Source organism: Setaria italica, chromosome V (genome assembly GCF_000263155.2).
Source record: "Setaria italica strain Yugu1 chromosome V, Setaria_italica_v2.0, whole genome shotgun sequence".
NCBI lineage: Eukaryota > Viridiplantae > Streptophyta > Magnoliopsida > Poales > Poaceae > Setaria > Setaria italica.
This window is the reverse complement of record NC_028454.1, coordinates 24393935-24465689: the sequence shown is the minus strand read 5'-3', so window position 1 is coordinate 24465689 and position 71755 is coordinate 24393935. Positions and strand designations below refer to the sequence as shown.

Sequence of the window (71755 nt, the reverse complement as noted above, 5' to 3'; positions counted from 1 at the left end):
ATCATGTATGCAATGATAAGTACTCGCCCAGATGTTTCATATGCGCTAAGTATGACAAGCAGACACCAATCTGATCCAGGTGAGAGTCACTGGACAGCGGTGAAAAACATTCTTAAGTACTTGAGAAGGACTAAAGATATGTTCCTCGTCTATGGAGGTGAGGAGGAGCTCGTTGTAACAGGTTACACCGATGCTAGTTTCCAAACCGACAGAGATGATTCAAAGTCACAATCAGGATTTGTGTTCACGCTAAATGGTGGTGCTGTTAGTTGGAAGAGTTCCAAGCAAGAGACGGTGGCCGATTCTACGACAGAAGCCGAGTACATCGCGGCTTCGGAAGCCGCGAAGGAAGGTGTTTGGATAAGGAATTTTCTCATTGAGCTTGGTGTGTTCCCAAATGCGTCCAGCCCATTGAATCTCTACTGTGATAACAATGGGGCAATTGCGCAAGCAAAGGAGCCAAGGAACCACCAGAAGAACAAACACGTAATGCGGCGATTTCATCTCATTCGAGACTTCGTTAACCGGGGTGAGATCAAGATATGCAAAATACACACGGATCTGAACATTTATGATCCGTTGACAAAACCACTCCCGCAGGCTAAGCATGATGCGCATGTAAGAGCTATGGGTATTAGGTACCTTCTAGATTGACTCTAGTGCAAGTGGGAGACTGTTGGAGGTATGCCCTAGAGGCAATCATAGAGATGATGATATTCCATTTGTATCCATGATTTGTATGTTGTGTTCATTGAATATCCATTGAAGGCTACTTGAATTGATTTGCAATTATGTGAATTGTATGTGAAACTCTTTACTTGTATGGTTATTCTAAAGTTATCCCTAGTCGGAGTTCATGTGAGGACACACATGAATATTAGACAAGCACATGTATTAGTTGATGACTATGTTTCACAAGTCATAGACATGGAGATGTTGAACTAATAATGTGGACACATGTGGAGACATGTGCTAGGACTGACCCAACACGAGAAGTAGTTCTCTCTTTAAACAACATATACGCTTTGTCCTTAGACCTGAGATTCTCGCATGTATTCTAGATGTGGATCGACCTACTTAGGGGCTATCAAACGCTATGCCGTAACAGGGTAGTTATAAAGGTAGCTTTCGGGTTTGTCAAGAAGCATGCTATGAGACATGGTCAATCAAGATGGGATTTGCCCCTCTCTGATTGAGAGTGATATCTCTGGGCCCCTCGAGTGATCGGATCCGAAAATGCATGGCCATGCTACGTACGGTTAAGAGTTAACCTACAAAGGGATTCCGAATCACAGGATCGAGAAAGAGCGGTCGGCTTGAAGCTAGACCAAATATCGTGAGGCAAAGGGAATAGCATGTATATTATGTTGTGATGGTTCGTCTGATATGATCTTCGTGTGCGTATAGGAGTTGGCACGTCTTGCTAGAGGCCGCTACCGACTATTGGGCCGAGTAGGAGTACTCGGGCCATGTCTATACGTATCCGAACCCATAGGGTCACACACTTAAGGGGCTGGAAGCCCAATTCGGATCTGATCCGAGTTGGATTAGGTTTAGAAGTACTGATGGGCCTCGGACCCAGAGGCCCGTTAGGAACCTCTATAAATAGAAGGGTGGGGGCGCCCTAGGGTTCACACCTTTTGGCGAAACACACCTGCCGCGCCTCCCACGCCCTCGCCTGTTGCAACTCGCGGATCTAGCAGTCCGGCTTGCGACGCTTCCTCCCTGCACGTGTGGATACCTTGGAGGTGTTGCGCCTGCAGCACTTGGATGACCTGCCGACGAGCCGCCGACGAGCCAACGACGAGCCACGGCACCGGGGGCGATCTTGCTGCACGTGGACGAGCTGCTGAGGAGCTGCTGGACGTTGACGTGATCGACTACGTACGACTACGTGATCGTCTTCACTGCATCGACGCATACCTACATCTTCCGCACCAGTAGTGCGTCGAGTGGTAATCCCGTGATCCTTATACGGCAGTTATTCCTGGTTTTACGCGGTAGAAATTTTGATTTGCGCTAGCGTAGCCTACCTCGTATCCCAACATCCAGTACAAGAAGCCAAAAGCTCGCTTTTGAAAAGCAAAAGCTCAAACAATCAGGACCTAAATGAGGTAGAGAAGGCAAACTCCCAACGTGATGACAAGGCAATTTCTACTAAGGTATCGGAAAGCAAGGCTTTCCACTGGTTCTCATTGTTGGAGCCCCTCTCAAAGGGAATGCCCGCGCAAGGGCATAAACCTCCCTGTCAAGTAACTTCGTAGGCTAGCTGACGGGCCTTCCCCACGCGTAAGTGGGTCTCCACCTAGGCTCTCCCGGATGCTCCTTGCCGCTCTTCACTTAGTAGAGCTTCGGCAAAACGCCTAGGGCCTCTCCTCCCTATCACAAGCACTGGCGGCCACTCCACAAACGCGGTTGGAGGGTCTCGCAAGACTTACAAGCTCCAGATTTACAACTCTTGGTGTGCATAAGCACCGATACAAAGGAGGTGTGCAAACCTCGCCTAACTCTAGGCTAAACCCTAAAGCAATGCGCTGATAGGCCTAAACTAGCACTAATCAAGACCTAAACCTTATGCTAATTGCCTTAATCTTCTCTTGAGCACTTTGGTGGATAGAGCACTTGTGCGTATGTGAGAACCAAAACTATAGCTTCTCCAAGCTCTAACACAGTTGAAATGGCCGGGCGAAGGGGTATTTATAGCCCCAAGCCAAGAAACTAGCCGTTGCAACTTTCTGCGCATCACCGCTCATTCAATGCTATGGTCACCATAGCCACCGTATGAATCGGTGAGGCCCAATTATACTCCAAAACTTCCAGAGCCGATTTTGAGCCGAGCTGATGATCACCAACTGATTCGGTGATGGTTACTGTTACCAGAGCATGAATCAATGGTAATAGTGCACACGCCTACCTTGGCCCTGCCTGTGGTCACCGACTGATTCGGTGATGGTTACTGTTACCAAAGTATGAATCAGTGGTATGCACGTGCCTACCTTGGCCCTGCCTGTGGTCACCGACTGATTCAGTGACGGTTACTGTTACCAGAGTATAAATCGGTGGTAACAGTACACGCGCCTACCTTGGTCCTGTGGTTACCGACGGATTCGGTGACGGTTACTGTTACCAGAGTATGAGTCGGTGGAATGTGTCGGTGCATATTTTTAGTAGGATTTGCTTCAAATCTTCGCGTGTCTTTATCCCGGCTTCATTACAATCATTTCTAAGCCTTAGAATAAGACTATCTCTGGATCTTTTACTATCATTTTGATGCCGTAGAATTCTTCTTAGTCTTTCTTTTTCTTCTCATTTTGATGGTTTTGTAATTCATCCTTGGATCTATAAAACATCTACAAAGGTACATCTTGCAAACACATTAGTCCCAATAACTATGTTGTCATTAATCACAAAAATTATTATGGCCTAAGGCCATTTTCATTACACAGGCCAATCATGAATGGACCGAAAGCTAGCAGCATAAGCCAGGATTGATCTCATCGCTCGAGGCCAACTCTCATATTGTCTCATCTACTCTACTATTTTTGGATGTGTATGTGTATGTGCATGGTTACTATTCAATCTTCTTGATTTCCCATCGACCACTACATTTAGCTCCGTTTAGCTCAATAATTTTCTGTGCGTATGGGTCCATGAAACTCCGTAAAAACATGTTAAATGATAGATTGTTTTGGATGGTTTTGAGTTTGTCCAACTCTAACAACTCTATAACTAACTAGACAACTTGCCTCGCGCAAATATGATGCCTCCAATATTTGAAGGGATGTAAACACATTGCTGGGGAAAGCGCCTTCAGTACTGGTTCTTAACCCCCCTTTAGTACCAGTTGTGCATCCGGTATCGCTACTTCGGTACTAAAGGGGGGCCTTTAGTGCCGGGTCAAATAACTGGTACTAAAGGTCTTTTCTTTTATGTTTCTTTCTCATTTTCTTTTCTATTTCTTTATTCTATATTAGTAATTCGTATTTGTTTCCTTTATGTATACTAGTTCTAATACGCTAATATATATAAAGTTATATTTATCTATAATATTACATTTGATATAATATTATATATATAAGCATTTTCTGCATTCATATTTATGAATAATATTACATTGCATCAACACTTGAAGTTCAACATTTGGATTAACTATTTTGAACCCGAGTCCTGGCGGTGATGCATATTTGATCCATCATTATGGAACTCCTCTGCTGGATTTACTACCTCATCCAGAAGAAATCTACTAAGTTGTTCTTGAATTGCCATGATTTTTTCCGTCTCAAGGAGTGCTTCCTTCATGTCCCTCATCTGTGTCATTGGCAAAGGTTATTATATAGTAGATCAATGGATCTACACAATTAGAACTAATTTATTGTTAAGAAATTTGTATACGTACTCTGAATTCGTGGTCGGTTATACGCTTGGGATCTACAAAGCCATGGATGATCTCACGTACGTAGTATCCGCATAATTATTCCCCGAATTCTGTCTCAAACACTATATATGGCAAAAGAAGTTATAAAATATTTGTTGCGTTCAAGGAAGTATCAGAAACTCCATTTTTTATTTTCCATTGCAACATTTTCAGTGTGGTACCCAACTTTTTGTGCCCCTGTTTGCAATTTGGGTACAACAATTTTTTACGATCATCTAACATACGCTCGAACTTTTTTAACTCCTTCACATTCTCGCAGTCTTCCTTTGCATCTCGCAACACCTAACATATATCATCGGTAGGACTTTCTTCTGCAACCATCTCTTCTTCAGCCTCGCCCATCGCAACATCTGCAAAGGCTCCTTCTTGAGTCCAGTGAGGAATGTAGTTACCATGTTCTTCATCATCATCATCTTCCATCATAATTCCTCTTTCCCCATGCTTGGTCCAAACCAATAGTTAGGCTTGAATCCCAAACTGTATATGTGGGCATGAATAGTCTTTCTGGATGAGTAATCCTTCTTATTTTTGCAAATTCGGCATGGATACAAATGAAACCAGACGATGGCTTGTTGGACTCTGCCAGATCGAGAAAACCACGTAAGCCATTAATATACTCCATGGAGCGTTTATCCATTGTAACAACTAGGGTTGTTAAAAGCCTAAGAATGGTCATTAAGATGTTAGTGGTGAAATTTGGAGTAAAAAGAAGTATTATGTACCAAAGTCAAATTGGGTCAAATTTGACTAAAAATTCAAATTCAAGGTTCAAATTTGGAAAAATTTGACAAAAAATGTGGAATCAAGCTTTGAAGGTATTTAGAATTCAAAGGAATCAAGTTTGAAGTTCAATTCAAGTAATAAGTATCCCAAACTCAGAGTTAAAGTGGTTGACTAGAAATTACTATTCACTATCTGTCGGTGTTTTAGACCGGCAACCCGCATAGGGGGTACCCTAGGTGGTCTTTTGTGCGGTGGGTGTCGTCGAGAATCAAGGAGTCAATGGTGACGCAAGGAACACGATTTAGACAGGTTCGGGCCGCTAGATCGTGTAATACCCTACGTCTTGTGAGTTGATTCTATTGAACTCGAGTGAGTTGAGAGGGTTATCTTTGAGGGGGGTCCCTGCTCGCCCTTATATAGTCGGGGCAGCAGGGTTACAAGCTAGAATCCTAGTCGGGTACGATTACAGTGTTCTACTCGGTGTAGACAGAGTAGTTTCCATATGCATACCTAACTAGTCTTCAGGAGTCCTAGTGGGATACGCTTCCTTGCCACGTAGCCCCCTAGTCTTGATTACGTCCGAGTACGTCCCTTAGTGGGCCGCACAGGGTCTACTCGTGGGTCTGGGAAGCATGCCCGACAAGCCCCTGAGTACTTTGTAGTCGAGCGGTACAGTTCTGAGTACTCAGAAGCCACTATCCGAGTAGTTCCCAGCAGCGGTTGTAGTGTCTTCGAGTACTCGAATACTGTCGTGTGGCTGGAAGGTACTCTTCTTTCGTTTTTTGCTTCGAGTTGCTTCTATCTTGAGAAATTATATGGTAGTGCGATGACAATTGCACTCCATATGGAGTAGCCCCCGAGCCTTAGTTTGAATCGCAGAATCAGGCTGAGGGTCAATCCCGTGTTCTGGTTATTTGTCTTCAGTAGTATTCGAAGAAAAGAAAACTTTGTCTGGTGGGTACAGTATCCGCAGCCCCTGAACACTTAGTCGATTTTTCCGTAGTCGATGAAGTGGTCAAACCTCTTGATTTGAGTAGCCGTTGGATATTATGGTGATAAATCTGGTTTATATCTGACCGTTGCGTAACTGACGCTTGGAATCCGGAGGTGATGGAGATATAACGGGGTGGGGCCCTTATGGTTAGGGTTACGTTTCTTTTTTAGCAGATCTGTTTTGTCTTCTCCCACCCTTTTTCCTGTTCGTCATTGAGCCGTCGTGATTTCCAGTGCCGCCACCACCATTGCTGCTTTCTTCTTGCTTTTGAGAGAGATCAGAGGTTGATTCTTCCCCTCATTGCTATCTGCGAGGCCGATTGATGCACATCAAGAAGATGGGGAAGAAGCCCGAGAAAAATCAAGGTCAGGCCGTGGCAGCCAGTAAGGTGAGATCCAAATCGAAAAAGGGGAAGGAGCTTGTGCTGCCGGGCCAAAGTGTGGTCTGATGAACCAAACTGCGCCGCCACCGCCTGGGATCACCTAGCAGAATTCTGTGATGAGGGAAGCGGCTGTTCAGGCTTTGGTTGATGCTAAGCTTCTGCAGTCGAAGCTTGAACTCGAGTGGAGGCCTGCTTTTGGCAATGCGTGGCAGTTCGAGAAGCACCCGAACGAGACTGTCATGCTTGCACACTTTGTCGAGAGAGGACTGGCAGTGCCTGCTTTCGACTTCTTTAGATGTATCCTCGAGTACTACAAACTTCAGTTGGTGCACTTGAACCCCAATGGTGTGCTTCATATGCCTATCTTTGTACACTTGTGTGAAGTATACCTGGGTGTTCCTCCTAGTCTTGAGCTTTTTAGGAAGCTGTTTTGCTGTAAGCCGCAGCCTAGTACGATTAGGACAGAAGTTTTTGGAGGTGCCTGGTTCCAACTTAGGAACTCGGGTGCTTATCTTGACTACAACTTGACCGACTCGTATGGTAACTGGAAGAGGAGGCGATTTTATATTGGGAATCATGACCCTGCTTTGCCGGTAGTCACTGGACATGCCCCAAAGCACGCGGAGAACTAGGTGAGCGAGCCTGAAGACACCCCTAAGATTTCCAACTTGCTGTCTCAAATTGCCGAGTTGAAGTTGTTGGGCTTGACTGGCATCAATGTGGCTGCCAGTTTTCTCAAGCGGAGAGTTCAGCCTTTGCAGTAGCGGGCTCACTCAGGCTCGGAGTACTCAGGTTTTGATGACCTGTCGCGTATGTCCTCTGATGATATATCTGAAGATGATGTGGAGGCGCTGCTGGCAAAGTTCTTCAGGAATTATCAGGGAGTACCGGTTATTCCAGGAGTCCTTCGTCAATTTGACAGTTGATATGGGTCGCAAGTGGTATGTTCTTTTGCTTGACTTGTATTTTTTGAGATGTTAGGATATCTTCGAGTAACAATTCGTTTGCAGTCTTGGGTTCTTTTTGGCTATCTGGCGCAGTCTGAGGAGGAGGAGTTAGTTATGGCTGACTCTGAAGATGAGCCTTCTCCTCCTGCAAAAAAGCAGCGAGTAGTTCGAAAGAGGGCTGCTGTGAAGTCTGTTTCGACCTCGAGTTTGACCCCTGACAGGTCGCAGAGTACCAAGGTACATAGTCGTGTGTTCTTTGGTAATTTTTGTAGAGTTGTCCTATAATCCTTGATGATTTTAGTTGACTGGGAAGGCTGTCGACGCGACTCTTGGTGGTGACGAGGCTACTTCTGGTGAGGTAGTCGCTACCGCTAAGGATGCTGTTAGCGTTGCGGCTGTTGAAGATTTGCCGGTGGGGGTGCCTCTTGTAGACTCGAGAGCATCCCCCGAGACCGCGGCCCCAGCACCGTCGGTTACCGAGTTGCCAGTCCTTGAGAAGGTAGTCGTGGGTGCGTCTTCTAAAGTGGCAGATGTTACGAAGTTGCTGGTGATTGCTAGTGGCGCTTTGTTATCCGGTGCTATCACCAGTGGTGAGTTTTTTCTAACTATTTTTGCTAGTTTGAAGCTTTTGTAGTCTTATTTCTGACTTTTTCAGGACTTGGCAAAAATGTCATGCCTTCAGCTGACCCTGGGGTGCCAAGTACCCGACCGTCAGTCAATGAGAAAAAACGTGTGCGACTACCACCACGGTCATCTCGGTGAGTTTTAAGTCTTTCTTTGTATCGTGTTTTTGAGCTTTTCGGGGGATGTGTGATGACTATGTTTTGATGCAGGGATGCAGAGGACACTATCCCTGTGGACACAGGAGTGGAGTCTTGTCCTTCGACTACTTTTTCTGGTCCCTTGGTTGATTTAACTGTTGATGATGTACCCAAGATTGACACGAGCCATCTTGGTGCCACTATGTCCATGCTTCAAGAAGTACTCCACTCAGTGGAGAGCCCTGCGGTCCCTTCGGGCTCTGGTGGTGTGCAATCTTCAATGTCTATTGATGGTACTCTGGCTTTAGTTGATGTGGGTAAAGCGAATGAGGCTGGCGCACTGGGGACGTAGTCGGGGTACAGGTGTTGAAGTCGATGTATTGTGTCCTGTAATGACTAATGTTTGTCGCTTGTCAGGTACTGTCTTGGGTGTAGCTCCAGAGCCTCATGTTGTTAAAAATGTTGAAGGACCAGTACTCGAGCTTCCGTCGGAGTCGGAGTTTCGGAGAGCTATCCAGAGCTTTCAGGTGTGTTGTCTCTTTTGTCTGACTATTTTTTGCTGAAAACTTGACGATTTGCTTTTATTTGCAGGATCTTTATGACAGAGTTCAAAGGAATGCCCGGGCCCTCTAGGAGCGAAATGATTCTGTACAACGGCTAGCGCAATTGGAGCAAGAGTGTAGCCGTCTCATTGAGTCCTTGAAGGTTCATGAGGAGGCTGCGAAGTCTTTTGCCGTTGAGCGGAGGGACCATGAGGTATTGCAAGAGAAGTTGGAGAATCGCTACAAGTCATTGAACAAGAAGTATCAAGGTGAGTATTTGCGATTTTTGAGTATTTTTGACTATAGTCGAGGGTTTTTGAACTTGTTGCTTTTTGCAGAGCTCAAGAGAAAAGAGGCTGTTGCGAGTAGCCAGCTTCTTGACTGGAGGAATGCGCATGATCGAGTAGCTGACGAGGCTGACCGTCTTCGGGCATCGCTAGCTGAAGCTCAGGCTGCATGTGAGCATCAGAGGGATAGAAAGAACCAGAATGGAGTTATGCTTGCTATGGCCATGGTGGCTTGTAGGGATCATGGCCGGACCATATGAAGACTACGAGGTGAGCTCCAAGAGTTGACTGATGCTGTGCAAGATGTTGTAACTGCCATTGCTCCTCTTGAGGATGATGCAGAGCCCCGTTCACTAGTCGAGCGGTTGAAGACTGCTCCGGGTAAGGTTGCTGGCCTCTGCAAGGCTGTTTGTAAACAAGTCCTTGCGGTGGTCAAGTCTTATTACCCGAGGGCAGATTTAACAGCGGCTGGTGACGGTGTTGCTCGGAACTGCACGGAGGATTCTTACGCGCAATATCTCAAGGAGGCTGAGCCAATTGCTTCGAAGATGTCTGAGTTTGTATCTTTGGAGGAGCCTTAGGCTTCTGAGCCTTGTAATTTGCCGAGTATTTTGTTTAGTTGAGACAATCTTTTGAATTTTGTTTGAAGTCTAATGAATGATTGTCAATCCTTGTCCTTGGGAGTAAGTCTGAGTACTAGTCGAGTAGTCTTGCGGTTGTCAATTATTGTCGTTGCTATTTTGAAAGTACTCTGTCTTTTACTCTCCGAGGGAGGTGCACGAGTGTATTGTACTCTTTTGTATTTTTGTGGCATGAATGCCTTCACGTGAATGGAGTCAGAGAGCATCTTGCTGACTCATCGGTACTTTGTTGTCACGAGCGAATAGTAACTCCCGAGTGGGTAGTAGTTGTGGCGTTTGGTTATAAATAAACTGCCACGGGGGTCGATCAAGATCAGGCTTGAGTAGCGATGGATTGCTTTCGGTTGTTGTTATTTGATTGTAGAAAGCCTTCAAAGAGTACTCCGATGCTAGAAGATTCATCGTAGATTAGAGCCACCTTCCCTCCACACACTTTAGCGCTCGTAGGGATAGCCGCGATGCTAGAAGAATCCTCGTAGGAGGGTTTGCTGCGTGCCTCATCTTGCAGCTCGTGATCCAGCTAAGTCCGTGCTGGAACTCACGAGTGATAGGTGATGAGTGCTGTGGTCTTTATCCGGCTCTCTTATTAGAGGTGGAGGTGTGGCATGTAGTGTGGGATGGCTCACCGAGGCTAGCAAGGGAGCAGCCTTGTTTTTTTCCCCTTATGTAGTGCTCGGGATTCATCGTTGCTGCTGTCGAGGTAGCGGCGGTGTAGGAGTTCCTGGTGCTGTTTGGGAGGAGGACCTGGATGTGGCTGCGTTTTGCGCAGCTTCCTTGCATGTGGGCCCTTCCCTTTGCAGTAGTCGTTAGGCCCGTGTGTCCTTGTGATATTGAAAAAGCCTGAGGCTTAAATGCAGACTGCCAGTAGGCAATTGCTTGTAGTCTTTGCTGTGCTGTTATGTTGTATTTTGAGTACCCTTACTCTGTTATGAGTAATCATATGTAACTTCAAAATTTGTTCTTGTTTGAACCAATCTTGAGTAAAAAAATTGTTTTGCCCTTTGGAGTTTTGAAACTCGTACTGAGGCTTCGGTACCTGCAGGAGCTGGTCTTGATAAAGTCTTGTTACCAAGAGTAGAGCATCATTAGTCGGAGTCGGGCTTGTAAGCTCCGAGTAGCTGATAATGAATTTGTTTGAGAGACTTGGGGTGAAGGCCCGAGTACATTTTTCTACTATGGGTAGTAGCGACAGAGATGTTCTATATTACAGGAATTTGGTATTTGTTCTCCTGAAAGTTCTTGTAGTCTGTATGATCCGGGTCCTGTGACCCTGGATACGATGTAGGGACCTTCCCATGGCGAATCGAGTTTGTGCAACCCTAACGAGTCCTAGATTCGTTTGAGGACCATGTCGCCTAAGTTAAAGGATCTCTCTTTAATATTGCGGTCGTGGTATCGTCTTAACCTGTCGAGGTATCTGGCTGATTGAATTAGGGCTGCGCATCTTGTTTCTTCTAGACTATCCAGATCTAGGCATCTTGTTTCTTCTGCCATTCCTTCGTCATATTGTTCAACTGGAGGAGACTGTCACATGACGTCTGCGGGTAGGATAGCTTCTAAGCCTTATACAAGAAAATAGGGGGAGAACCTGATAGTCTTGCATGGTTGGGTTCGTAGTCCCCACAGAGCATTAGGTAGCTCTCTGAGCCATTTGCCTCCTTTTGTGTTGCCGATATCATGTAGCCTTTTCTTGAGAGCTTCGAGTATCATGCCGTTGGCACGTTCGACTTGTCCATTGGCTTGTGGGTGAGCAACTGAGACATAGCGGATATCAATTCCACTGTTCTCGCAGTATTCCTAGAAGTCGTGGTTGTTGAAGTTGGATCCCAGGTCGGTGATGATTCTGTTTGGAAAACCGTAACGGTGTACGATTTCGTCTAAGAAGTTGAGGACTCGGTCTGCCTTGGGACAAGTGACTAGTTTGACCTCGATCCATTTAGTGAATTTGTCGATGGCCACGAGTACTCAGTTGAAACCTCCTAGCGTAGTTGGCAGTGGTCCTATCATGTCTAGACCCCAGCAAGCGAAAGGCCATGTTGCAGGGATGACTAGTTTGTAGGCAGGGACGTGTTGCTGTTTAATGAAGAATTGACAGCCTTGACATTTTCGGACCAATTGTTTTGCATCGGCCAACGCCATGGGCCAGTAGAAGCTTGCTCGGAAAGCTTTGCCTACGATTGTTCGTGAAGATGCGTGGTTGCCACAGATTCCTTGGTGAATTTCTTCCAGGATTTCTTGGCCATCTTCTCAGGTGACACATTTCATGAGTACCCCTGATGATGCGCTTTTCCTGTAAAGTTTGTCTCCGACTAGAACGTAGTTTTTTCCTCGTCAGGAGACTTGCTCAGCTTGATTTTTGTTGGATGGTAGCATGTGGTCTTTGATGTAATTGATGAAGGGTGACCTCCAATTAACCTCTATCATCATGATTTCTCAATTAGTTTTTGTAATCTTGACCACTGGTGGTGTGATTTGTTCCGGTATGGACGGTTTATGGAGTGTACAAAAATTCCTGCTGGAACTTCTGCACGAGTTGAGCCCATTTTTGATAATACATCAGCGGCTACGTTGTTGTCGCGAACAATATGATCAAATTCCAAGCCTGAGAATTTGTTTTCTAGTTTATGGACTTCTTTGCAGTAGGCGTCCATGTTGTCCTTGTTTCGATCCCATTTGTCATTGACTTGGTTGATAACGACTAGTGAGTCGCCGTATACGAGTAGTCGTTTGATTCCAAGGGAGATCGTGAGGCGAAGGCCGTGTAGCAGTGCTTCATACTCGGCTTTGTTGTTTGATACTTCCCAAAAGATTTGTAGTGCGTATTTGAGTTGGTCTCCTTTTGGGGAAATTAAGAGTACACCTGCGCCGGCTCCTTCGAGTTTGAGGGAACCGTCGAAGTACATTACCCAGTGCTCTAACCTCTTGACTGGTGTTGGTATTTGGTTTTCTATCCATTCAGCCATGAAGTCGACCAAAGCCTGAGATTTGATAGGTGTCCTTAGTTTGAAGTCCAAAGATAGAGCTCCGAGCTCTACTGCCTATTTGGAAATTCTACCCGTGGCATCTCTGTTGTGGAGGATTTCATCGAGCGGGAAGTCGGTGATGACTGAAATGCTATGTTCTTGAAAATAATGTCGTAGCTTCCGTGAGGTGAGCAAAATTGCGTAGAGTAGCTTTTGTATTGGCGGGTACCGGGTTTTGGAGTCCGAGAGTACTTCGCTGACCAAGTATACGGGTCTTTGGACTTTATAAACGTGGCCTGATTCAGACCGTTCGACTACTACTGCGGTGCTGATGACGTGAGTAGTAGCCGCTATGTATAGGAGCAAGTCCTCATTTGGAGATGGAGCGGTGAGGATTGGTGGTTTTGATAGAAAGTCTTTGAGTTGCGTCAATACTTTGTCTACCTCTTCTGTCCATTTAAACTTGTCCTGTCGTTTGAGAAGCTTGAAGAAGGGTAGTCCTCGTTCTCCAAGTCTCGAGATGAATCAATTAAGGGCTGCCATGCAGCCCGTGAGTTTCTGCACATCCTTGATGCTAGCTGGTGCGTGCATATTTGTGATGGCCGATATTTTCTCTGGGTTGGCCTCAATGCCGCGATGGCTAATGATGAACCCGAGTAGTTTGCCGGAAAGTACACCAAAAACGCATTTGGTAGGGTTAAGTTTCTAGCGAAAAGCTCGTAGGCTTGAGAAGGTTTCATCCAAGTCGATGATTAGGTCCTCCTGATTTCTTGTTTTGAGGACTACATCGTCCACGTAAGCTTCTATGTTGCGATGTAATTGCTTTTCGAAGCACATCTGTATGGCGCGTTGGTAAGTTGCGCCCGCGTTTTTAATCCAAATGACATTGTTTTGTAGCAAAAAGCCCCAAATGGAGTGGTGAAGGCTGTTTTAGCTTGATCTTTTTCTTTGAGGCTTATCTGGTGGTAACCTGAATAACACTCGAGAAAGCATAGTAAATCGCACCTGGTAGTAGAGTCGACTACCTGGTCGATCCTGGGTAGTCCAAAAGGGTCCTTTGGACAATGTTTGTTGAGATCCGTGTAATCGACACACATTCTCCATTCATTATTTTTCTTACGAACGAGTACAGGATTGGCTAGCCAGTTAGGGTGAAAGACTTCTTTGATGAACCCTGCTGCGAGTAGTTTGGCTAGCTCTTTATTGATTGCTTCTTGTCTATCTTGGGCGAACTTGCGGAGGCGCTGTTGTTTTGGGGTACCTTTTGGGTCAACATTTAGAGAATGCTCAATCAGTTCCTTGGGCACACCAGGCATGTCAGCTGGTTTCCAGGCGAAGATATCGTGGTTAGCTCGAAGGAATCTGATAAGCGCGATTTCCTATTTAGGGTCTAGCCCTGTCCCAATCAGAGCTGTCTTAGAAGGGTCGCCGATCTGGAGATCAACTGTTTTGAAGTCTTTCTTACTTGTTGGGTGAAGTTTCTTTGAAGTTGAAAAAACTTGTTGCATAGGGCTGGGTGCTTGAGAGGTTGCGGCAATCTCCACGGCTTCTGTGTCGCACTCATAGGGTCGGCTTAGGTCTCCTCGTAGTGTTAGTTCTCCCTTGGGTCCTGGCATTTTGAGTACCAAGTAAACGTAATATGGTATAGCCATGAACTTAGCTAGAGCTGGTCTCCCGAGTATGGCGTGGTAAGAAGTCTCGAAGTCAGCGACTTCAAATCTAATGTACTCGGTTCGGTAATGTTCCTTAGTTCCGAACGTGACTGGTAGGACGACTTGTCCTAGTGGTATGGCTGTGTTTCCTGGTACGATTCCGTAGAAAGGTGAGTCTGTTCGAGTGAGCATGTCTGTGACGTCAAGACACATTTTCCTTAGTGTTTTGGCGAAAATGACGTTGAGTCCGCTTCCACCATCGATGAGTACTTTTGTCAGTTTTGAGCCTGCAACGACAGGATCAAGTACTACGGGAAATCGGCCTGGTTCTGAAAAGTTTGTCCATTGGTCCCTTCTGCTGAAGGTTATGGGTACCTCAGACCATTTTAGCGGTGTTTGATCTGTTGGTTCAATGGCCATGATTTCCCTGAGTACTAGTTTACTGGATCGCTTGGATGCGGTACCCGGGATTCCGCCAAATATGACATTGACTGTCTTGGAGGCGGTCTGGAAGTCTCCCTCTCCTTCTTCATCCTTATGGACTTTATTTTTGCCCTTATCCTTTTTCTAGTTGTACTCTTCGGGAGGTGGTGGTGCGGGTAAGTCTTGCATTACTCGGCGCATGCTGTCTATTGCTGAGTGTTTGCTAATTGGATGCCATGGGTACTATTTTTTGAGTAGTTCGATGAAGCTTGGTCCGTCATAGTGTTTGCGGGATCCTTTTTTCCCTGAGTTGGTCATGGAAGCGATGGTGTTGTCAGGTTTCCGTTTGCGATTTTGGTTACTTGAAAAGTTGTTTCGAGTATCGCTGTGTCGGTTCCTGTCCTGTTCATGGCTGCTATTATCGCGTCCGCGGTTGCGATGAGAGCCGAATCGTTCTTGCTCTTTATCTTCTTCATCTGCCCATTGTTGCACCATGATTTTAAGGTCTTTGACAGTGACTGGTCGTCGTTTGCCGAAGTCTTGGTATGTTCGACAATCATAGAGGCCATTTTGAAAGCACTCGATGACATCTGTTTCTAAAATGTCGACTATAGTGGCCTTCTTTTCAAAGAATCGTCGCAGGTAGTCGCGCATTGTTTCGCGTTCTTTTTGTTTTACTTGGCTTAGGTCGATCTTGTTGCCTGGTCGGGTCATGGAGCCTGCGTAATTGTTGGTGAACGCCTTTGTCAAATCTTCCCAAGAGTCAATTGTTCTAGGCTTGAGTGACTCAAGCCATGTTAGGGGCGCGGGTTCCATGCATATAGAAAAATGGATGAATTTAGTGTCATTATTGCCTCCGGCTGCTTGGACTGCCAACGAGTAGCATCGGATCCATTAAACTGGGTCTTGCTTGCCATCATACTTGGTAATTCCTGTTGGCTTAAATTTTTTGGGTAGTCTTGTCCTCATTACCCGAGTTGTGAAGGCGGGAAAGTGGTTGTAGTTGTCGACTTCTCGTTCGCGACGACTATTGATTATTTCCCGTAGATCTCTTAAATTTAATACTTCATGATTTTTCCTGATATGACGAGGACTTTTTGCGGAATTGGTGCAGCTAGCCTCTCCAACGTCCTTATGTCGTACTGGAGCTTCGCATTTTCTCTGTCCTTGGCTGAGTTGCCTTGGTTGGTTGATGACCTCGTTGTTTCTTTGGGTTTTGTGAAGGCCATTGTCGACTGCAGCACCCCTATTGCCCTCTTGATGAGCTGAGTTGCGGGGGACAGATGGGATTGATGATTCTTTATCGAGTATTTTGTGTGCTTGTTCTGCGAGTTGCACAATTAGTCCATTGCCTCGCTGCACAAGTTGAGCTGTTATTTCATTGTCTCTATTTTGAGGTACGAGAGTTGATATGAGGTTGATTGAGGCAATTGCTGCAAGTGGAGTGTTGTGTTCTTGAGCTTGTACCGCATCAAACACTCTTTCAAGGTTTGTGGTGGAAATGTTTGTGGCTAGCAACTGTCGGCGTTCAGCCCGAGTAATGTTTCGTATCCTTCTTTGGTTTCTTTGATCAGAAGTTTCGTCTTGTGGAGTGTTAGCTGATGACGCGTCCTCTGAAATGTTGTCGAGTTGTGCTATCCGTCGAGGGGTTCTCTGTTGGCTAGTACCCACATTGTTATTTTGAGTGATGACAAAGACTTCTCTAACTGGGTAGTAGCTTCCAGAGCTTGATGTTGCGATTTCTGTGGAACTCTCCTCGCGGCTTGAAGTGAGTGGGATGCCTTCCTGGTACGGAAGGTTGTCTATGTGAGCGACAAGGCGTGACTCGTAGTCGAGGGTAAGGAGAGATGGCCTCATTCCTGGCCAGTGAACGAATCTGCCTTGCGGTGTTGAAGTTATTACCAAACCTTGGGCTGGCCCTGATAACGGGATTTCTTGGACATAGTCCGAGTTGAAGTCTCAATCCTTGTCTTCCCCGTGTTCGAGTTGAGTTCGAGTGAGGAGACCTTGGTAGACTTCGGCTGTATTGCGGAGTCCGTACGGGAATCATTTTGGAGTCAAAGTCGACTTGCGAAGTGACTGGGGTCGACTAGTCCGAACTGGGGTCGAGTCCAAGGCGTAGTCGAACTCGGTGTTGCTGACTTTGAAGGTTTGGTTTTTCTTGACCAAATCCTCTGTTTTTGGCTGAGAAAAGCTTTTGTTGTGGGGTTTCTTCTCCTGGACGTTAATGATCTGACGCTGAAACGATCCAGCGCTGTCGACGATGTAAAGCCAGGATCCGAAAATGAAGGTTGCGCCTGCCTCGAAGGTGAAAGCAGGCTTGATAATGACAGGTGCCATTGAACTCGTGCAGAGAAACTTGGCGACTTCCCCTACCTGGCACGCTAGCTGTCGGTGTTTTAGACCGGCAACCCGCCTAGGGGGTACCCTAGGTGGTCTTTTGTGTGGTGGGTGTCGTCGAGAATCAAGGAGTCAATGGTGACGCAAGGAACACGATTTAGACAGGTTCGGGCCGCTAGATCGCGTAATACCCCACGTCCTGTGAGTTGATTGTATTGAACTCGGGTGAGTTGAGAGGGTTGTCTTTGAGGGGGTCCCTACCCGCCCTTATATAGTTGGGGGAGCAGGGTTACAAGCTAGAATTCTAGTCGGGTATGGTTACAGTGTTCTACTCGGTGTAGACAGAGTAGTTTCCATATGCATACCTAACTAGTCTTCGGGAGTCCTAGTGGGATATGCTTCCTTGCCGCGTAGCCCCCTAGTCTTGATTACGTCCGAGTACGCCCCTTACTGGGCCGCACAGGGCCTACTCGTGGGCCTGGGAAGCATGCCCGACACTGTTTGAAAAACATCGAAGTCTGAAAACAGTGACAGCCATCCAACTTTGAAATTAATTTTAGAAGAATTTTTCATATAAGCTTTGAGCGGTTTTGGACCATAAGTTAACTTGGATATCCAGTGAACCTAGTGGACATGTTGTTGGACAAAGAGAGAAAACAATTCAAATTTTTCTTGAAGCCCAAAGTTTGAAGATTTCACTATCTAGAGTTGACTGTCGAAACTGAATGGCAATGGCCATTTCAACTCTAAAGACATTAAAAAATTGGCCAACTTTGGCCCGATTCTATATGTAAATGATGGGAAACAACATTCAAAATGGGATCTAGAACATGTGGTTGACAATTGGTATTAGTTCTTGGACAAGGAGAAGTGGGTTTGAATATTTAAATTTGAGCTCAAAGTTGAAGCACAGTTGTTGTTTGAAGGCTATCTGATGAAACTGAATGAGGTATTCAGTTGAACACTGACAGACCGAACCCTAGCTGAATTTCAGGGCTTCAATTCGAAGAGATAGAGTGATCTTTGGCCCTCGATGCAAATCTATAGGATGTAGACCTGAGGATCCTCTACAAGTTTGCTTAAAGGAAATCGTGATGTTTGAATTGGAAATGAGTACAAGATTGGTTTGACTTTTGGGCAGAATTGGGGAGAAAAGGGGGGTGAGAGCAGAGCTATGCTACCACGCAGCTGCTTGCTGCTGATGGCAAGGGCAGTTTCATCGTGCCACACGCCGGCGCAGGCGTGCGACGCAAACCACAAGCAGGCAGGAGGTGGCGGTCGAGGAGGCAGTGAAAATTTGTATAAATTACCGCTCTCACCGACTGGAGTTATCCTTTCACCGCACTCCTCTGTTTTTCACCACACTCGGTCGCCGGTGAGCTCCACCGCCGTCCCACCACCGCCGGTCGTTTCCCTCTACCAGAATCACCACCTTGACCTCCTGAATCCATCCCACCAGTCGTCATCCAACCCCATCCACCACAGCACCTTCCCGTCATCATCGTCCTCAAGCCTGGCAAGTCTCTGTTCTGGTAAGGCCGCCGCCGTGGAGGGCTATGTTGCCAAAGCTCTGGTCGTTGCCTAAGGGTATGGGTGTGTCACGCACGAGCTCTAGATGGTGTAGGTCTAGCTTGTTGGCCTGGAGCACGACCGGGTTGGCCGGAACTCCTGCGCCACCGCGCGCGTGCCTCCGCCATGGCCGCCGTAGTCGAGCTCTTTGCTCCGGCTACGGGAAGCTTTGGTTTGGGCGAGCGCCAGGCGTTTTAGGTTGAGGCGTAGCTCTAGAGCTAGCTTGTGGGTAGAGAGTTGTCGCCGTTGCGCAGTTCACCGCCGGGAACCCTAACGCCGCAGTTCGCTGCCGCCGCTCACCAACCCACCCCAAGAACACCACCAGTAGGTGCGCGTGGTTGAGACGAGTCTATTGGGGTAGTCCCTATCGCTGGAGACCTCACTTGCGGCGAATTTCCGCCTCCACCCGCTGGTGAACCCACGGTTTGGGTCGGGGTAACTGTGCTTAAGTCTGGGCCCGTGTGTCAGCGAGAGTGGGTTAGGGCAGGGGTGAGTAAGAAAGGTTCCAGAACGGGGTTTTCAGGGAAGGAAATTGTTTTATAGTTTTAGAAATTAGATTAAAATTTTATTTTCATATTTAATTCATTATAATTTATAGAAGTGTCCAAATTTAGTGAAACCAATTTTGTTAGGTGTATTTTATTTTTCCTTTATGCATTAAAAATTCTTAAACCCTAGGAAAAGATAATAAAAATTGGGTCTTTATTTAGTTCCTTTAATTAAGGTATTTAAATAAATACTTAATCTTTATGAAATGTATAAAATTTTGAATCATATTTTATTATTCACAAATACTTATTAATCCATAGGAATTAAGTTTTAAGATTAGAAATTAATTATAATGCTTTTCTAAATAAGAGAAAAGGCTTAAGTTAGGTAGTTAAACAAATTAAATTGTGGCTTGATCTTTTATGGGTAGATTAGTGTTGGTTTGCAACGTTATTATGAAGATAAGTTGTATAGTCTTTATTTCAAAAAGTTTTGCATACTCTAACTATGGCTTGCATCATATCGTAGAACCTGAAGCACCGGAAGTGGATTACTTGGATTTCTCTGAGGAACCTTAGGAATTTGAGGAAATTATTAAGGTGGTTCCTTGTGTTGAAGGATCTTCAGAAGAAACTAACTTTTTTGTGAACCAAAGCAAGCCTCGGTGCATCTACACCTATTTAATTTCAGAAATTATTATTCATGTGTCCGAAGTATTGGTTACTTCCTTATTTATGCATTAAGTCTAGGAGTTGATTGAAACCTACTCTTGTGCATGATCCAACCTTGTTTGTAGGACATCTTACCACCTGTTCAAATAATTAGTAACCATCCTATGCTTAGTAATCTTAGATTTCCCTTGAAGTAACTTTTGTTAATCAAACACCTAAGGTTAATATTGTCATACATGTTGATCAAGGAAAAGGGCTTTGAATTTCGAAGATGTGGACAGAAGCTACAGATGGTAGTTCTGCCCACTAAGTTTAATCTGTTAAGGCCCGTTCGTTGTTTTAACCGCTGATAAAGTGATATTTACCTAGTTACTTACTATCTTTGGGGACCAGCAAGCCCGGTAGGTTAGTTCGCTCTTTGATTGGAAATGTTTTTACTTATGCTTGGCATGCAAAAGAAAGGCAGGGGCGTAACCTGAAACTCACATGGAGATTAGGCTAGACGTGGGGTCCCATGTAGGGGTACGTCCCTAGGTTCGGGTAATCATATTTTTGATCTTTAGGTACGGCTAATCGAAAGGTCGTTATGCGCAAACCGATCAATTGTGCATGGCTGGTGATTAGGTATCTCCTGCAGGATACAAATCGGTCCGGATCGCTGTAATTCTCGGTTATGAATGCACTTGATCATCGCTTAAGCATCGTAGAGTAATCAAGTTGGATATAATGTTTTTTCCTTGAATTAATATTGTTATACAATGTTTAGTTCCACTTGATTGATAAAAATGTTTTATTCACCTAGAGTAGTTAGGTAAAGAACTAATCTTGAGTAAAATAACAAACTAAGGTTCCACAAGTAGTAAGCTTTCAGAAAAAATGTGAGTCAGCCAGTATACTAAAAAGTAACGTATACCTTAAAACGTTATTTTAAATCTACCTGTACTAGTTAGATGGGTCAGTCTTGTTGAGTACTTTCGTACTCAGGGGATCCCTTGTTGTTTTCAGACGAACAGCAGAGGTCGATCGAAGAGGAATGTCCGAAGAACTAGGGTATTTTACGAGTCTCGTAATACCCTAGAGTTCAACCTAGTTGTTTAATTACTTTACTCCTCGGATTCATTTTATGTTTAAAACTCTTAGAACAGTCTAACTTGCATACTAAGTTTGTTTCAATCTATGGTTTATAATAATTCGTACCTCCAGTATGTATGTAAAAATGTAATATTTCTTGATGCTTTCCCTTCGTGGAAGCGATCCTGATGTATGGCTACGATTTAAGTCGTGGATGATTCGAGGTGTCCTAGGGACACTTGATGGACTACCGGGTTTAAACTGTTTTGAGTGCGTTCTGTATACTTGATGTTCCGACAGTGATTAGCCGCATTTAAGCCAGTTTAAATCGGACGGTTCCCCAACATTCGCGTTGTACATCCATTGTCGATCCATCTACAAAGTATTAACGAATCAAAGGTATCCTGATCATCTATAGAATTATATATGAAACATAACGAACATGATACAAATACTATTAATCTCAAATATTGCTGAAAGTTTAGATAGAAATACACAAATTTAAATTTCAGACTCAAACAACATGATACACTACAACAAACTCAAATGTTGCTAAAAGTTTAGATAGAAATATACAAATTCAAATTTCAGACCCAAACAACATGACACACTACAACAAACCATCCACTGAGTACTATCTATGAGGACTTTAAGCATACTTGGGTGGTGAAGATGAAAGTTTCGCTGACCCAACCTCATCCTGTGGTTTATATGTGCCTCCTGTAATGGTAGTACTAAGTGGATCTAAAACACCCAGGCCTGATGGTGGAGTATAATGACCACCAAAAGGAGATTCCTAACCCGTCGCAACAACATCTTCATGACATCTTTGCAAATAATAAAACATTGCTCTCTCCCACGTGCTCATTTTCTTCAGCTTATCACGAGAACCAACTATGGTTTTCCCCGTGCCGCGAGAGGAACGACGATCGCCCCCACCATCGCCACTACCTCCGGCAGCAGTAGCCATCTTTATGTACCACAATTTATTTAGCTCATATTTGGAAATGGCTAAACTATGAACAAATTATATTTTTTCCCCACAATTTATTTAACTCAAACATAACATATAAATGAAAATTTTCTCCATTGTAGCTTATTCTAAAATTGACTAATTATGTGCCTCTATTTCATCTTATTATATCTATGTACCACAATTTATCTCGCTCATATTTGCAAATGACTAAAATATGAACAAATTATATTTTTCCCCATAATTTATTTAGCTCATATTTGTAAATGACTAAACTATAAAATTATTCATCTAATCTCATATCAATTTTTTTATTAATATGAAACATAGCATCCAAAAAATTATAGCTTATTCTAAAAATCATAAATATGAGCTCTAAATAACACATGCATATAAATAAAAAGTTTCTTTATTGTACCTTATTCTAAAAATCGCAAATTACTCTAGTTCTAAAGCATAAAACTTAGTATACTAACCATCTATCAAGGGAGGATCAAATTTCTAACCTTTGAACACTTGAATGAGTAAAATTCTCACGAAATGGTCAAAAATCTAGCAACACCTCCCCTATTTCATCATGAATGGATGAAGCCCGAGCTGGAGGAAATGGCTCAGGTAGAAGGAAGAAGACGCCTTATTTATAGGACGGAAGTTAGTACTGGTTGGGAACTCCAACCGGTACTAAAGGTCACCCATTACTAAAGACCTTCAGGCATATTTGTACCGGGTGGAGGCTTCACCCGGTATAGGTGACCTTTAGTACCGGTTAGAGCTCCCAACCAGTACTAAAGGGTTCACAGAGGGCTTCTGATGAACTAGTCGTTAGACTCGGAACTAGCCGTTAGACCTGGTACTATGCTCGTATTAGTACCAAGTTAAAAACTAACTGGTACTAATGGTTAATGGTTAGGATCAATGCTCAGTGACGGTCACCTTGCCCACGGCGGGTAGTGTTAAAAAGTCAAGGGACCGAAGCAAGCCAAAGAGCCAGCGCAGCCGGGTGATCCACCTACAGCGGAAGAAAGACCAAGTTTGGCCAAGCAGGGATGGCTGCAACCGAGGACTACGACGCCGAGGCCGCGCTGGCCTCGTTCCACGAGTCCCGAGCCGGCGTCCGCGGGCTCGTCGAGTCCGGCGTCACCGCCGTGCCTCCAATCTTCCTCACGGCCACCGCACCATCGCCGCAGTCCCCGGCGTCGACTACTACGGCGTTTGCGATCCCGGCCGTTGACCTCTCCCTCCCTCGCTCGGACACCGTGGCGCTCGTCCGCGCCGCGGCACGTTCGTGCGGCTTCTTCCACGCCATCAACCACGGCGTCCCGGCCGGCATCGTCGACTCCGCACTCTCCGCGGCCAGGGCGTTCCACGAGCAGCCCCGCGCCGCCCGCTCGGCGTTCTACTCCCTCGAGCCCGTCGAGGCCGTCGCCTACTCCACCATCCCCAACGCGCCACCGCGGCAGGAGGGCGCGCCTCTCCTTCCGTGGCGCGACTCCCTCCGCGTCCGCTTCGGCCCATGGGACGGGGAGCCCGACCTCGGCCGCCTCCCCGCGGCCTGCCGCGACACGCTGCGGGAGTATCAGCGCGCGCTGACGGGGTTCGGGAAGGAGATGGCCGGGCTGCTGTCCGAGGCGCTCGGTGTCGGGGTGGAGCGGCTGGAGCAGGCGATGCAGGTGGAAGGGTGGCTCATGGCGTGCCACTACTACCCGCCGTGCCCGGAGCCGGCGCGGGTGGTGGGCAGCCTTGAGCACACCGATCCCAGCTTGTTCACGGTGCTGGCGCAGGACTGGGTCGGCGGGCTGCAGGTCCGGCGCGACGACGGCACTGGTGGCGGTGGGGAGTGGGTGGACGTGGCGCCGGTGGCCGGCGCGCTTCTGGTCAACATCGGGGACGTGCTCAAGGTACTACCCCTCGTGTTCGTCTAGCAGTTAGAACTTAGAAGAGGACGTTAGATTATATTATCTCTGCAAGTAAACAATTATAAACAAGGTACAATAGTGGTGGACGGGGCGCCGGTGGCCGGCGCGCTCCTGGTCATTGGTCAACATCGGGGTACAACCCTCGCGTTCGTCCAGCAGTTAGAACTTAATGAGGTGAAGTTTATCCCGAGTCAAATGTTAATTAGGAGTATTAAATATAGGTTAATGATTAAAATAATTGCATAAACGAGGGACTAATTCGCGAGATGAATCCATTAAATCTAATTTAATTAGTCCAATTAGTCCAGGGAGAAGGACTGGGAGGTGCTGGCGCTTTGTGCTTGGCGATGGATTGCTGCTTGGTTGTCTGGCAGAAGAAAAAACAAGTGAAAAGCAGAACTATGATACATACACCATCAAATAACTAAAACATATCCGTGCGTGCCTTTGTTGAGACTTCAAATGAAAGTTGAAAATATGACAAAAATGATGTCAACAAACAAAAGTTGAAACTATGAAAGAATGATATCGTTAAATTAAAGGTGAAACTATAATAGAATTACATCAATAAATTGAAACATGGCGGTTATGAAAAACTATCATTAAAATATTTATATACTCCTATTAACTTGTGAAATAAAATCAATGTGCATTTATTTGGAATTTGGCATGCATGCAAAAATTAGACTATTTTTCATAAAGATATAGCTTTTCATTGTGACATCATCCTGTCTTGTCACCTTGGACTAAAGGTGAAGTTAACAAGATTTACCGGGGAACATTTAGGAAAGTTTAACAACAGGAAAAAGCGGCATGAGATCAATACAATCACAAATTCACATGAATTCCGTTTTCTCAAATATCATTGCCACCTCATGAAGCCCTATAAAACCTCAAGCTCATAATTCCTTCCAAGTGTGCTGAATCAGCCATAGTCGGCCATACCATGCACGCCCCATGTGTGGTCGATACACACCGACTTGAACCAAAGAATTTTCGCTACCAGAGAAAATGCTATCTCCGCCTGTTTTTGGCGAGCCAGTGGTGATAAGTTATCACCTCCAACTTCTTACATAATTCGGCGGTGATAACCAAAACCAGCGGTGATAATTTCCTATCACCGCTGGTTTGTATTACGAGCCGGCGGTGATAGGTATCACCCGCCGTTTCATTTAAAAATCCATTGGCAATAGGATGTGTGGACCTGAAATTAATATTCATTGCAGTTTTGAGTCCGCCTCTACCTTATCCACCCACCCGGCTCTCTCCTCTGCTCCTCCAACCTTATCCACCCATCTGCCAGCCCCTTCTCGTCCCGTCTCTCCCACCCACCTGCCGGTCCCTTCTCCCCTCTCTCCACTTTTTCCTCCACCTGCTGGCCCTTCTCCTCCCCTCTCTCCACTTTCTCCTCCACCCGCTGCACCGGCCCTTCTCCTCCGAGGCGCGAGGGTGCAGCGGCGGGAGCTCCGGGGCGCAGCAGCCGGAGCTCTGGGGGTGCGGCGGCGGGAGCTCCGGGGAGTGCGGGGCGGTCAGAGCTCAGTGGCGGGAGCTCCGGGGGGCACGACGCTGGGAGTGGTGGGCCTACAGCAGCGGGAGCTCGCCCGGAGCTCCCCGGCACGTCGCGCAGGATGTTGCTATGGCGACGGCAGATGAGTCGTGGGATGCAGGTGGCGTTAGCAGCCGCGGCCAGTGGCGCTCGCGAACGGGATTTTTTTTTTTATTTTTTGAGATGCTTATGGTTTGCAATCTGTTGTTGTCAAGATTAGCGGATCAAGACTACAACTAGTAAATTTCTTTTATGCGCGTAAGGCTTCGGATGGTGGCGTGAGAGGACACGGGGTTAGACTGGTTCGGGCAAGGAAAGCCCTACGTCCAGTATGAGGAGCTGCTCGTGTTACTCACGCAAGGTCTGTAGTAGGGGTTACAAACGGGCGAGAGAGGGAGCTGGTCCCAAGTCTCTTGGGTGTGCACTGATGCTCGTTGAGAGAGTGTGTGGGTTCTGTTGGCTTGAGAGTCCCCCTCCTCTCGGGGCCCCTGGTTCTCCTTTTATAGTGCAAGGAGAGCTCAAGGGTTACAGGTGAGCCAGGTGTCAGGAGAAGTAAAAGAGATAAGCTAAGTAAAGTAAAGTACAAGGAGAAGGACCAAGTCCCCGGGTCGCCACCTCCTGCTCTAGCCTTCGGCTCCTGTCAGCGTGGCCATCGGAGGAGGGCGGCTGTCGACGGATCTTGTCGCCGGTCCTCCGGGCGACTGTTGCCGCTGAACATGATGATTGTGTTTGGCTGCGGCAACTGTGCACGTTGGGGGAGACAGCTGACCCCTGTTGTCCTGCTTACGGCCCATGGAACACGGACGTCGCGTCCATGTCGCTGGATACGCCGGGCATGAGAACGGGCGGCGCTCCCTCTTGTGTCGGGCGGCGCATGCCATGAGTGCCCTATGGCGAATCAGGGGAAGCCACGGCCACTATAGCCTGTGCGGTCGTGGCTATAGTGCTCCGCCCGGGTACTTGTGGCGGGTCACGTCGAGGGGCGCGAGCGCCTTTCTGCGCGCTAGAGCTGCGGTGCATTTATGGCAAGATCGGCGGGGGGGCCACGAGATCCGCGCCCTCGTCTGCTGGTCTGCGCCCGAGGCGGATACTTGTCTTGTGGGCTCGGATGAGTCCGACCCCCTACGCCTAGGGTCGGGCGAGGCGGAGCCTTGCGGCGAGGGGTCGGGCGCACCCGACCCTGGGACTGTGGGTCGGGCGAGGCGGAGTTCCGCCATCGAGGGGTCGGGAGTGTCCGACCCCGGGACCCTGGGTCGGGCGAGACGGAGTGGGATGTTCCCTGCCCATGCTGGGTCGGCGGTAACCGTCATTACCGCAGGTGGGCCTGGACCTTCATGATTGTTGTTTTAAGGGGCATTAGGAGGTCGTTAATATTTCCCCCCAACACAATCCGGCTGTGATAACCAAAGTCTTCACTACCGACCTTGATCTAACGGATCGCAAAACCGGTGGTGATGACGGTTATAGGGCCGGCAGTGATAACCCAATCTGCAGTAGTGTTTTAGGTCATATTATACCGCTGTAACTTTTATGAACTAATTAATGTGATCGCTTGGATTTCAGGCTATATCTATTGGACTTGGTGTTTGTTCCTGTTGCAACGCACGGGCATATTTGCTAGTAATTCTAATTAGCATCAAACATGCTATGTGACTCAGGCTAAAATTTAGCTCAAGGATCCAAACACCTTCTTAGAAGAAGACGTTAGATTATATTATCTTTGCAAGTAAACTAGATACCAGGAAGCAGCTCGGACTACCTCAGGCCTCGTTTTGTTCTCTTGGAACCGCCCGAAATGATTTCTATTCCGCACGGATTGATTTGACCTGGTTTAAAATTCGGTCTAATATAAAATAATCATTTGGTTCGGATCGGAATAGAGTCGTCCTTGATTCTATTCCAGCTTGTTTTGGTTATTCCGGCCTCTTCGCGACCCGGAATCAATACCCATATCTTCATCTCTGGAACCAAACCCTACAGGATCAAGTGAATCCACTCATTCCCCTCTAGGAATGAATCCTCATGCCTTGATACAGCCGGATCTGCTCATTCCCCTCTAGGAATGAATCCCCGTGTCTTGATACAGCCGGATCCACTCATTCCCCTACAGGAATGAATACGTTCTATGATTCAATCCTGAACAACCGAACAAGACCTCATGCGGTTAGGCCACCGACACATGGATCCGGGTCTACCTAGTACCTATTAGTGACCCAAAGTTGCACCTCATTGGTCGGTTTTTTCTCTCGAACATGCAGGAGGGCTTCGTATCATTATATTAAGAAGAAAAAAAGAATAAGAATCCTTACAACACACAAACACACACATCATTACAGAACCACGCCGACAAGCGCCCTTTCTACGGAAAAAACAGCCGACCTCGACCTAAACCTTCACTCAGTTGGCACTAGAGCAAGGAGGTGATTAACTCCTCGAGCTCCAGCCATACCCCACAAATGTAACTCCTCACTGGCGGACAACAAAGCTCACTGGTCGTCCATAATAGTAGTATATGGAGTTGTTGAAAGTGTGTTTTTGAAGATCATGATGTCATTTAGTTGTACTATAGTTAAATACCTCCTCTGATTCAAAATAACTGCAGTTTTACCCTCTTGTAAATATATTCAAAATCCACTTTCAAGTTTCAACCACTGAAGTGCTTTACATTTTCAAATCAAATTTTGCAATTGTCTTCTAGATGCACTAGGGGTTATTAGGGACCAGAGAGTCGTCAGGTCCTCTCCATTTTTATCAGGCAACACAAGAAGGCTGGTTGAACGCTATGTTTTGCATATGTATTTGTTGCTCTTAATCCTGTTGTGTCACAGGCACATGGCAGAGTAGTGTAAAATTCAGCGTAAACTGCACATTAATTTAGCATGCAACCCAACAATATGAGTAGGTGGTCTAGGCAAGTATTTTTGTGGAAGTATACATTTCTACTTTGCTTTGTAATATATTGCAACAAAAAGTAAAAGCTAATGTTGTATTTCAGAGACTGCGTTATGTTCAAAATATCAATTATTTGTGACTGCAAGGAGTAACTGTTGTGCCTGCAAGCAGGTTGTTTCCAATGATGAATTAAAGAGCGTGGAGCACAGGGTGGTCATCAAATCCACACAAGATGCCAGGGTGTCGATCGCCCTCTTCATCAATCCTGCCAAGCGTGACAAGTCCGACCTCTTTGGGCCTCTCCCAGAACTGGTGACAGCAGAAAAGCCCGCACAGTACCGGAGTTTCACAGTGCCTGAGTTCATGAGTTCAAGGAGGGAATACGGCCATAGCAGATCGTCCATTGAACGGTTCAAGGTGAGCTCGAGTTAAATAGTCTGGAGGGATGACGATGAGTTTGATGGCGAAGCAACCATGCTTGCACTGTTGCACACGTACGTTAATTTGTCAGGATGATGTCTGGTTAATTTCCCTGCGCAATGCAGCGAAAAAGAATGAGAATTACTGGTTCGTTGCAAGTATTGTAAATATGTGCACTACCTTTATCCTAGTTTTCACTAGGAGATATCGAACACAAAGTACAAAATAATGATCTACCTTTTATAGATGAATTGACAAGAGCGTGATGCATAACGAAAGTACCTTAGGGTGAGATTGGCGACTTGTTACATCTAGTACTGTGTCACTCCTATGTACTACAATAGATCAACTCTACTAAGTACTACTACAGGGAAAGATCAAACATTATAAGCCAAGCAGCAGCTCAGCTCAGGCTCAGCACAAAATTAATCACATGATCATTACTAATACACAATTACATGCACGCAACATACATGGATGATCCTGGCTAACTGGTGCGCAAACGACAAATAGGTCGAAACCATAACATAACAATATTATTTACTCGCAAAAAACACAGCAAAAAGAAAACCGCTGCATAATTTGATTCCCTTCCTATTTTCCCCCCTACTCATTATAGTTTAGGCCATCAAACCAGTCAGCGATCTGGCAGCTGATGGCCGTCATCTACAACTATGCTGGGCAGCTCCTCAGGGCCAACCGACCTGCTGTTGGCCACCGCTGGCTCACCCCCACTCTCCAGGCTTTCATGCCGGACTGGGCGGAGCAGCAGACCCTGCAACCGCACCAAGTAGCTTTGCCCCACCGGCTGTGACCTCACATATCTAGTCGCTGAAGTTGCTGTTGTTACATCGCTGGCACTGGCAGATGGATGGTCTGGCTCGCTGGTCGACCGGAGATTGTTCAGCGCACTTAGATCCAGGTTGGGGAAGACAGAGCACCGGCACCGCGGGCACTTGACGTTCAGCCGGAGCCATTGGTCGATGCACTCCACATGGAAATTGTGTGCACATGGGAGTCCACGGACCTGCATTAACAGGATTGGATTGGACCCGTGAGCATATATCGCAACCAAATCGATTCATCTCCTTAAGGCTTTAAGAGCTGCTTATGACTATTGATGCATGAGGTAGACAGCGACTCTGCTTTACCTCATTGCCAACATGAAATTCTTCAAGGCAAATAGGACATTCACTGCAGTCCGTTGGAACAGCTTTCAGCCTGAATTTTGGAAGTTCTTGAATCAGTGCCTCAACTGCTTCTCTCTGCACAAAAAGAAAAGGACCCCTCAAAATTCAAAAGTGCATAATCCATCCAAGGAAAATTCGATTCTAACTTAATGCTAGCATACAAAATAGCAGATATAAGATGAGTTAATTGATACTATAATGATGCTCCATATGTGGAACTAGAATAGTTCCACTCTACATCCCTAGTACTACTAGAAGAGAGCACTAGAACATTCAGACATATACAGGCAAGGAATGCATCTCCAACTTCAGCATTGACTGGCACCAGATGTCTAGTCCAAAGAAAAAAAAATGCTGTTCCTCTCTTCACTGAAAATCCTATTAGGGTACTATTGAACAATGGTAAAAGTTTCCTAAACTTTTAGCCCTCTAGCACTTCTGATCTCTCTGTCCTATTACCAAATTTCTCTTTTTCTTCGTAGACAAACAGAATTCTTATTGCTAACAGTCAAGAAAAAAGCATAAATTTGCTAAGCTAGACCTATTCCATGAGCAAACCAACAACTAACAAGCTGCACAACCATTGGATCTACAGCTAAGCATATAGAAAATACTTTAGCGAACTTGCGCAAGATTACCAAAATAAACTCACCTGAGCTGCAGTTAAATAAAGACCCGGATGGTATGCTGTATCTTGGCCCACTCTCATTTCCAGGCCAACGGCCTCAAATGCCCAGTCAGGCACGCGGATCATATCAACCAAAACCTGCACGAATGAACACCATATTAGAAATATACCATACCACCAGAATAAATACAGGAATAGATTGAAACAAAATAAACCTGTGCATTCAACCAAAACATTCAATCTTGCCCATGAAGAAAAACCAGTTTGGACATGGTAGAAAATTAAATCTAACATTTAGGTATAGCTACACCTATATCTGACTCATGAATTTGTAAATTTTAAAAATTCCCAATAAATTTCAAACAAGTTTAAGTATAATGATCAATAAAATATCATTGGGAGAATATATCATGAACTAAACATGAAAACACTAATAAAGATGCACAAAATGATTTGATACATTCAAACTGCTAATCTCAACAGCTCATTTTATATTCGTAAAAGGATGCATAGAAAATAGAGAGAAGCAGTACCCCATATTCAGAGACGGGAATTCCCTGCTGTGCCCTTTGTTGAAGTGCATGCCTTCGGTTTATCCACTACAAAACAAAAATCATAAATTCTCCATGAACTAGCATCTGCTCAAATGATCCTCAGAATAATCAAAGCCATACTAGTAACAAGTCAATAATATTATGCCTCCTTCCTATAAGTATACACTTCTATTAAATCACAGGAACATGCTTTTATTAGTATGTCATATTGCACACGAACAGTCAAATATAGAGTGAAAACTGAAAAAATGCACATGAACAGGTCAACCGCTTTAGTGTTTGATAGATGTGTACTTAGGTAGGGACATATAAGTGTGGATCCCTGGTGAAGTAGTGATATCACATATATCAAATACAGTTGTATGTTTGACCAGAAGTAGACACTCAGTATATCAAGATTAAAGACTTTATGCAAGAGGATCAGTAACACTTCATCCTTTTAAAGAATCCAATGAAGCATCCAAGCTCATAGCACACAGTTCAGACCAGTACAGTTATGCCCATTAGAATAGAACCCATCAGTGTCCCTTCTGAACTAATACTAATAATGAGGCACATAATCTTTATCCACATAGTAGCTCAATATTATTCTAGCTGATGAACAGCAGATGTGAATGTATCATGGATATAAACATTCTTTACAGTTTACGCGCACTGAACTTAAGCTAAACAATTTCAGTCCAAGTAAGATCAAGTCGCAATATGCATGCCCAATTCAATAAAGATGGGCAGCAGAACTAACTCCATTAACAGCATCACCATACTAAATAAACTATTATTTTTGTAGGAAGGGCATATGTAATACCACTGTTAGATAAGCATTTTCAAAATGTATATACGAACTTCACAGTAATACCTTTCCAACAGCAACACAAGCAATACAGGCGAGCCCACAGTAACTGAACAGCAGCCATATCAGGAAGCCCCATTTTTGTCCTTCCTCAGGCAACTACAGAGGAAATGTGCATTTAGTATAATTCACATATATAGTGATACAAATAATACCTATATCAAGAATATCAGAACTCACGCAGCTTCTTGCAGTGCTAAACCACAATGTTCCTATCACAGTCCAAACCCAAAGAAAGGGGTAGAGAAGTAGTACAAGAACTGAGAGGACAACTATTCTTCCACAAAAGCGAGCATATCTCTGTTGCCATCCGAGGTCTCTACAGTTTGAAACACAAAAATATACAAAAGAATTAACTGACAGCCATACTTCTGCAAAGTTCAGTTAGTCATTGGTTGTGGGGCGGACAAATAAGACAAAGCTTAGAAACTTAAAACAACTGTATGCGAATGAAAAACATAAAGTAGCAATTAATATGGTAGGAAAATGGAAGATCAAGAACCTCCCATGCACCTAGACAAATCGTAAATGGCTATGTGTTACATAATTACTTTGATGAAAAGAATACTGCAACTCAAATCTTAGAATCATGCATTTGAAAGTAATCGCCTGCATCACATAGAATATGCCATTAACAGGTTTCATTTCAATTTTCAAACAACACATATCAGAAAACTGAGATATCCGAATTTAGAATATTCCATTAGCTGATAGAAAGTCGAGAGTACTTCAGACAAAACAAAATTGAGATAGCTTAAGGAGCACAATACTTTTATCGATTCTAAATAGCCTGACCATAAGTTAGAGTGTCATCCACTGGATCTGCAGACTATTCAGAGAGATATGACCATGTGAGCAACAGACTATCCTAGTGATAAATCGCACAGAACCGAGGGTATCTATCTAGCTTTATGCATCTCCGTAATCTTGTTTCCACTAAGAGTTTCTAAAGGACTAACGGTTTGATTAGTTTAAACCAAGACAGGATCGAGGTTGCAATCAAGGTCTGTCTGTGATTCGCATTGGTGAGGTCATCAAGAACAATTTTCTTGCCTTGTTAGCTTTTTCAGTGGCTGGCAAAGCAGTGAGACCATAATGCTCAACTACGGCTTTGGGCGACCAAAGAAGAGCACAAGTGAATGCAACATGCTAAATTGCATGACAAAATTAGTTTGTATTCCAATACTTTCTCGAATTAAGAAAAGAGTCCAAAGCGTTGGGGGAGTAGGTTTAAAATGACTCACAATCCCATCCCTGCAGCAAGACCATTATCGAGAAACATCAGCAGACGGAAGATGAAGACAGTGGTGTAGTCCACCTGTGGAAAGCAGGCAGTAGAAACAATGAACGAAAATAGAATCAATCCACACATGAGTAGTAAAAACTGAGATACTAATCCTTCAAGTAGAATGAAAAAAAGAAACACTGGGGCAGGACAGGAATCTGACCACTATCCAAATATGGAGTGGATGGGCACATAGGCGATACCTCTTCCAATTTATGGAGACGATGATTCTAAACATGTATTGGATGATTATTAAGGAATAGCATAAGCAACGAAATAAAAAATTGGATGAAGTTGGTCAGGGAATTAGTGGGTGAAGTAGGATACACGCTAGTGGCGAGCATGGAGAGGAAGAACCCGTCGTACCTGCAATCAATCGCAAACCCAGTCTCTCAAATCAGCCAACCGCACTAACTGTCCAACTAACTAGCTAGGGTTGATTTGACAGGGATCTCCAAATTAAAAGAGGGAACGAATTAGAGAAGAAGCGGAGAGACGAGAGGGGTGAGACGCACCACTTGAAATCGACGCCCCGCATCGCCATGGTCTTCTTACTCTTGTTCTGAAGCACCGGAGTGGAAGAACTGAAAGAAAAAAAAAGGTTTTTAGCTGAAATTGGCGATCAAAATTGAACAAATCAAAAGAGCCCATCCACTTGCTCTTCGAATTTGTCAATACAACGACCGCAATCGGCTCAATCGAAGCCAGATTCCTTAATGGCCACTGATGGGATCGAGCTGAGGCTGACAGCGTCACGCTGCTGACCTGAGGGGGTTTGTCTTCCCGCAGGCGGGAAGCAGGGCAGCTGACGCGCTTCCCCTCCCCCGAAGCGGGTTCTCTGCGGCGCGAGCCCGCTGCCTACGACGCGCTCGCGGCCCCAACGCAGGCTTGCCGCGGGCGAGCTCACTGCCCCAGCGGGGGCTTGCCGCCGCCGGCGTCGCAGGCTCGCCGCCCCGATGCGCTCGACGCCCTACGCGTGGAGAGGGGGAGACGAGGAGGCAAGGGGGCTTTAGATCCGGTGGTGGTGGTTCTGCTCGTCGGCGTTGGGGTGAGCTCCTCGCCGCCGCAGCAGCATCAGTAGCGCCAGCATCTCATCGCAGCGCCCACGGAAGGGAAGGGAAAGGAACGGAATCGAAAGAGGACAGGCAGCAAGCGCTCCCGCAGGCCGCAACAGGTTGGTGGGCGAACCGAGCGGCTTTCACTTACCTCGCTGACGCCCGGAGCCCCCACATGTGGATCCCACCTGTCGGTGCGTTAACATCAGTCATCTGCCTCTCCCAGATTTTGATTTCTACGAAAATTCATACTAGTAGAATTTTTCACCAAAGAACTCATACTATAGGCTTACAGAGCTTTTAAAAATGAATCCTCCATCTTAAAAAACTTGGACGTTAATCTATGAAGGGTTTCAATATCAAAATGAAATGATAATTTCAGTAGTGTATGATATGTTGGGATCACCATCTGGTTGAATTATTTGGGAGTCACGGAGAATCAAAGAGTCTTTCTTACTGTGATTTACAAAAGTGGACACGTTACGAAATGTGTAGCTAACAAACTTGCCTTGGAGAACGATTCTAGTACTCCAAGGCCTCCAGGTGCTCCCGTACTCCTGGCTAACTTCATCCGTTGGAGTAAATATGGACGGCCAAGATCTGGCCAGTCCAATTGCTTTGGAAACTTTTAGTAGGCCCTCTGGTGGAGACGTTACATTTCTTGGTTAGCCCCCTGAAGTAGCATAGTATACTTTCTGATTGCAGGTCCTCTCCCTGACTCCCTACCGAGTCTGTTCACCTTCCGGACTTTCTCTCGTCAGCTGCTAGGGGAACGACTACTTCCACCGGAGCTGGAGCCAAATCTGTGAGAAATTCCACCACATTTTCAGCCTCTTCACCCTCTACTCCACGGCCTTCCTGTTCGCTTGCTTGCTTGCTCTCGCTTGTAGCCTCCCAACTAGCTACGACAATCAGGGAAGCAGGTTCGCCCTTCCCGGATCTTCGCCGGCCCTGCTCAGGTGATGATCCTCCACCAAGTGTGCCTTCTCCATTCCCTTGCCTTCATGTTAGGGAGCACGATTAGGGATTTTTGGGCAGAAAGATGGGGAATGGGAGGGGGGAGGAATGGATGGTGGGACTGCGGGAGTGAGAGGGGAAACTACCGTGGTGGCACCGCCTCCAGTTGGCAGTGGAGGAGGAGATCGGCTGCCGGTGCCCAAAATCGCCTTCCATTGAGACGGACAACAGCTTCAGTGGACTTGAAATGAGAAGGAGAAAGAATTTAGGGGTCTTTCACTAAATGCACCATGGAACTGGACTCAGTTGATAATGGTGGGATTTATTCAGGCGGGTTATTTACAAATTGTACGCTTGTGTAAGTATCGTCCAGATCCTACACGTCCATATTCAATCTGAAGGCTGATATCGAGTTTCGGGAGTACGGGAGCATAGGAAGGCTGCGGAGTACTAGAATTGTTCTCAGTTGCCTAGGGTATGTTACCGAATACTCCGATCTGTGAGATAACACAAACTGAATTTAGGTGGGGTTTGGTTCAGCATAACGAGTAGTCACGATAGCGCAATATTAGTCCCCCTCTCTATGTTGTAAGTATTTCATAAACTTTATAAATATCCTCTAAGCACTATGTGGAGTAAATATCCTCTAAGCGCTACGGGGACTCCCCCACAGTCTTTCTTATAACATAATAAATTAAGAAAAGATTATTTTTGACCATCCAACTATTGCCTCCATTTGAGTTTGGTCTTCCAATTCCAAAACCAGGAATTTTTTACCACTGAACTGTCAAAACCATTCATAATTGACCATTGCTGATGTGGACGACACATGGCAGTGAGTCCACATGTTAGGTGTTTTTTCTTTGTTCTCTCCTCTTTTTCTCTCCATTCATAATTGATCATTGCTGATGTGGACGACACATGGCAGTGAGTCCACATGTTAGGTGCTTTTTCTTTGTTCTCTTCTCTTTTTCTCTTTCTTCTCTTCCTTCTCTTTTCCGCTCCGCCGCTGGCAGCAGCACCTCCGAGCACACTGTTGAGGCAACAGGCAGCGGCGGCGACCCTGCGCAGAGGTGGACGGCAGCAGTGGCCCCGCAGGGAAGGACGGCGGCTGCGGCCGTAGCTCAGCGTGAGTGGAGTGGGTAGTGGCAGCTCGACGTGGGGGTGGACGGCGGCGGCGGCTAGGCGCTATTCGCGAAAAGGGTTTCGCATGGCACCCCCACCTTTCAGCCCATGTAAAGGTCCATGTAAAGGTCGGAAGGCTTAGTTGCAAATTTTGTACCTACCAGAGGCTTAGGGGCTAATTGCCACCCCATCCTCTTCTATATTGAGGAGGGGACTCACCTTGGGCACTCCATGCTCCCTTTAAGTTGTGACTTCATTTCTCTTTTATATCTCTCTTCTCCTGTTTGGCGGAGTCAAATCCCCAACATTTGGCACCCCGCCGCGTGTTTGACTGAAAAAATATAATATTGAAAAGAGAGATATAATTTAAGAGGAACGAGAACTAACTTCGGAGAGTGATCCCACGACTTCGCTTCTCTTCATCCGTGACTTTGTTTGCGACTTCATTTGGCTCGTCATCGGTCAACTTGGCCAACGTGGAGCGTGCCAACTTTGTTCGTGGTCAGCGTGTCCAGTTTCACCCCAACATCAACATCAGCCCAACAGCTTCGCTAGCTTGTTTTTTTCTTCGGTGGGCACACTGTTGACACTCGTTATTGACACACTTTTAATGTTATTTAACTAGTATTTTCATACTTAATCTTATACTAACCTGCCAGTTGGCACCTGAAATTACCCCATTATTGCATATGTGTTGTATTTTGGAGTATATTGCATTATAATAGGAAATATGACATAATCAAGGGGTTTGAATAAAGAGCTTAATGGATATTTGGACATGGGTTGTCGAGGAAAGCCAGCACGAAGAAGGAAAGGACTAGAAGGGCTAGGAGGACCCAGGCCAATCGGCCTGGGACCCTCTGGGCTAATCGGCCTGGCCAATTTCAGGGCCTGGTCGACCTCCCGTTTCTTCAGTGTGAAGTCTACGATGATCTCTAGGGTTTTTTCACCGACATTGACCAGGAGCTGCCGCTTATGGGAGACTATAAATACCCCATCATGGACTTCAAGGAAGAGCAGGAGAGAAAGAAGAGAGAGAGAGAGAGAGGAGAAAATACCACGCAAACACCATCCACCGCCACCAAAAGGAGGAAGGAACCTCCCAAGCCAATCGGCTTGGAGGTGCCCAGGCCGATCGACCTAGGGCTTTTCTGCCCCCGTTCGTCGTCACCTTCGGTCCAGCTTGATGAGGACATCACTATCAACGATACATCCACGCCGACACAAGTATCAGTTTCTGGTCCTATTACTCGCGCCCATGCTCGTCAACTTAATGATAAAGTTCATGTCTATCATATTTAGACCATGGAGACGCGTGCACTCTTGTTTTGGTTAGGAACCAGGGGGAAGACCAAAAGAGAAAAGGATTCGCGCAGGCTGGATTCAGACTGCAGGATAACACCAACTTGAGATGGTCACCACGGTCGTATACGGACTCGGATTGGGGCATTCAAGTACTTCATGGAATCCTTATGAAGTCTATTTTCATATGGATCTGGACTCAAGTCTATACCTGTTCTGAGGCAGCCGCAATGACCGAATTACTACCGAGAGATTTTCTGTCCAAAGGTGCTGCATCACCTTATTTTGGCCCAATGGACCGTGTATCAAGTCAGGTCCATTAGGGATGTGTCCTAGTGTTGGAGCACAACCCTAACACTCTGGTGGTCATCCTCTTACCTTCATATACCCCTTAGCCGCCACCAAGAACGGTTGGGTATTGTTTAGATTAAGTTTAGCTTCTGCTACTTGCTTGTAAGTGCACGTGCTGGATCAGCCACCTGTCTTCTTATCTTCAAAAACCCACCATTTTTGAGATTGAGTTTGAAACCTTCATCTACATCTAGTAAATTCAGTACTTGTTATACTTGTTCTTGCTAGTTCTTTGATTGCTTGCAGGACGAGTGCCCTAGTGGCCGGGTGACGCGCTCCACAAGATCGCGGCAACCATTGGAGATAGTGTATCGGTTGCTAAGGCACAGCGTCCTTGGAAGGTTGTAGTCAAGCCATGAACGTCATCTCCATCCACCAATCGAGTTATCCCACGCCCTCTCATCGAAAGATCGAGAATCAACCCTAGCGGGTTCTTATCAGTTGGTAATCAGAGCAAGGTTTATCGGTGAGAGACTTCCAATCCTTTGCTGTTTTAATTTTTCCTATAGTCCAGAAAAGCTCCAAAAAATAGTAGATTAGTTTAGCCACAATCCTAGAAACCCTTTGAGCCTTTGCTAGCATTGCTTAGTTAGGACTTATTGAGTTTTCGGTTGCATCGATTGTGTCGAGTTGCTAGTCTTAGGTTTAGTCCTTTAGAGTTTCGAGTTCTTGTCACGTTCTAGTCATAGCCATGTGCTACCATATAAACCTTGTATTGGCTGAATCCGAATACATCCTTGTGTTCAAGTCCGAGTAGGAATATGAGTTTGTTTGAGACCGAATCCCACGTGGTGTTGAGTTCGAGTTGGAATCGATTTTGAGTCCGAATTGACAGCTGCCTTGTTACTGTTTTGAGTCCGAATCTGAGTACATCTTTATGCAACAGTAGTCCTACCTATACTCAAACTCTTCACGTCCTGCATATATACATTTTGGTTCGGTTTACTCTTAGAGAGAGAGAGAGAGTATTTTTTTTACCGGAATACCCCTGTCCTTTCGGAAAAAGTATGTGTAGTGTGTGACTCTTGTGAAGTCTTTTTGTTCATATAATCAGATTTGAGGATCCCCTGGAAAAAAAAGGAAAAAATAGAAAAAAGAAGAAAAGAAAGAAAGAAACATGAATAAAAGGGGTTGTTCTTTGTGCTTCTCTATTTTTTTCCGGTGGTGTGTTGTGACTTCTTTTGTGTCCAGACTAGCATCTCTAGCACGGTCTAGGTTAGGACCAGCACAGTACCACCGTTGAATGATTATTCAGCTTACTTTGGTGACTAACGTGGTGCTAGTACTTCCTTGCTTCAGCCCACCTACAGCTCCACATATTTCGACTACAGCTTGACAAGTCTTGTTGTTGCGGTATCGGTACACTTCATTCGATGGTTGCAAACTTGTTGGTTGCCATCCCCTCCTGTTGAGCAAGGTAAGAATTAGTAAGAGCTTGTGTAACAGGTTGAGAGTGAGCGCCTTGCAGTAGCTACATCCTAATAGTTGTAGGGTTTTTATTTCTTCACTTGTTTTCTTGTTGCCGTTGTTTGTCTAACTATGATAGAATCAAATGATAGTCAGAATATGCCACATTCTCCCCGCACCAAAGGCATACAACATTTTGAAAAGCTAGAGAATGGGCATGTGGAAGGGCTTGATGATGATTTGCAGGTGACAAATGAGAAGATTGGGCAGTTGGAGGCCACGCAGCTTGCCACAACACCAAGCTTACAGGGCTGGAGACGTCGGTCGCTCGTATTGACAAAAGTCTTGCTGCTATTTTGAGGCGCTTTGATGAGATGCATGCCAAAACCACTAATGGGCATGATGGAGATAACAAGAAGGATGACTGTGTCGAGGACAATTAGGATGCTGATACTAAACAAGATGACCAAGTGCTCATGATCGCCGACGGCTACGTAATAATCGAAGAGGTATGAGTGCTTACCGACGACGCGAGGTACATAATAATGATGATGCTTTCAGTAAGATAAAATTTAAGATACATCCTTTTGATGGTAAATATGATCCTAATGCATACATTACTTGGGAAATTGTTGTTAATCAAAAGTTTGTATGTTATGAATTTCCTGAAAATACACGTGTTAGGGCTGCTACTAGTGAGTTTACTAGTTTTGCTTCTGTTTGGTGGATAGGACATGGCAAGAAAAATCCTAATAACATGCCACAAACATGGGATGCTTTGAAACATGTCATGCAAGCTAGATTTGTTCCTTCTTACTATGCACGTGATCTGTTAAATAGGTTGCAACAATTGAGACAGGATGCTAAAAGTGGAGAAGAATATTATCAGAAGTTACAAATGGGTATGCTGCATTGTAGCTTAGAGGAGGATGAGAAACCTGCTATGGCTAGATTTTTGGGTGGTTTAAACCGTGAAATTCAGGACATCCTTGCTTATAAAGATTGTACTAACATAACCCATTTGTTTCATCTTGCTTGTAAAGCTGAAAGGGAAGTGCAGGGGCGACATGCTAGTTCCAAGACTAATATTTCTGCAGGAAAATCTACATCATGGCAGCCACACATGACTACCTCTTTGACCGGACGTGCACCTCCACCCTCTCCCTCCTCGAGTCGGTCGGCACCACCACCTCCGTCCAGCGACAAGCAATGTGCTCCTCCCACAAATTCAGTAATCAAGACTGTCCAGAAACCAGTCACTAGTAACTCTTCGGTTGCATCCACAGGTAGAACAAGAGATGTTCAGTGCCATCGATGCAAGGGGTTTGGACACGTGCAGCGTGACTATCCTAGCAAGCGTGTTTTGGTGGTCAAAAAAGATGGTGGGTATTCCTCTGCTAGTAATTTTGATGAAGATACATTCGCTTTGCTTGCTGCTGACCATGCAGGTAGTGAGGAACAACCAGTGTAGCGGATTGGTGCAGAGGATGCAAATCATTATGAGAGCCTTATTGTGCAGCGTGTGCTTAGTGCACAAATGGAGAAGATGGAGAAAAATCAGCGGCATACACTATTTCAAACAAAGTGTGTCATTAAAGAGTGTTTGTGCCGTTTGGTCATTGATGGAGGTAGCTGCAATAACTTGGCTAGCAGCAATATGGTGGAGAAGCTTGCACTTACAACCAAACTGCACCCCCATCTATATCACATTCGATGGCTCAAGGTTAAGGTAACGAGACTGGTGTGAATTATTTATGCTATTGGATCATACCATGACGTTGTTGAATGTGATGTTGTGCCTATAGAAGCTTGTCATATTCTGCTAGGTAGACCATGGCAATTTGATACGGATTGTATGCATCAGGGTAGATCAAATTAGTATTCTCTCATACACCATGATAAGAAAATTATTTTGCTTCCGATGTCGCTTGTAGCTATTGTGCATGATGATGTTGCTAAAGCTACAAAAACTAAAACTGATAGCGATAAAAATACCAAATCTGTTAGTAGTAAGAAAGATGAGATAAGATTGAAAGGACATTGCTTGCTTGCTACTAAATCTGATATTAATGAACTGGTTGCTTCCACTTCTGTTTCCTATGCTTTGGTATGCAAGGATGATTTGATTTCAATTTATGATATGCAACATTGTTTGCCCCCTGTTGTTGCTAACGTTTTGCAGGAGTATTCTGATGTGTTTCCAAGTGAGATACCAGCGGGGCTGTCACCAATACGAGGGATTGAGCACCAAATTGACCTTATTCCTGGTGCATCTTTGCCAAATTGTGTGCCATACAGAACAAATCCGGAGGAAATGAAAGAAATTCAGCGACAAGTGCAAGAACTACTCGACAAAGGTTATCTGCATGAGTCCCTTAGTCCTTGTGTTGTTTCGGTTATTTTAGTACCTAAGAAAGATGGAACATGGCATATGTGTGTTGATTGTAGAACTATTAATAATATCACCATTCGGTATCGACACCCTATTCCATGTTTGGATGATATGCTTGATGAACTGAGTGGTGTTGTTGTGTTTTTCAAAGTTGATTTGCGTAGTGGGTACCACCAGATTCGTATGAAATTGGGAGATGAATGGAAAATTGCTTTCAAAACTAAATTTAGTTTATATGAATAGTTAGTCATGCCTTTTGGGTTAACTAATGCACCTAGTATTTTAATGGGATTAATGAACAAGGTTCTGCGTGCTTTTATTGGATGATATATTGATTTACAGCAAATCTATGGATGAACATCTTGATCACTTACGTGCTATTTTTAATGCTTTACGAGATGCACGTTTATTTTGTAACCTTGAGAACTGCACCTTTTGCACCGATCGGGTGTCTTTTCTTGGCTATGTTGTGACTCCACAGGGAATTGAGGTTGATCAAGCTAAAGTAGAAGCTATACAGGGATGACCTATACCAAAGACTATCACACAAGTGCGGAGTTTCCTAGGACTTCCTAGTTTCTACCGCTATTTTGTGAAGGACTTCAGCACCATTGCTGTTGTCGACTATACATTCCCGAGCCCACGAGAAGATCTGTACGAACCCACTCAAGGGGACGTACTCGAGGCATATTAGGACATGAAGACTACACTATAGGGCAACATAGACTACAGGGAACTCCTGAAGGACTAGTCGGAATACAAGGAAACTACTCTGCTGAGTTAGAGTAGGACTCTGTAGTCGTATCCGACTAGTGCTCTTGTATTAAAGATTACCCTGTAACCTTGCTCCCCCAATATATAAGGGCGGGCAGGGACCCCCTCAAGATAAGTTCAATCGAATACAAGCATACAACACACATGACGTAGGGTATTACGCGATCTAGCGACCCGAACCTGTCTAAATCGTGTTACTGCATCACCATTGACTCCTTGATTTTGGCGACACCCACCAACCAAAACACTATCTCAGGTACTCCCTTGATAGGTTGCCGAGTTATAACATCGACAGCTGGCGCACCAGGTACGGAAAGTCGCCAAAATTCTATGCGCGAGATCAATGGCTCCAGTCATCATTAAGCCTGCATTCGTGTTCGAAGCGGGTGCAATGTTCATTTTCAGCTCCTGGCTCTGCATCGCTGACGGCATTGGAGGTTTCCAATGCTGCTTCATCAAAGAACCTGAGAAGAAGCATTTTGGCAGAAACTCTTGTCAACATGAGGCGGAAGATTTCGTCAAGAAATTCGAATTTTTCGATCTGAACAACACCGGGTCCGACCACAACTCGGACTAGTTCGCGCGAGCAGGCATTTCAGCCATCGTGTGGACCGGATACAACTCCAAGCCAATTCCCGCTCGGACTCCGAAACACGGTCACCGTTCATCAAAAAGCTCTATCCCAAGTCCAATCCGAACTGGAGTCAACTGTGAACCATGACCATGACTCGGACTCTCTTGAAGAACTCCCCTTATCAGGTCTGCAGCAGGGCTTGGTAATCACATCAACACTGCAAGGCAAATTCGTCTACTAGCTAGGCATGAGGCCATCTTTCCTTGCCCAGGACACGCCTCGTTGCATACTTGGATATCTTCCCATACAAAGAGGGTATTCCATTCTCACCGATCCGTGAAGAAGATGGCTCCATTGAGGTCATAACATCCAGCTTTGGAAGCTATTCTCCAGATAGAGAGCTCTTTGTTGTTGTTTCACCAGCTGATGGAACAGGAACCAGCGATCAATACCAACATTAGAGAACTCCTCGTCGGGAAAGACAAGTCGAAGTAGTCTCCCAAGATGAATTATCAGCTAATGCCCTGGAGGGTGAAACTAGCAGCCAGAGAACTCAAAGAAGAGCAATAAACACTCAGAGAGCAGAACGTCATCGACTTCTAGCCGCAAGACTTCCCATCGTGAACCTTAACAGAGCATTCGAAGTAGTACAAACACGAGAACATAACACGCCACTTGCCACTATCGCCTCTATTGACCTTATCGCCCGTTCAATGCCTCCGAACAAATACAACGATCTCTTGTCATACTTGGTAGAACACGCATACAAACTCCTCGACAAGGAAACACCAATACCATCCGTGCCTCGCAACCCAAGTCACCATGTGATAGCAGAGACCATGCAAGACACTCAAACCAACCACATGAAGAACCAAGACAACATAGGGGCGTACTCGAAGCTCCAAGATGACATAGGGATGCAGCCGAAGGTAGTCGTACAGCCTCCGTGGAAGGCCCACGTCACTACAGAGCTAATCCAGAGCCCTCGTACATCAGTGATCTTAGAGAAACATTAAATCACAACCGTGATGCTCGAGATATAATTAACAATCGCCGCCGTGAATGTGAAGCTGAGGGTGATGACAATGACCACTTCCCCGCTTTTATAAGACGAATCATGAAGACTACTCTTCCAGAGAAATTCAAACCAATGGGCATTACTAAGTATGATGGCAAACAAGACCCAGTCCAGTGGCTCCGCTGCTACTCACTAGCAGTCCAAGCTGCAGGCGGAAGCAATGATACAAAGGTCATTTATTTTCTCGTTTGCATGGAACCCGTGCCACAAACTTGGCTCGAATCTTTGAAGCCTAACTCCATTGACTCATGGTCTGATCTAAAGAAAGTTTTTACAAGCAACTATGCCGGAGCTATGCAGCGCCCTGACAATAGAATTGACTTGGCTCAGGTTAAGCAGCAAAAGGATGAATCCCTATGCAACTACCTATACAGTTTTTTCGACAAAAAGGCTACAATTGTCGACATCTCAGAAGCAGACATGATAGAATGTTTTCAAAACAGCCTCTGGGACCGATGCATGTTCCAAGACTTTGGAGACGCCATCCAGCGGATGTCAAAGAACTCAAAATTATGGCTCATTCATGGGTAGACCAAGAAGATAAGGAACACGAAAGGTTTGACTTACATCGCAATCACAGACGTGACAACAATAACCAAGGTAACAATCAAGAACAAGATAGAAACTGGAACGGCGATCACTGAAACAACTATTTAGGCAATCAGAATCGCAAGCGTAAACCAGACAATACCATTGCAGCAATGTCAAACTCAAGCAAGAAAGGACCAAACAAATGAAATGATGGCCCTTCATTCAATGAACTACTCAAGAAACAATGTCCACGGCACCCACACAGCAAGCACACTGCAATAGACTGCTACAGCCTTCGCAGAGTTATGCAAGAGTTGCCAGAACCTCCCACCAACGTCAAGGTAAGGGTAAGATGGATGAAACTGAAGATGGCGAAGATAAGTTCTAGACAATGTCTAAAACTGTCAACATCATTTTTGGCGGAATTCCAGGCACTACCTCTAAGCGATCCAACAAATTAGTACTTAGAGAAATCATGGCTATCGAACCAGCCACCCCCACACCTCTCAAATGGTCTGAGGTACGCATTACCTTCAGTAGAAAGGATCAATGGACCAACTTCTCAGTATCAGCGCGTTTCCCTCTGGTACTAGACCCAGTTATCGCAGGCTCAAGACTAACCAAAGTACTCATCAACTGCGACAGTGGACTCAACATCATTTTCGCCAAGACTCTAAGCAAGATGGGCCTCGACATCACTGAGATGCTTACCCTAATGGATTCTCCCTTCTACGGAATCATCCCAGGCAACGCAGCTATCCCATTAGGACAAGTCATCTTTTGTATCACCTTCAGCACCAAAGAGCATTACCGTACATAGTACATCAAGTTTGAGGTGGCTGACTTCGAGACTTCTTACCATGCCATCCTTGGAAGACCAGCCCTAGCCAAGGTCATGGCCATCCCACACTACATGTACTTGCTACTAAAAATGCCCGGACCGAAAGGAGAACTATCTCTTCGTGGAGACCTGTGATGATCATATGAATGCGACATGGAAGCTGTTGAGGTAGCCGTGACTACTCAAGTTCCCAGCTCCACGCAACAAGTTTTCACTGGGTCAAAGAAGCTCATCCCGGCAGAACTCGAAATTCCAGAGAACAAGTCGGGAGCTACTAAAGTCAAGCCAGCAAATGACAAGGACTTCAGAGCCATTGACCTCGAGACTGGCAACTCATCCAAAACAGCCCTGATCGGAACATGGCTCGATCCTAAATAGGAAAGCGCGCTCATCGGTTTTCTTCGAGAAAACCGAGATATTTTCACGTGGAAACCGGCCGACATGCCAGGTGTGCCCAAGGAACTAATCGAGCACCCACTCAACATCAATCCTAAAGGTACTCCCAAAAGACAACGACTACGAAGATTCGCCCAAGATAGAAGAGACACAACTAAGAAACAGCTAGCTAAATTACTTGCAGCAGGCTTCATAAAAGAAGTTTTCCACCCTGATTGGCTAGCCAACCCAGTTTTAGTTCTAAAGAAGAATAACAACGAGTAGAGGATGTGTGTTGACTACACAGACCTTAACAAACATTGCTCCAAAGATCCCTTTGGGCTTCCTAGAATCAACCAAGTAGTCGACTTCACAGCTGGATGCGCACTACTATGTTTCCTCAATTGTTACTCGGGATATCACCAGATAGCACTTAAGGAAGAAGACCAAGCCAAAACTGCATTCATCACCCCTTTCGGAGCATTCTGCTATAAGACAATATCCTTCGGGCTGAAGAACGCAGGTGCGACTTATCAACATGCAATTCAAATGTACTTTAAGAAACAACTACACCGCAACGTAGAAGCCTATGTGGATGATGTAGTAGTCAAAACCAGAAATCCAGATGATCTGATCGCAGACTTAGAAGAAACTTTCACAAGCCTGCGAGCATTCTGATGGAAACTCAATCCTACCAAATGCGTTTTTGGTGTACCATCGGGGAAACTACTCGGGTTCATCATCAGCCATCGAGGCATCGAAGCAACCCCTAAGAAAATCTCTGCCATTACTAATATGCAAGCCCCATCCGGCGTAAAAGATGTGCAGAAGCTCACAGGCTGCATGGCAGCCCTAAACAGATTCATATCAAGACTTGGAGAACGGGGTCTACCTTTCTTCAAATTACTCAAGCGACAAGACAAGTTTCAATGGACAGAGGAGGCGGATAAGGCTCTATTACAACTGAAAGACTTCCTACCATAGCCACTGATCCTCACACCTCCAACACCAAATGAAGACTTGCTCTTGTACATCGTTGCAACCACTCATGTTGTCAGCACTGCAATAGTAATCGAAAGGTTTGAACCAGGCCACATCTACAAAGTCCAGAGACCAGTATACTTTATCAGTGAAGTACTCTCGGACTCCAAGACACGGTACCCGCTGGTCCAGAAGCTACTTTACGCCATACTACTCGCTTCGCGGAAATTACGACACTACTTCCAGGAACACAGCATATCCGTCATCACTGATTTTCCTCTCAGTGAAATCCTCCACAATCGGGACACCATGGGCAAAATCTCAAATGGCTAGTGGAACTCAGAGCATTGTCCTTGGAATCCAAACCCAGAACAGCAATTAAGTCCCAAGCTCTGGTCGACTTCATGGCTGAGTGGAGGGAAAACCAATTATCTACACAGGTCGAATACCCTGAATACTGGGTCATGTACTTCGACTAATCTCTCAAGCTTGAGAGAGCTGGTGCAGGAGTACTCTTAATATCCCCAAAAGGCGAACAACTCAAGTACGCTCTTTAAATCTTTTGGGAAGCGTCAAATAGCGAAGTCGAGTACAAAGCACTTCTACACGGTCTTCGCCTAGCAATTTCACTGGGCATTGAAAGATTACTAATCTACGATGACTCATTAATAGTCATCAACCAAGTCAACGACGAGTGGGACCACAACAAGAAAAACATGGACGCATACTGCAAAGAAGTCGGTAAGCTAGAGAACAAGTTCTCAGGCCTCGAATTTCCCCATGTGGTCCACGACAACAACGTTGCTGCCGATGTTTTATCCAAAATGGGTTTAACATGCACAGAAGTTCCAGCAGGCATCTTCATTCATGAACTTCGCAAGCTGTCCATAATAGAACAAATGAATTCAGCAACCACCAGTAAGGGTCCACCAGAACCTGACCGAGAGATGATCATGATCGAAGTAGACTGGAGGACTCCTTTTATCAACTACATTAAAGAGCACAAGCTACCTTTCGATAAGAAGCAGGCAGAACAAATCTCACGGCGAGGCAAAAGCTACGTTCTAGTCGGAGATAAACTCTACAGAAGAGAAGCGTCCTCGGGAGTACTCATGAAGTGCGTCACTCGCGAAGATGGCAAGGACATCTTTGAGGAAATACATAAAGAATCTGCGGGAATCACGCATCCTCAAGAACAATAGTAGGCAAAGCTTTTAGAGTAGGATTTTATTGGCCAACTACGCTAGCAGATGCAGAGGAACTAGTCCGCAGATGTCAAGGCTGCCAGTTTTTTGCCAAGCAACAACATGTCCCTACCTACAAACTCATCACCATACCTTCAACATGGCCTTTCACATGCTGGGGGCTCGACATGGTTGGTCCGCTCCCAACAGCCCCAAGAGGATTCAATCGAGTACTCGTCGCCATTGATATGTTCACCAAATGGGTCAAGGTAAAACTAGTCACCTGCTCCAAGGCTGACAAGGTTCTCGATTTTTTGGATGAAATAGTTCACCACTATGGTTTTCCAAACAGAATTATCATAGACTTGACTCAAATTTCAACAATCACGAATTCTGGGAGTATTACGAGAATAGCGGAATCGACGTTTGCTACGTCTCCGTCGCTCACCCAAGAGCCAATGGCCAGGTTGAACGTGCCAACGGCATGTTACTTGAAGCTCTCAAGAAAAGGTTGTATGACATTGGCAACACCAAAGGAGGCAAGTGGCTCAAAGAACTATCCAACGTTCTCTTGGGGCTACGTACTCAACCGTGCAAGCCTATTGGGCAGTCGTCTTACTTCCTCGTTTATGGGTCAGAAGCCATACTCCCTGCTGATGTCATGTGGAGGTCCCCTATGGTCGAGCAATATGACGAAGGGGCAGCATAGGAAACAAGGCGCTTAGACCTCGACAGCTTGGAAGAGTCACGCTGTGTAGCACTCGTATAGTCAGCAAGATACCTTGAATGACTACGCCGTTACCACAATCGCAACGTCAAAGAACGTTCTTTCAACATGGCAACATGGTCCTCAAGTGCATTCAAGACACAACGGGACTACACAAACTCAACTCACTATGGGAAAAGCCTTACATCATGTCCAAAGTCATAGGACCAGGATTGTACAGGCTACAACAACTCTCCAGCGAAGAAGTCGCAAACTCCTGGAACATTGAGCACCTGTGTCGCTACTACCCATAGTTAGCAGACTAAGCAGCACTATACTCAGGACACCAGCCTCAATCTTTCATTTTTAATTAATAAATTTCCTATCGGCAACTACCGACTACTCATCTTTGCCTACAACTACGGCTTGCAAAGGCGGGTCAGCTGCAACTTGAGCTACTCAGCTCTACGAGCCTCTGCGCTCTGACTTCGACTTGTTTTCAACAAGTCTAGCGGCTCGCAAAGGCGGGTCAGCTGCAACTTGAGCTACTCAGCTCTATGAGCCTCTCCGCTCTGACTTCGACTTGTTTTCAACAAGTCTAGCGGCTCGCAAAGGCGGGTCAGCTACAACTTGAGCTACTCAGCTCTACGAGCCTCTGCGCTCTAACTTTGACTTGTTTCAACAAGTCTAGCGGCTCGCAAAGGCGGGTCAGCTGCAACTTAAGCTATTCAGCTCAATGAGCCTCTGCGCTTTGCCTTCAACTTGTTTCAAAAAGTCTAGCAATTCACAAAGGCGAGATAGCTACATCTTGAGCTATTCAGCTCCACGAGCCCTAACACTCTGCTTTTGACTTGTCAACACAAATCAATACGAGTTCTCTACAACTCATACAGTAGCTTACACCTGCAATTTGAGCTATTTTGGCTAACAAGTTTGCACAAACTATTCAGTTCCATAGGCATCAGTTTGTCACAACAGACAGATAAAGAGTACACAAAACTACTCATTTCATTTTTCACATGCAATCTTCATATTAACAAAATTTTGCAGGATTACAACAGATAACTCCACTTTGAGAAGTCGGAGTGTTCAGAGTACAACATAAGTGCACAACAACAACTGGAAGCAACTGCCTACTGGCAGTTACAACAGAAGTTCTAGGCTTTTATTATATCACAAGGATACACTTGAGCCTAGTCACTACTCATAGATCAGGAGGAAGAGACACCAAGAGGTGGGGAGTGCATGCAAGGAAGCTGCGCTCTAGGCAGTTGTGCCCTTCTCCTCCCATCGGTGGTGGCATAGACAGAGACTGGGTTTCCGTGCACTCCAGTCCCGCTGCCCTCCATCAACACCCTTTCCCCTCTACAAGTACTCGGAACTAGACTTCAAGTACACATCATGTACTTGAGTCTCATCCCAAGACGTTGCAGAGAGAGTGAGCAGTCGGCACCACGCCTCCATCCTCGACTAGACAACTGGATAAAGACCATGAAGCTCATCATGCTTCACTCGTGAGCTCCAGCACGGTTACTACCAGAGAGCAGGGGGGAAGACTGAGCTCACGGCAAATCCTCCTACGAGGATTCTTCTAGCATCGCAGTCATCTCTCCTAGTGAGGAGATTTGTGGAGGGAATGTGGAACCTCGCTACGAGGAATCTTCTAGCACCGGGACGCTCATTGGAAATTTGCTATTGTCAAAGAAAAGCAACCTAAGGCCAACCATTGCTATAATCGGATCTATATTTCAGCAACGGCAGCTAGGGGGGCTATTTATAGTCGGAAGGTCAGGCAGCATAGCACACCCATGACTACACAGTAACTCGACTTGTCCTTCACAAGGACAAAACCCACGTGAAGCCTGCCTGAGAAGAATCAAAGCTTGCATGTGAATCACTCAGGACGCAAACCGTCAAGTCCTTCATAGTACACTCGTGTGTCCTTGCAACTTCACAGCAATAATGCAACGATTACCACAATCACATGCACGCTCTCCGCAACCATCTACAACAATTGGGGTCTACATGGAAGTCTAACTGCCAACTCAATGATTACTCGAAAGACTAACCATTGTGAGATTTGAAAGCAAGTTCTCACTACATATACAATGATCAACAACCGAAGAGAAAAAATAGATACTTGTTCAGATACATAAAGGTCATCGGCAAAATTACAAGTCAATACAACAAACTGAGACTACTCCAAATTGATAAAGCCCGCTACACGCTCAGCGACTGGCTCTAGATCCTCCAAATATTGCGTGTACGCTTCATCGCTACAATCTCCAGCGATACCGTCTGCGACCAGAGCCAAGTTTGCCTTTGGATAAAAGGACTTTATGATCGCCAGCACCTGCTTGCAAACGGACTTCGCCATATTGGTGATCTGGGCCAGTGCGTCCCTCAATCTCGTGATTAAGGGGCGGGACTCTACTCCTTCCTCGGTGGGCTCCATCACGTCAACAAAGGCCTGTGCTACATCGGATAACTCTTTGAGATCTTTCTCCTTCTTCTTCAAAGAGGCTTCATGACTTCTGATAGCAAGCATAGCCTCGGCCAACGAAATCTTGACGCATATTCCTCTATTTTTCACGGTCTCTCTCTGATTCCTCTAAACGGGCTTTGAGTTGCTCATTTTTGTCGGCAACACGACTATGAGCATTGCTCCAATCCAACACTTGGCCGCTGAGCTTGGCTTCCCAACCTTTGAGTTCTAGAAGGGGCAATAGTAAAAGCAATCAGAGAAACTGATACAATACAACATTATGGTCAAAAAGTCAAGGGTATAAGTACTCACCCTCCAGTTTTTGCTGCAAGGATTTGTTGCGCGTCGTCATACAGCTCCTCTCCACTTCAAATTCTTGCATTTCAATTTGAAAGGACTCAACGACATCTTCATACTTCTTCAAGAAGTCAATAGTGCAACGACGCTCCTCAATAATGTCCTTCTCCAACTGCGCCACACGGCGCGCAGCCTCACTCCACTCCTAGACAACCTAGATATTCTTGCGAGATTTTTCATATAAATCCTACATAATCAAACAATTAGTACTCTTCACGAGTGCAAATGGCACTAGGATACAAAATTAATTACTCAAACACAATACTAAGAACTCACCTGAGTATAAGCCATCAACTGCTGATTCAAGTTCACGAAGTCTGATATTGGCAGCAGCTCTTCCATGGGACTCTAAAATTTTTTAACTTTCTGCAACAACCTTGGAGCCTTGGCCGCCACACTAGCCCTCACACTCGGCGTAAGGACTAGCTGTTGAGAAAAAGAAGCTCAAGCCTTAGAAACCTTCTTGCTTGCCGCTTGCTCAAGCATAGCAGTTGGCACAACATTTTCCTCAGATGCCTTGCCACTCTGTGAGACTACTACAGCCCCCTCTTCGATACTTGCCACTGTTGTAGTCACTGCAATCTCGGTTGCGGGGGGAGGATTGTCATTGACAACCTCGGGGGTTGGCAGCGCCAGATCCTCAAGTGAACAAATTACATCCTGCAGTATGGCGGCAGCGAGAGTCACTGCACCTGTGTCACTAGTTTGCGCCGGGTCTTCACTTGTCAAATCGACAATGGGTGCCGTAGCAGAGTCTGTGCCTGATGGATTTTCAACTTGCTCCGCGCTCACCCCTTCGAGAACAATATCCTCGGAAGTCCTGATATCAAACACGATTCAAGATTAAGAAAGCGACTACTGATCATGAAGTTGGTAATCAAACCATTACAACAGAGTACTAACTTGGCGGACCGGGGAGGAACTCAATGGCGTTTCTTCACCACAGGAACTGGCTGTACACTCGAAGCTGGCTCACTAGCCGGTACGGGTGGCAACTCTTCGGTGTTTTCACCAAGACCTGAAAGAACCAACTCAGAGACAATGTACGCGCGACTACTACCAGTACTTGTGTACTCAGCGCTAGCGGGGACTTCAGGCAAAATGGTGTCAGAAACTGCTTCGGGCGTTTTCATAGTTCCACCTATGGAAGTCTCTGACGGGTCGCCCGCTCCACCACTAGCAACTTCAAGATCAACTGCCACTTGAGTAGTAGCCATCTTGGGCGTCATGGCTGCATCTTCAGCAGATGTCTCCAAAGGAATCACACTAGCATCCGCGTCCTTAGCTATCGTGACTGCATCATCAGAAGTAGTCTCAGCAGCTCCATACGTTGCATCCATGGCATCCTCAATATCTTCACCTGCATCATCAACAACCTGCAAACACAAACATCAAAACAAGTCATTTCGACTACTCAAGGAAGCTATATAAGTACTCATACTTCAGCACATTGCTCTTCTGCAAAGGTAATTACCGGCGGTGGAGCTTTGAACATCTTCAAGTGCTTGCTGATTGATTGTTTATGCACTATGGTCCGTCTTTTCTTCGGCATTGGAGCCTGGACCTCTTCATCACCAACATCTCCCGCTGGACGCTTCAAGGTGTCGGTTCCAAATATATATCCTTTGAGAACTTGAGACTGCACAGAAACATGATTAGACAACTCGTACTCAGATGACGCAATATCTAAATCACCAAGCAGCTCAGATTCCCCATCCTCCTCCTCCTCTGAGGGATCTTCAGGAAAGCGCACGTAGTGCACAGATTTCGCATTTTTTATGCCATCGGCATCAGGGGAAAGAGGAGACAAGTATGAAAGAACATACTCCTGCATAAGGAATTACTGTTTGACAAACATAACGACTACTAATTATGAGTACTCAAAAAGAAAGTAAGTTACCTCTCTAGGTTTATACCATCTATCAAATTCCTGAATGGATTCATCAACTTCGGGCACTCCTTGGAAAGTTTTGAAAAATTTGCCCAACAAGTCCTCAACTGTATCATTAGATATATTCTCAACTGACATCCGTGATGGATCATCAAAGCCTAAGTACTCATAGCCCCAGGTCTGGGGCAGCTGCAATGGTTGCACTCTTCTCTTCAAGAAGCTGGCTGCCATGTTTATCCCAGTCAGCCCTGCTTTGTTCAATGCTGTGATCCTCTGCAACAACTCGAAAACCTGATGACTATCTTCAATGCTAGACTCTTCAAGCCACTTGCTCGAGTACTTCGGGCGATACCCGGTGATCACTGGCATTGGAGGCCCATGGTTCTCGATGTAAAACCACTTCTCTTTCCAGGCGCCATGGGACAATGGAGTCTCATACTCCAGATACACATCGAAGTCCCTCAGCTGAAATCCCGCACCTCCGAGTACTGCCATTCTATCTTGGCTAGGCTGAGGTTTGCAGCGAAAAAGCTTGCGAAACAATTGAAAATAGGGTTGTATCCCCAAATATGCTTCACAGAGATGCACAAAGATTGCAATGTGCAATATCCCGTTGAGATTCAGATGAACAAGCTGAATGTCGTAAAAGTTGAGGATACCTCTGAAGAACTCCGACGTCGGAACAGCAAGTCCTCTCTCCACAAAATGAGCCCAAATCACTATCTCTTTCGGATGGGCCTCAAAGTTCCAGGCATTGGCATAGGCGCACCTCCAATTTACGACGACCTTCTCCTGCAGCAATTTTTCATCCACCAACTCTTGGATTGCTTCCTTCTTCATGGTGGACATCTTCCAAGCAAATGCTTGATTTGGTGGAGCGATCTGCTCGGTTGGCCCACATTTGGGTGAAGGAAGTTGTGGCTCCTTCCCCTTCTTGGAATCTTTCATCAATTCTTCCACGGCTTTTTCCTTAGACTTGTCGGTCTTCTTCCCCATCTTCTTCACACGCATCACCTCGGGACGCGTAAGGGGAGGAAGAGAAAAATACTATGACACTTAAGGTCGCTTACTTCGGCTGATGGTGGTGGCGGCGGCGCAAGTGGTAGCGGCTGATGGAGAATAACAGATGCGAATGGCTGGAAGCGTAACCCATGAAGGCTACCGGCTTTATCTTTTATAACAGCGCAATGGATCTAAACAGCTCCGAGATTGTGGGAACGCAGACGATAATCTCGCAACAATCTGATACTCTTAAGATTTATCGCGAGATCGAAGTCCAACAGTCACGTTGATCATGATTGACCCCTTTATCGCCTGGACATAGTCGATCAAGTGCTTGGAGGCTGCATACACCTCACCCGTTGGACAAAATTTTCTTTTTCTTCAGGGATTTAGGAAAGATGAAGCAAATTCAGTTTGACCCTCAGCCTGATTCTATGATTCAACCTAAAGCTCGGGGCTACTCTATATGGAGTGCGATTTTCATCGCACTTCCATATAAAGACTTAAAACTACTCAAAACCAATGTTAGAATGGGGCAGGAGTACCTTCCAGCCGCATGACAGTATTTAGGTACTCGAAGACTAGCCACGACAGAAGTACTCAACGAGCACCAAAGACTAATCGAGCAACGTCTGCTGAGTACTCGAAACTGTTTCATTTGACTACAAAGTACTTGGGCGCTTGTCAACCATACATCCCCGGGCTCACCAAAAGATCTATATGGACCCACTCAAGGGGACGTACTCGAGACATATCAGGATATGAAGACTACGCTACAGGGCAACGTAGACTACTTGGAACTCCTGAAGGACTAGTTGGAATAAAGGAAACTACTCTGTCGAGTTAGAGTAGGACTTTGTAGTCGTATCCGACTAGTGCTCTTATATCAAAGACTACCCTGTAACCCTACTCCCCCGATATATAAGGGTGGGCAGGGACCCCCTCAAGAAAAGTTCAATCGAATACAAGGATACAATACACCGGACGTAGGGTATTACGCGATCTAACGGTCTGAACCTGTCTAAATCGTGTTCCCGCATCACCATCAACTCCTTGATTTCGGCGACACCCACCAACCAAAACACTATCTCGGGTACTCCCTTGATAGGTTGCTGGGTTAAAACATCAACAGCTGCACCTTTGAATGAGCTTACGAAGAAGGGAGTGCCTTTTAGTTGGGGCAAAATACAAGAGAACTCCTTCAACATGCTGAAAGATAGGTTGACACATGCACTCCTCCTCCAACTTCCTGATTTTATTAAGACTTTTGAGCTTAAATGTGATGCTAGTGGATTTGGATTGGGTGGTGTTTTGTTACAAGAAGGCAAACCTGTTGCGTATTTTAGTAAAGAATTGAGCGGACTAGTTCTGAATTATTCTACTTATGATAAGGAATTGTATGCTCTTGTTCTCACATTAGAAACATGGCAACATTACTTGTGGCCCAAAGAGTTTGTTATTCATTCTGATCATGAATCTTGGAAGCATATTCATTGTCAAGGGAAATTGAACCGTAGACATGCTAAGTGGGTTGAATTTATTGAATCTTTTCCTTATGTTATTAAGCACAAGAAAGGGAAAGAGAATATTATTGCTGGTGCTTTGTCTAGGAGATATACCTTGCTAAATCAACTTGATTACAAAATCTTTGGATTAGAAACAATTAAAGACCAATATGTTAATGATGCTGATTTTAAAGATGTGTTTCTACATTGCAAAGATGGGAAAGGATGGAAGAAATTCATCGTTAGTGATGGGTTTGTGTTTAGAGCTAACAAGCTATGCATTCCAGCTAGCTCCGTTCGGTTGTTGTTGCTGCAGGAAGCGCATGGAGGTGGCTTGATGGGGGCATTTTGGAGCAAAGAAAATGGAGGACATACTTGCTGGTCATTTCTTTTGGCCAAAGATGAGAAGAGATGTGGAGAGATTTGTTGCTTGTTGCACAACATGTCAAAAGGCTAAATCACGGTTAAATCCACACGGTTTGTATTTAACTTTACCTGTTCCTAGTGCTCCTTGGGAAGATATTTCTATGGATTTTGTGTTGGGATTGCCAAGAACCAGGAAGGGACGTGATAGTGTGTTTGTGGTTGTTGATAGATTTTCTAAGATGGCACATTTCATACCATGTCATAAAACTGATGGTGTTACTCATATTGTTGATTTGTTCTTTTGTGAAATTGTTCGTTTGCATGGTGTGCCCAACACAATTGTTTCTGATCATGATGCTAAATTTCTTAGTCATTTTTGGAAGACTTTACGGGGAAAACTAGGAACTAAGCTTTTGTTTTCTACTATATGTTATCCCCAAACTGATGGTCAAACTGAAGTTGTCAATAGAACTTTGTGTACTATGTTAAGGGTTGTTTTAAAGAAGAACATTAAGATGTGGGAAGATTGTTTGCCTCATATTGAATTTGCCTATAATCGTTTGCTGCATTCTACTACAAAGATGTGCCCATTTTAGATTGTTTATAGTTTCTTGCCTCGTGCTCCTATTGATTTGATGCCTTTGCTATCTTCTGAAAAACTAAATTTTGATGTTACTAAGCGTGCTGGATGAAACTGCATGAAATAACTAAAGAAAATATAGAGCATATGAATGCTAAATATAAGTTTACTGATGATAAAGGTAGAAAGGAACTCATTTTTGAACCTGGAGATTTAGTTTGGTTGCACTTGAGGAAGGATAGGTTTCCTGAATTGAGAAAGTCTAAATTGATGCCTAGGGCTGCTGGACCATTCAAAGTGTTAGAGAAAATTAATGATAATGCATATAAGCTCGATCTGCCTGCAAATTTTGAAGTTAGTCCCACATTTAACATTGCAGACTTGAAGCCTATTTGGGAGAAGAAGAAGAGCTTGAGTCGAGAACGACTCAAGTGCAAGGAGGGAAGGATGATGAGGACATCACCATCAACAATACATCCACGCTAACACAAGTACCAGTTTCTAGTCCTATTACTCGTGCCCGTGCTCGTCAACTTAATCATCAAGTAAGTTTACTCTTGAGTTCCTGTCCATCATATTTAGACTATGGAGACACGTGCACTCTTGTTTTGGTTAGTAACCAGGGAGAAGACCGAAAGGGAAAAGGATTCGTGCAGGTTGGATTCGGACTGTCAGGACATCACCAACTTGTGATGGTCACCACAGTCGCATACGGACTTGGATTGGGGCATTCAAGTACTTCATGGAATCCTTATGAAGTGTATTTTCATATGGATCTAGACTCAAGTCTATATATGTTCTGAGGCGGTCGCAATAACTAAATTACTACTGAGAGGTTTTCTATCCAAAGGTGCCGCGTCACCTTATTTTGGCCCAATGGGTCGTGTATCAAGTCAGGACCATTAGGGACACGTCCTAAGGTTGGAGCATGACCCCAATACCCTGGTGATCATCCTCCCACCTTCATATACCCCTTAGCCACCACCAAGAATGGTTGAGTTTTGTTTAGATTAAGTTTAGCTTATGCTACTTGCTTGTAAGCGCGCGTGCTGGATCAACCACCCGTTTTCTTATCTTTGGAACCCCACCATTATTGAGATTGAGTTTGAAACCTTCATCTACATCTAGTAAATTCAGTACTTGTTATACTTGTTCTTGCTAGTTCTTCGATTGTTTGCAGGACGAGTGCCCTAGTGACCGAGTGACGCGCTCCACAAGATCGCGGCAAACCATTGGAGGTGGTGTATCGGTTGCTAAGGTGCAGCGTCCTTGGAAGGCTGTAGTCGGGCCATGAACGTTGTCTCCATCCACCAATCAAGTTATTCCCATGCCCTCTCATCAAAAGATCGGGAATCAACCCTAGCGGGTTCCTATCACAGTTGATCTACATGGCGATCTTTACCCAGAATTCTATCGACATGTGTAAGATCATGTGGTAAATTCTCTGTTTGCCTTTGGGGTTGTATGGAGATCTTAATTTGTAATCGCTGAACCTCTTGTTTAAGATTTGTTTGTTATTTATCATATCTTGATGATGCTCTTTCATGTAATGGTTGGCCAGCGCTACTTTGGGTTGCTGTGGGGGATCTATGGGATGTAATGATACCTCCTAACCGGGGATGATGATGTAACATTTGTGCCATACAATGATACCATGAAGTGCATCTCCTAGTGTACTTTCTCCGTCACCTCCTGGGAGGTAAAGCTCTAGGCCTTCATATTTACTATCACAAATCTACTCCACCCTAATAATGGAGTAGCCAGGTGGAATCGCCATGCCCTATGGCTTGTCTGCCCTGGCAGGATTGGTAAAACACTTCTGTACGCCACCTGTACATATAGGAGAAATAAAGAAGTTATAAATTCCCAAGGCGTGGATGAATTGAGATAATTGTATATACTCCCTCGGTTCCTTGATGTAAGCCATATAGATTTCTAAAGAAAATTCCAAAATATAGGGTACGTATCAGCTCCCATGCTAGCTTCCCACGCGTATGGAACAAAATCTCTTAAAAAAAAAAAGGAACCGATTAGTTTGGAAACATTCCAACCGTATATAGGATATGCCCTAACTAATCTCTTAGATTTAGGAATCTTTTTTTTCTTAACAGAACATATATATGCATCTGATTAATTTGGAAACCTTCCAACGTGCATATGCATCCGATCGAAACCTCTCTAGCACGCGTATCTCCGTAGTGTTGTTTCTCTCCCTCTCTCTTTCACGCCAGACTTCTATGCCCATTCCATGGACAACTGCAACTCATCTTCCATGCCCAAGGAGAAGAGAAACCAAGCGATCTCGCTTCCAATGGTCAAGGACACGAAGACGGCAACCTTGCTTCCATGCTGAAGGAGGAGATCAAGCTGGTGCCATGTGTGACGTGTCTTCAATTGCCCGAAATGAAGACTTACTTCTCGTATTGGTTCAGAGAGATGGCAAAGTATGAGTGTTCTGGGTGCGGCGAGATGCGCGCTATGTTTGAGCCACCCTCGGATGGATCTTCAACGAACAGCTATGTCGGTAGCGATGAAGAAGACCATGGGAGCGACCCGGAAAGAACATGTAGGAATTGATCAATTAGCACGAATAATTATTTTTACCCTTGTCATTTCCTCCTTTTGATCATTTTGAGCATGTACGAGTACTCCTTTTGATCAATTAAACTTGTACGACTACTACTAGTTCCAATAAATGATCCATGCATGTACGAGTTGTAGTACTAGTTCCAAAATGAATAAACTCATGGTGTAGCTTGTCCATTATCGAGTTCAGGACTAAATAAAGCCATCAGAGCTGAATGGAAAACAATAGAAGTTCAACAAGAATAAAGGCCTAGTCTGATTACATAAACTAAGCGTCCGGCAAAAATTCAATGGCATCTCTAACAACAGTAGCAGCGCATTCTAATGCCGCCGGGAGAGCACCGAGCCTCTCTAGCACAGCCTTCCGCATGTGCGGAACTTTGTAGCAGTTCCCTCCCAGTTGCTTTAACACTTCGCGCATGCATGCTTGCAAGGTGAGGAATATTCTATTGTTGCGCTTGGCTGGGTACTCGTCAAAGGCATGTTGCACCTTCATCACAATGTCTTCAATAGAACCTACAAAAATAGTCAAAAATCAGCACAACTCACAAGTAAACATATTTCAAGTACGCCTGACTGAACAATTACCTAGAGACAACTTGTGGAAAAGTGATTGAAGCGGCTGCAAAAAAAACCTAAATCTAGAATATTTAGGTCTGGAGAGTTAGGAGGCTGGCATGTGAGATGGATGTCCCACCCTTCAGCTTGAGCCGCAACGACAAACTCCGGGTCATCCACAGGGATATGCGTCTTCGCATTATCCTGTTAGATGTATATTGGCATGCCACGCTCGGCCGCAGGCCATCTCGCCCTTATGGCACAAAGCAAAAAATTTAGCATGTACTCCTAACTTACATCTTGAGTAACCCCCGGGAGTACTTTAGTGACCTATGCAATCAAATTAAGCACCATGCCAATAAAAATGAATTACTCATCATGAGAATAATAAATTAAACTTGGTACCATGGTTCCCGCATCTCTGTTCTTGCTCTTCCTTTTTGCTACTTCTTTGTATGTGAACGGCCAAATTCCTAGTTTTCCATCGAAGATCACCGTGCTGTTAGCATCAAAGCGTGGGCGAGCCACCGCAGCCAAAAACATCACCTACACAATAACATCATCATGCCATTATTAACAATTCATTTAAATTCTAATCAGGCGAATATTGAAATTTAAAAAATCCATTGCTTACCTTTTCAATGAAGTTTTTGCTTTGGGTGCTATGATATGGCTCCTCTTCGCCAGGTGCCAAATAGTAATTCTGGCAACCGCACAAGCGGTAGAACCATTTCTCTTCAATATGAATGACATTGTACATCACTTTAAATTTTGCATCGTGCAGGTCAGTATGCTCGTCAAGCATTGACAAGCAATTACCCGACCTACCTTGTTATCATCTGTTAATGTTGACTTGATGGCATTTGTGTGACACCTCAACAAGCTCTCCTGCAAACGTCACCATAACGTGATCGTCGCCATGTTCAACTCATTTGCCAGATCCTTAAGAGTGGTTCTTTTCCGCAAGTCCACCTATTTGATAACCTCCGGATCGAAGGCTATCCTCGTCCGCCCACAGTTTCTTGACTTTTTGTTTTCCAGTCCGTGCATTCCACTGACATCCTTGCATTTCTTTCACCACTTCTGCAATGTCCCCACAGGTATGCCCATTAGTACAGACACTTCTTCGGACACTCCTCGACTCAATACACCAGGAGCTGTCCTCTCTAGAAGCATTGTGTAGGCAGTTTGCTTCTCATAAAGTCGATACCACCTTCTTCTCCTCCTCAATGTACTGTTGGCACCTGCAGATTAAAGTGAAGATAGTAGTTAGTGTAAATTCATTACTGCTACATTTAAAAACGGAGACTACAAATCAAAGTTCAAAATAATCCAGTACCAAGATGCACTAAAAACTGATTGGCTAGTTTTAAAAATGCAGGAACAAGATGCAAGATTACCAGTGGCTTCTCCGTTCTGCCTTCCTTCCTCATTGGTGCCTCCCTCGGGTTCAACCTCAACATGCTCGTCGGTGTCGCTGAGTCCGCCGCCTCCATTCGCACCTAAAATACTCAGAATTATGAATGAGTAAACCGTACGCAGAGTTATGCGAGAAAGTGTACAAAAAATTACTCCATGCATACCTATGCCTTCATCAACTTGTTCATCTCCCTCAGGACCATCTACACTCGCATTGCCGTTAACATCTAGACCATCTCCATTGGCGCCTACAAAAACTTCATCATTCATAATTGGCGTCTCCCTTCCTCATTCCTAGTGCGTCCTCCATGATCTGAACAAAACATGCATCAACTCGAGTAGCAGATTACCTTGAATAGGAAGATGAGGATGCCATCGTGTCACAGGTGCACGCCCACGGCTACGACCTGTTAGTCCTAGGCGAGCTCGCCCACATAACTGCAGTGCGTCCTCCCTGTTGGCGCCTACGCCATGAGCGCCGACCATGGCGCTGTTGACGATGGACCGCACCCAGTGCGCAAGACCATGGCGACCACTGAGCAGCGGGCCACCGAGTCCTTTGCGGACGCCAAGGACATGTCCGTGTTCGTGACATGCTTGTCCGGCGTCGTTGTGACCACCTAGTCCGCCATGGCCGTCCCATTTTTGTCCACCATTTGCCATGGGCTGATCGGCTTCCATGTAGCTGTCCTCCTCTACCTTCCATGCGCCCAGCTGGGACACCTTCAGCCAGGCCGAGCCTGCCTCCACGGCGGCGATCAGATGACTCTGTCACTTCTAACTCTGTGAAGATACCAAATTCGAATTATCCACAGATCGCGAAACGAATGAAGAATCGATTGCAGAAACGATGAATCAAAGTGGGAAAACCTGGTTCAAGCCACTCGTAGTCGTAGTTCAACTTGGCAGCATCCACCTCCACCTCGTCGCCGAGGGCATCCCAGTTGATCCACTCGGAGCGGCGACCAGCCATTAGAGATGTCAAGCTCGAGAGGGAGACTAGTGAGATAGCGATGGGGGGGGGGGGGGGGGGGGGGGGGGGGAATTTATAGCTCCAGGGTCGTTGTTTACAAAACAAAAATTTCTGATCATTGGCGCCATTGTGATTCCCTCCTCTGCTGGAATTTTTGGATGAGCCAAAAAATTTCATCGGTTTTGAACTTGGCTGAGGCTTTTCACTCTGCATGCCGCACGGGAGAGAGAGAGGAAAATAATGCGCATCTTGTCACTCGCGGGAAACGTAGGCGGTGGGTTGAGCGAGGAAGAGGGGATACCGATCGGGGGAGAGATGATTGTGGGGTTTGTTATGATGTGTTAGGAAGCAATCTGATCGGGAGAGAGAAGATGGCCTGAGTTCCCTTTTTTTCCTTGGTCTCATGTCCTTCCCCAAGGTCCATTCACGTACAAAAGCAACAGATTTTTTCCTCCCAGGTCGTGCATTAATATTGGTGCTAAAAACTAAATAGCTTATATCAAGGAACGGAGGGAGTATATATATATATATATATATATATATATATATATATATATATGTGTGTGTGTGTGTGTGTGTGTGTGTACCTTAATTGTGAAGTTGTCAAATGGTTTGTACAGCTCACATGCTGGGGACCCATGTGGAAGCATAGCTACTTCAGCGTTGAGAAGGGCTGACGACGACGTTGGGATCTAGCAGTGGTCCAGATTGGACCATCTCATTAAGTGCTAGTGCCACTCACTGTTGAACCTCTTCCTGCATTCTTTCATCTTGTTCATGTACTTTCGCATCTAACGTGCGCCGCCACATCTCCTCTTGTAGTTCCTTTCTTCTCTTCCGACTTCTGTATGTGTCGATATCCCTACGGAAAGCATACTTCCACAGAACCACCCCGAAGCCTCGACAATGTTCTGGGTGTTCGAGATTCCCGAGCGCCAAAGTCAGCTCATCATTCTCTCTATCAAGCTTGAACTTCCCTGCTTTAGAATCTTCAATATTTTTGATAAGCCTGAGGGTCTTCTCACGTATTGTTTCGTTGAAAACAAGTGTCCCATCCTCAGGGTTAAGGGTACCTTCGTGAGCGTAATACCAATTCTTTGATCGATTGGGCCAGTCAATAGTCGTTGGTACAATACCTCAATTGATTAGGTCTTGTTCCATCTTTCTCCATCTGGGAATTGCACTCCTGTAATCACCTTGCACTAAATGATGATGGTACTCCTTCTAGGCATTGCCTGAGTTGATACAAACCTTGTTCGTACTATCTTCACTCTTCTTGTATTCCGGAAATGAGTTTCAGTGATCTTTTAACTTCGGCTAGTCATTGAAATCTAGAGTTTGGCCCTTTTTGATATAGTTGGTATCAAGATTCTTCTTGAAGGTCTGAAATTGGGTTGCCATCTTCTTGAGTGTCCAGTCTTTTACATCTTTTTCATCAACGTCGTTAGGAAGTGTGAAGTATTTCTTGACATCTGCCCACAACATATCTTTCTGTGTCTGTGGGAGCACGTATGGATCATCTTTTTTACTGGACTTCCATTCTCGAATGTTGATGGTCATGTTGTCCCTTACAATATCCCTGTATCTTTCTATCAACTTTTTTAGGAGCAATTGGCTGGCCCTCTTTTGTCACTTTGGTGATATGAAGCCTTCCCTCCATTATCTTTGTACGACCCCGCGGCTTGTACAATAGTTATACACACATGTAATCATAGATACATTAAATTAAATATTTTCTCAAGTTGACATATACATATAATCATTAAAGAAACTTATACATGGAAACTTATACACATGGAATCATAAAAAAACTTAAAATTGAATTGAATGATATATACACATGAATGAAATATACAATTTTTTAAGCAGTTATACTATTTGCCAAGCATTTATACTAATTTTTACTATTTTTCTATGCATTTGTACTAATTTGTACTAATTTTCTAACCATTTATACTGATTTTCCACTTTTTCTATAAATATATACTTATTTTTCTAAAGAATCATTCTAATTTATACAATTTTTCTAAGTATTTAAACTAGTTTAAAATAAATTATATACTAATTTTCTAAGAATTTGTAGTAAATTGTACTAATTAGTACTAATTTCTACTTATTTCTACTAATTTCTTCTAATTTGCTAATTTAAAAAAATTGGGCTAGGGGTTTGCGTCAACGCTACCTTGCGAGGCGGCGGGCCGGGGTATCGGGCAACGACGTACGGGGAGGTGGTGCAGCGGAGGTTGGGGACAAGGATGGTGCGTGCGAGGCGATGAGGAGGAGGCAGCGGACGGAGGGGATGGCCGGGGTTGAGGTGGCGATGGCGATGTGGTGGTCGGCCGGCGGCACTGGAGGGGTGGCGACGAACGAGGGGCGACATCGAGGGAACAACATCGCTGGAAGGGTCGGGGTGCCACGAGACGGCACGCGCGGAGGAGAAGGCCGGTGGTGTGGTCGATCGACGATGACGGTGAGGTGGGGGGCTGGCCGAGCAGGCGCAGCGGCATGGCCGGGGAGGAGGACGGTGAGGCATGGGAAGGGGCGGCAGTGGAGGACGGCGTGGCACGGCATGTCGACTGGGGCTAGCGGCGGATGTGGCGGTCGGGGAGGATAATGCGGCGGAGGAGACAACGACGATGAGGTAGCGGATCGGGGAGTGTAGTGAGGAGGAGGAACAAGGGGGGTGACGAAGATATTTATTCCCCCCTTTAGTCCCCGGTGAAGTTTACAACTGGGATTACCACTCGGGACTAAAGGGGGCTGTTAGCGCGGGAGACAAAAAAGGACTAAAGGCCCCTCCTTTTCGTTTCCCACGGTAGTTACAATTGGTTTTGTAGTTGTAATTTATATATGTTTTACGTTGTTTTCTCTGCTGTTGTGCAAGAAAAATTGAAAAATTCAATATTTTGATCATGCCAAAATATATTAAATTATCAAATATATCTAAAATAACTTTGAGTAAGTCATTAATTCTATACTAGTTTATTATAGTTCTATAATAATTATTTTAATGCATCAATTGATCAACAAATTCTTGTATTAAATATTTGAACATGCAAAAATGCATTAATTGGTATATCCTATTAACTTATGTGATTAAGGTAATATTTTGACCATATAATTTTGTTGAACCTTTTTAATGTTGTTCATATTGGTCGAATAATCATGTGATGAGCCAAAAACTCTCATAAAGGATGATCATATATAGTGCATTACATAAATGAGTTTTACACATCACTAAAATATAATAGAACGGTTCTGATGACCATAGAACATTACAATGTAACGTTAAAAAACTTCATCTTGATGAAAGTTCCATCGCGGCGTAAGTACGAAGCCTCTTTTTTAGCTAGCATGATGCTTGGGTCAACTTTGACAGCGAATGCAGGCATGCCGTCAAACTGATCATAATCATCTAACTGGTCTATTTTGTCCTCGACTCCCACGATTACTCTTTTACCTGGAAAAACTATGTGGTGCTTTGGCTCCCATAGTTTATTTTATCTTCTGAATTATTCTTGGGTTTGCTATACATGCCCTTCACATAGAAAACATGATGCACATCATTGGCAAGGACGAATGGTTTATCTTTGTATCCAGTCTTGGTTAGGTCCACTATTATCATTCCATACTGATCTTTCGTTACGCTACCTCTAGTTAGCTTCACCCATTGGCAATGAAACAGAGGGATGTTCAGCAGTCCGTAGTCGAGTTCCCCTGATCTCCTCTATGAAACCATAATACGAGTCCTTGCTCTTATTGCTATCTATGACATCTATACGGACACCACTATTTTGGTTGGTGCTTTTTTGGTCTTGGGCTCTTGTGTAAAATGTATAACAATTTATATTGTAATCTTGAAATTTTATGATTGTGCTAGAAGGTCCCCTAGCTAACCAAGCGAGTTGTTCGTGAATCGTGGAGTTACCCATAAGGTGTTGACGCAACCAAGAGGGAAAAACATCCATGTGATGACATATAATCCAGGCATCGAATTTCGTCGGGTATTGGGAAAATAGAGTCTGCTTGTGTTCCTTGATATACGGAGCCACCAAGGATGATTGTTGCAGAACCGTGAAGTGTGCTTTAAGGAACAAATCACTATTAATGCTCAAACTTGATTTCCTTCCAATGGTTCCCTTTCCCCATAGCTCCCCTTGTGGTGTGACATTGGAACCCCAGTCAAATTAATTGAGTTAATAAAATCAATAAAAAACTCAATGACCTCCTCCATTCCATATCTCTTGGTGATACTTCCTTCTAGACAGGCACGATTAAGAACATATTTTTTTAGAACTAACATAGACCACTCGAAGGGCCACATATTGTGCAGGAATACTGAACCGAGAATAGTAATCTATTTGACTAGGTGAAGCAAGAGTTGCGTCATAAAATTGAAGAAGGATGGTGGAAATACCAACTCAAAGCTGACAAGATGTTGTACCACATCATTTTGTAGCTTTAGTAGCTTGGTTGGATTGATTGCCTTGTACAAAATCGCATTGAGAAACGCTTTACGAGCGCCAATCATACATTCTCTGGTAGAACATCCCTCAGTGCAACCTGAAGCAACTGTGTCATCAACATGTGGTAGTCATGGGCCTTTAGATTTGTGAACTTCTTTTTTTATTATTCCCTTTATATTTGAGGAGTACCTAGGCGGAACCTTGATATTATTCATGCAATCAAACATGCTATCCTTCTCTTCCTTGTAGAGAGTGTAACTAGCAGGACGTAAGTAGTGCTACCATTCTAGATGTAGGTCATCTCATTGAGGAGTTTCTTCTTCCTGTATGAAACTAGCTTAAATGAGCTTTTTGCTTCATATGTTTTAGGTCCTGTCGTGCTTCCAATGTATCTTTTGAATTCCCATAACAACTCAGGAAGCTTAGCACGTTCATGCAAAGATTCTTCATCACGTGCATCACGTCAATTGCGTTGCGGACCTATAGCATTTCCCAATAAGGTAGCTCTCAAAATATAGACTTCTTTTTCCATAGGGGTGCACATCCGTTATTGTCGTTCAGAATAGATTTTCTACCAAGACCTATCCAAAGACTACCCTTACATCCTTTATCATCTCAAATACACACTTTCCATTACAGTGTGCAAGCTTATTATGATTGTCTACCGCTCCTTTGAAATGCATCCATTTCTTTCGTAAGGGGTGGTTAGTAGGAAGAAATCGATGATGACCCATATACACAACCTTCCTACAGTGTTTCAAATACATGCTGTCTGTTTCATCTAAACAGTGGGTGCAGGTTCGATATCCCTTGTTTGCCTGTCCTAAAAGGTTACTCAGCGCAGGCCAATCATTGATGGGTATGAACAACAATGCTCGTAGGTTAAATCTCTCTTGTTTATCCTCATCCCACACGCGTACATCTTTTTCATTCTTGAGCAGTAAAAGTTCTTCACCCAACGGTTTTAGATACACATCAATGTTGTTGCCGGGTTGTTTTGGGCCTTGGATAAGCACCGGCATCATAATAAACTTCCGCTTCATGCATAGCCAAGGAGGAAGGTTGAATATACATAGGGTCATAGGTCAAGTCCTATGACCACTACTCAACTCACCAAATAGATTGAAACCAACCGTACTTAAACCAAACTTTATGTTCCTTGCATCCCTTTCAAAGTCTAGAAATTCTCTATCAACTGATCTCCACTGGGCCCCATCAGCGGGGTATCTCAGCATGTCATCTTGCTTACGTTCTTCTTTATACCATCGCATCAACTTAGCATTTGCCTTGTTTCTAAACAAATGCTTCAAACAAGGTATTATAGGGAAATACCACATCGCCCTAGTGAGAACTCTTCTTGGGAGGCTATCCCTCGACGTCACCAGGATCTTCTCACCTGATCTTATACCACATCGCACCACACACAGGACAAGCATCCAATTTCTCATATTCATCATCACGATAGAGGATACAATCATTCGGACATGCATCTATCTTCTGAACCTCCAATCCCATAGGGCAAACAACTTGTTTTGCTTCATATGTTGTGGACGGCAATTCATTATTCTTGGGAAGCATGTTCTTTATAATTTTCAATATCCCTTGAAATGCCTTATCGGACGCACCATTTTTTACCTTCCATTGCAGCATTTCCAGTGTACTACCTAGCTTTTTATGCCCCTACTTGCAATAATTTTTTTATGGTCATCTATCATACACTGCAGCTTTTTTTGATTCCAACTCAGTTTCGCAATCTTTTTATGCATCCCGTAGCACCTGACCAAGATCATCAATAGGACCATCTTCTGCAAACTCTTCTTCGTCAGCCTCGCCCATTGTAGTGTATGCAAAGACTTGGCCTGCAGCCTAGTTCAGAATGTTGTTATCATCCTCCTCTTCTTTGTTGTCTTCCATTATAAACTCTCTTTTGCCGTGCTTGGTCCAAACCAAGTAGTTAGGCATGAAACCATAAATAAACAAGTGACTGTGAAAAGTCCGCTAGGAAGAGTAGTCCTTATTGTTACTGCATTGGAAGCATGGACAATATATGAATATCTTCTCTGACTTGTTGGCTTTGGCCACTTCAAGAAAATAATGCAAGCCATCAAAGAACTCCTTGGTCCATCTGTCCGCGTTGTACATCCATTGCCGGTCCATCTGCATCATATTACGTGAAAAATAGACATAGAACTTAATCAATATTAGGTAGGGCAAAATAGAGTAAATGTGTTTATAATATTTAGTCCTTGTAATAAATATGAGATAAATAAATTATTGGTCAAAGAAATAGAATTATTATTAAATTAGAGTGACATGAAAATTACACTAGTCAACCTTCATATCATTCACTTGTTCGACAAAAATAAAAATGCTAGAATTCTGGAACAAGACAATAAAGATACACTAAAGACTACACACACTCCATAGTGGACTTCACGGAGTCAACAATCCTAAAATAATGGTACAACAGAAGATCTTCGAGTCCACATACTCTGGCTGAATATTATAAAGGAATCTTGAAATAATTGTCCAAACGTCTTTTGGAGCAAGTGCCACATTTTCAAAATAGAAGATCTATTCACCGAGCATGGCCCATTTTAGCAATTCAAAACCAACCAAAAGTTGATGGGTCAAGGTCAGTGAACTAATGTGGCTCCAAAAGACATTTGGAAAACTATTTCAAGATTTTTTTTAAATTCAGCTAGAGTTTGTGGACTTGAAGTTCTTCTATTCTACCATTATTTTAGGATTCTTGACTCCATGAAGTTCACTATAGCTTCTGTAGTCTTTAGTGTATCTTTATTGTCCTGTTCTAGAATTCTAGCATTTTTATTTTTGTCGAACTAGTGAATGATACGAAGGTTGAGCGGTGTAATGTTTATGTCACTCTAAAAAGACATTTGGAAAACTATTTCAAGATTTTTTTTAAATTCAGCCAGAGTTTGTGGACTTGAAGTTCTTCTGTTTTACTATTATTTTAGGATTCTTGACTCCGTGAAGTTCACTATGGAGCTTCTGTAGTCTTTAGTGTATCTTTATTGTCCTGTTCCAGAATTCTAGCATTTTTATTTTTGTCGAACTAGTGAATGATACGAAGGTTGACCGGTGTAATATTTATGTCACTCTAATTTAACATGCAAACTATCCAAAAAATTGTAGTAAGGACCAAATTCTAATTCTTTAACCTACAATTTATTTACTTCATGTTTATTGTAAGGACTAAATATTATAAACACATTTAATCTATTTTTTCCCGTCCCTAATATTGATCAAGTTCTTTATCTAATACGAACATATCCATCAAATTCTAGTTCAAAAACATGTATAAATAAAAAAATCCTCTCCATTCTCCCTCATTCTAAAAAAAACTCAATTTTTTCTTTCTCTAAAGCATTAAACAAAGCATAATAGGATGAAGTAGCTAACCTTTACAACCCTTTGGATGAGTTAAATCCCCACAAAATTGATGAAAAAAAATCGGGTAGCACCTCCCTAAGCTTGCTTGCACTACGGGAAACAGAAGGTTTGCCGTGTGTCTAGGGCACACGGTAAAGCCCAAAAAACACTCGGCAAAAGCTTTGCCGAGTGTTACACTCGTCAAACAGCACTCGACATCTACTGACTCGGCAAAAGTTTTTTTGTTGAGTATTTTTTATCGGGCACTCGACAAAGATTTTGCCGAGTGCTAAACTAGACGCTCGACAAAAAAACCAATGTGACGGCGCGGAGATGGTCACAGCACGTTTACCGAGTGTCTAACGGCCACTACACTCGACAAACATGCCCTTGTTTGCCGAGTGTCCTAGCCCTGGCACTCGGCAAACATGCCATTCTATGCCCAGATTTTGGCCCCTTTGCCGAGTGTCACCGGCCCTATCACTCGGCAAACATTCCATTTTAGGCTCAAAATGCACAGATTTTTGCCACGTGGCCTCTTTGCCGAGTGTATTCCGCGTGGCACTCGGCAAAGAGGGCTTTTGCCGAGTGTAATATTCGGCAAAGCTACCATATTCATCCATTTTATTTCGTTTGGTCACATATAACGTACCACACTCAAATAAATATTGCGTCCATCACAGATAGTTCACAATAAGCATCACAGGCAATTCATATAGATATATCGATAACACATAAATGCAAATAAACTTCAAAATCACAATTAGGTTTGTTCACAATCACAAATGCAAATAAACATCAGAATCACAAGTAGGTTTGTTCACACTCCAGGCTCATCATAAATGCAAATAAACGTAGTAACTGTGACCACGGTCGGTCACAAGGCTCATTTGATGCCGCAAATTGATTCTGCACAAAGGAGAAGAGATAAATTATTCACAGTGATTGAGAACGAAACATACAAATATTAGAAATAAATTAGCAACTAGAAATAGTGATTAATTTTGCGAAAACTGAAAGTAGCTAAGTTAAAGCGATTGAGAAAGAAACAGTGATTACAAGGTTAACTACAAACTAGAAATAAACTAGAAATTAGAAACTAGAAACATACACACGTCACAAAGGAGAAAAGATTGATTCTGTATAAACTAGAAACGATGATTATAAGGTTGTGAAGTTACTCACAGTGCCTGGTGGAGTATTTGGAGTTGGTTGAGAAGGGACTGGCATCGGTGGCGGAGGTTGACCGATAGCAGCGTAAACACCCCTCATCATTTCAAACATCTGCAAACACTCTGCCTCCATCCTCTGCTCGAGCTCCTGTCGTAGCCTCGTCTCGTGTTCCAGCTGGGCCTACAATATTTCATCCCAATGTTACAATGCAATGCAAAAGT

General features: G+C 44.6%; 3 protein-coding genes across 3 annotated transcripts; 1 reads left to right on the top strand and 2 right to left on the bottom strand.

The window, feature by feature from the left end:
- The first annotated feature begins 22858 nt into the window (after positions 1 to 22858).
- On the top strand, positions 22859 to 28877 carry LOC101757318 (1-aminocyclopropane-1-carboxylate oxidase homolog 6). The gene is made up of 2 exons (XM_004968833.3): positions 22859 to 23761; positions 28389 to 28877. The coding sequence occupies exons 1-2, from the start codon at positions 22910 to 22912 to the stop codon at positions 28647 to 28649; spliced, it is 1113 nt and encodes a 370-aa protein (XP_004968890.1). The 5' UTR covers positions 22859 to 22909; the 3' UTR covers positions 28650 to 28877.
- Positions 28878 to 29051: 174 nt separating this feature from the next.
- On the bottom strand, positions 29052 to 34320 carry LOC101756920 (E3 ubiquitin-protein ligase SIS3). The gene is made up of 11 exons (XM_004968832.2): positions 33910 to 34320; positions 33660 to 33728; positions 33472 to 33510; positions 33308 to 33374; positions 33104 to 33177; positions 32040 to 32178; positions 31866 to 31958; positions 30989 to 31054; positions 30480 to 30593; positions 29789 to 29902; positions 29052 to 29664 (listed from the first exon to the last, which is right to left on the bottom strand). Exons 2-11 carry the CDS (start codon positions 33686 to 33688, stop codon positions 29275 to 29277), a joined length of 1125 nt encoding a protein of 374 aa, XP_004968889.1. The 5' UTR covers positions 33689 to 33728; positions 33910 to 34320; the 3' UTR covers positions 29052 to 29274.
- Positions 34321 to 60515: 26195 nt separating this feature from the next.
- Positions 60516 to 62303, bottom strand: LOC101756509. The gene is made up of 5 exons (XM_022827227.1): positions 61877 to 62303; positions 61691 to 61774; positions 61508 to 61609; positions 60742 to 61351; positions 60516 to 60653 (listed from the first exon to the last, which is right to left on the bottom strand). The coding sequence occupies exons 1-4, from the start codon at positions 62205 to 62207 to the stop codon at positions 61182 to 61184; spliced, it is 687 nt and encodes a 228-aa protein (XP_022682962.1). The 5' UTR covers positions 62208 to 62303; the 3' UTR covers positions 60516 to 60653; positions 60742 to 61181.
- Positions 62304 to 71755: the final 9452 nt, after the last annotated feature.

What these genes read in the sequence shown, in the direction of transcription:
- LOC101757318 (XM_004968833.3), top strand. Translation starts at nt 22,910, where the DNA reads ATGGCTGCAACCGAGGACTACGACGCCGAGGCCGCGCTGGCCTCGTTC. An exon ending in ACATCGGGGACGTGCTCAAG is followed by an intron (nt 23,762 to 28,388) that starts GTACTACCCCTC and finishes GCCTGCAAGCAG; the next exon opens with GTTGTTTCCAATGATGAATT.
- LOC101756920 (XM_004968832.2), bottom strand. Translation starts at nt 33,688, where the DNA reads ATGGCGATGCGGGGCGTCGATTTCAAGTG. An exon ending in CTTGTGTTGCTGTTGGAAAG is followed by an intron (nt 31,055 to 31,865) that starts GTATTACTGTGA and finishes TTTGTTTTGTAG; the next exon opens with TGGATAAACCGAAGGCATGC. An exon ending in AATTTCATGTTGGCAATGAG is followed by an intron (nt 29,665 to 29,788) that starts GTAAAGCAGAGT and finishes CTGTTAATGCAG; the next exon opens with GTCCGTGGACTCCCATGTGC.
- LOC101756509 (XM_022827227.1), bottom strand. Translation starts at nt 62,207, where the DNA reads ATGGAAGCCGATCAGCCCATGGCAAATGGTGGACAAAAATGGGACGGC. An exon ending in TCCTCATCTTCCTATTCAAG is followed by an intron (nt 61,775 to 61,876) that starts GTAATCTGCTAC and finishes AAGTTTTTGTAG; the next exon opens with GCGCCAATGGAGATGGTCTA. An exon ending in GCAGAACGGAGAAGCCACTG is followed by an intron (nt 61,352 to 61,507) that starts GTAATCTTGCAT and finishes TTTAATCTGCAG; the next exon opens with GTGCCAACAGTACATTGAGG.